The sequence below is a fragment of the Eutrema salsugineum genome, unplaced genomic scaffold (assembly GCF_000478725.1).
Source record: "Eutrema salsugineum unplaced genomic scaffold, Eutsalg1_0 scaffold_9, whole genome shotgun sequence".
In the NCBI taxonomy this organism is placed as follows: domain Eukaryota; kingdom Viridiplantae; phylum Streptophyta; class Magnoliopsida; order Brassicales; family Brassicaceae; genus Eutrema; species Eutrema salsugineum.
The window spans coordinates 8,696,641-8,747,429 of NW_006256342.1; the positions used below are offsets into that span (position 1 = coordinate 8,696,641).

The 50,789-nt window shown below is 40.1% G+C and overlaps 2 protein-coding genes and 2 non-coding genes across 4 annotated transcripts; 3 read left to right on the forward strand and 1 right to left on the reverse strand.

The window, feature by feature from the left end:
* Window positions 1-14,620: 14,620 nt before the first annotated feature.
* On the forward strand, window positions 14,621-14,731 carry LOC112087147. Its single transcript, XR_002899916.1, has one exon. It is a non-coding gene; the product is annotated as a small nucleolar RNA R71 (small nucleolar RNA).
* A 15,178-nt stretch (window positions 14,732-29,909) lies between these two features.
* On the forward strand, window positions 29,910-31,977 carry LOC18008296 (protein C2-DOMAIN ABA-RELATED 2). The gene is made up of 4 exons (XM_024154367.1): window positions 29,910-29,929; window positions 30,349-30,541; window positions 31,271-31,366; window positions 31,471-31,977. Exons 1-4 carry the CDS (start codon window positions 29,910-29,912, stop codon window positions 31,789-31,791), a joined length of 630 nt encoding a protein of 209 aa, XP_024010135.1. The 3' UTR covers window positions 31,792-31,977.
* A 1,104-nt stretch (window positions 31,978-33,081) lies between these two features.
* LOC18008686 (FBD-associated F-box protein At4g10400) lies at window positions 33,082-34,482 on the forward strand. The gene is given in 5 exon segments (XM_024154372.1): window positions 33,082-33,771; window positions 33,773-33,919; window positions 33,985-34,128; window positions 34,217-34,391; window positions 34,394-34,482. Coding segments are annotated over 5 exon segments (1,245 nt in total).
* A 3,552-nt stretch (window positions 34,483-38,034) lies between these two features.
* Window positions 38,035-38,141, reverse strand: LOC112087167. The gene has a single exon (XR_002899932.1). It is a non-coding gene; the product is annotated as a small nucleolar RNA R71 (small nucleolar RNA).
* Window positions 38,142-50,789: the final 12,648 nt, after the last annotated feature.

Here is a 50,789-nt window from a genome sequence, read left to right on the forward strand (position 1 = left end):
TGCGCCCTCTAAACAAACTCATAGTAAGAATAGTCAAAGCTCTTTCTTAGGATTTGGAACTGATTGCTTGGTAGAGACCGGGTTCGATTCCCGACTAAGTGTTATAAGTATGAAGATGTCAGGCAAAGCAAACGCCCACTGCTACCTACTCCACCAACTACTCCCGCGTTCTCACCATTGTTCCCAACAACAATCCCTGCGAGTTGGTAAGCATGGTAACTGTATCGGCTAAGGGGCCGGGAAGCTCATTCTGAACCACGGGAACCTTCGTCTCCGGTCTGTTGCCAATGAGTTGTGAGGAAGTCCACCATTAAGTGCGGGATGGGAGGCCTCCTTGGATTATGGGAACCGGTCTAGAAAGAAGAGTACTTCCAGTGGTCAACCAACTTATGCTTTGTTTGGTGTGCAAAAGATGTCTTATTCCTCTTAGGAAGTGACTTTCGCAGGCGCTCGTGATAGTCTCTACCTCGGCAGAGATGCGGGCGTGGTACTAGGTGAGGAGATGGAAACCTCTGTCTCCTAAACCGGACAATCTTGTTCGAAATAGATCCACACCTTGATCTGATGTAATTCTGCGGTGCGGATTTGGGATTCTCGGCTAAGAATATCGACCCAACTTGCTTACATCATACACATTCCAGTTGACCGAGCCTAATTATAATTGTTTTGTTCCGAAGTCAAGATATCCACGGAGTGGTCTTTATGTGTTGTTTCTCTTATGATCACCTTATGATCTCATTAGGATGCTTTAGGATGGAGCTAAAGACATCTATATATAGGAGGAGAGAGAAACCATACCTCACATATAAAGATCGATCTTATATCTTCGGTTCAAGAAACCCTTAATGAAGATCTCTCCGCTGCAATGGATGGAGGTACCCCTATTACTCTTCTTATGATTCTATTATGTGATTAGTCTTGATGTTTAAAGATCCTAGGGTTCATGTAAATTATCCTTACATGTGGTTGTAGAAAAGAATCATAGATATGCCGGTCATTAGAAGGCAATTCCATCGCAATTGAAAACGCGAATACCTTGTGAGAAATAAATCAAGTTCCGTTTCGGTATTGCTCCCATCTTCATCACACGAAAGAATATTGGGTAAATTTCCCAACTCATTATTTGGAGGTTAATCATAGAACACCAAAAGCTGTAAGATCATACTTTTCTTGGTGTCGTCCAGGTTTGAGTCCCTCACTTTCGACGAATATTGAGGTACATGAAAGGTGTTAATGTGCCTTGAATCTGAGACTGTGAGAGGTACAAGCTGCAGAGGTACAAGCTGCACAAGGTGCAAGTTGCAGAAGGTGCAAACCTACAAAGCATAATGCAGATTGTGCGACTTGCAGAAAGTACTTGTGGAAGGTGCAACTTTTGGAAGGTACCTGCGTAAGGTATGATTTGCGTAAGGTGCGACTTGCGTAAGGTGCGACTTGAGTAAGGTGCAACCTGTGGAAGGTGCGACCTACGGAAGATGCGAGCTTAAGAAGGTGGCACCTGCGGAAGGTGCTGGCTACACAGCAAACTGCAGAAGGTGGAGTTTTCAGAATGTGTGAGCTGCGAAGCTGTTACCAGATTGTGTAAGCTGCATAGCTGTCAGAGGAGGTGCATGTGAGCTTCGGAGCTTACTGCAGATTGTCGGTTTAAGTAATGGGCTGAAGCTATCAGCTTAAGGACGTTACGTGGGCCTGAACGGCAGGTCCAAATATGGTTAGGGTTAACTAGGTAGCTATAAATATCTATGTTATACCTAATTCTGATGTATTCCGATTCTTATTCAGAACCTCCAGCAGGGTTTTCTGGACTTTCTGCCTCCCTTAATAAATCAGTTTCTTTTGCCCGTGGACGTAGCCAACACATCGTTGGTGAACCACGTTAATCTGTGTCGTGTTCATTACGTTTATAGCTTTATCTTTTCGCACCGTTATAACAAACTGGTATCAGAGCTCCAGGTTCTGGGAGTTTCCGCATCTGGTGAGAAGATGTCTGGGTTAAACGTGAGTATCGACAAGTTCACAGGGAGGAACAGCTTCAGTCTCAGGCAAATCAAGGTGCGAGCGTTGCTGAAGCAACAGGGCTTGTGGGCGGCGCTGTCAAAAGACAACAAGGGCGACGCTACTGCAAAGACAAGTCTGGAGGACAAAGCATACTCAACGATTTTGCTATGTCTTGCAGATGATATCATCATCGAGGTTGCAAACGAAAAGACTGCGGCTGGTCTGTGGGGGAGGTTGGAGATATCGTACATGAAAAAGTCTCTAACAAACAAATTGCTTCTGAAACAACGCCTATTCGCATTAAGAATGCAGGAAGGTACACAACTCAGGGATCACTTAGATCAGTTGAACACGTTATTACTAGAACTGTGTAATATCGATGTTAAGGTGGAGGATGAGGATGCTGCTTTGCTTCTGTTGATATCTCTGCCGTTATCATACGAGAACTTCGTGCAATCGTTCATAGTCGGTAAAGATACAGTTTCACTGGAGGAAGTTAGGTCGTCTCTTCACAGCAGGGAGCTGCGTCATAAGGCATCTGGTACAGGTACAGACAGTCAAGAATTTGGACTCTTTCTCAGCGGTGATAATGGATATGTGAAGAACAAGAAGAAGTCATTTGCAAAAGGTCTTAAACCAGGTGATGTCTGTAATTACTGTAAAGAGATAGGACACTGAAAATCAGAACGTCCAAAGAAGAAGAAGCAATCTGAATCTGCTGCTGTAGCAGAAGCTGACACAAGGTGCGAAGAGGACGTTGCTCTAGTTGCTGAAGGACACACTCGTTCCTCTGAGGTGTGGGTTCTAGATACTGGAGCGTCTTATCATATATGTCCAAGGAGGGAGTGGTTTTCCACTTATGAGAACGTAGCTTATGGCAGCATTGAGATGGCCAATGGTCTTATTTGTAAGGTTGCTGGAATAGATTCGGTTAAGCTCAAAACATATGATGGTAGTATCTGCACATTTAACAAAGTTAGACATGTTCCATCAATGACGAAAAACTTGATATCTTTGAGTCTATTAGACAGCGAAGGTTTCAAGTACTCAGGTGAAGGTGGAGCTTTAAAGGTTTACAAGGGTTCAAATGTTATTCTGAAAGGTGTCAAACGTGGTACGTTGTATGTGCTGCAAGGTTCCACAGCTACAGGTTCCGTGAATGTTGCATCTTCAGAAGTTCACCAGAAAGATATAACAAAGCTGTGGCATAAGAGCTTTGTTCGTATTGGTGAAAAGGAGATGCGAATTCTGTCAGAGGAAGGTGAGAAATTCTGTTCATCAGAGCTCAATCAGCTATGCAAGGATGAAGGAGTTGTTCGACATCACGCAGTTACGGATACATCACAATCGAAAGGTGTATCTGAGCAGATGAATCAGAAACTGCTGCAGAGAGCGAAGTGCATGTTCTCTAATGTTGATTCAGAAAGAAGGTTCCAAGATGAACCTTTAACCACAGCTGCTATAGAGAAAAGTAGCTTTGACAAGCAGGTGAAGCTACAGATGCAGGTAGAGCTGCATATAGGTCGTGACGAGACTGATTCGGAGCTACACGAAGAGGGTTAAGAGCTACATATAGAAGTTGGTTTGTCAGAACTGACACCATCTGAGGTTATACACCATTGTACCTGTCATGATCAGCTTACAAGGAATGAGGTTGGATCAATAGAGGTATATGGTTCCGAAGAAATGGTGAATTATGCACTGCAGGTCCGAAGTGAAAATTGGCTCGAAGGAGCGTCTGAACCCGATGAGGGTTGTTTGGCTCGGAGGAGCATCTGAGCCCGGTGAGGGGCATCTGGCTCTGGAAGAGCATCTGGCTCCGGAGGAGCATCTGAGCCTGGTGAAGGGTGTCTGGTCCGAAAAGACGTCTGATCTGAAAGAACGTTCAATCCGAAGAGGCGTAAGTCCGCAAAGGGTGTCTGGTCCGACGGGACATCTGGTCCAAAGGGACATCTGGTCTATAGAGATATCTGTTTCTACTTAACACCAAGTAGATTTAGCACCAGAAGAGTACATCTGGTACACCTGGCACAATAATGGTGCGTTTGGTACATATGATAGAAAGGACTGCTGGTACATCTGGCACAGTAAGCATGCATCAGGTACATCTGATACAAGGGACGTCTAGTACATCCGACACAGTAAAAGTGCATTTTGGAACGTCTGGGGCAAAGGAGAAATCTGGTATATCTGGCATCGTGAAGGTGCATCTGGTACATCTGTTTGGAAGATTCAAGTCAAGGTGGAGATTTGTTGGAATGACTTGAATCTGAAGCTGTGTAAGGTGCGAACTGCATCTGGTACATCTGTTTGGAGGATTCAAGTCAAAGTGGAGATTTGTTAATGTGCCTTGAATCTGAGACTGTGAGAGGTACAAGCTGCAGAGGTACAAGCTGCACAAGGTGCAAGTTGCAGAAGGTGCAAGTTGCAGAAGGTGCAAACCTACAAAGCATAATGCAGATTGTGCGACTTGCAGAAGGTACTTGTGGAAGGTGCAACTTTTGGAAGGTACCTGCGTAAGGTATGATTTGCGTAAGGTGCGATTTGCGTAAGGTGCGACTTGCGTAAGATGCGACTTGCGTAAGGTGCAACCTGTGGAAGGTGCGACCTACGGAAGATGCGAGCTGAAGAAGGTGGCACCTGCGGAATGTGCTGGCTACACAGCAAACTGCAGAAGGTGGAGTTTGCAGAATGTGTGAGCTGCGAAGCTGTTACCAGATTGTGTAAGCTGCATTGCTGTTTTCAAGAGGTGTAAGCTGCATAGCTGTCAGAGGAGGTGCATGTGAGTTTCGGAGCTTACTGCAGATTGTCGGTTTAAGTAATGGGCCGAAGCTATCAGCTTAAGGACGTTACGTGGACCTGAACGGCAGGTCCAAATATGGTTAGGGTTAACTAGGTAGCTATAAATATTTATGTTATACCTAATTCTGATGTATTCCGATTCTGATTCAGAACCTCCAACAGGGTTTTCTGGACCTTCTGCCTCCCTTAATAAATCAGTTTCTTTTGCCCGTGGACGTAGCTAACACATCGTTGGTGAACCACGTTAATCTGTGTCGTGTTCATTACGTTTATAGCTTTATCTTTTCGCACCCGTTATAACAAAAGGGGTTCCTCCTTGACTATGGCCTTGATTCCTCCCCTTGATTGGAATCGACATACTGGGCTGTTGTAGCGTGCAGTTTTTCCGTGTTTTCTGGATTTCCCTCGTTTCACTCACCTTATTCAACTGTCTTGCATGGTATTTTGGGAGGACCTTTTTCTCCCGCTTCTGTGACTCAGCTTCATCGTACAAGGAACTTTTAGCTCATCATTCCACTTCGACTGGTAGGGGTTTTGTATTAGTGCACTTCGGTAAACAGCAATAGAATGCCAATCTTCCGGTTTTATTTGTAAAGTCTATATTCCTTGGTAATCGAAGCCCGCGGTGAAGAAATAAGGAGATCTTTCTATAAAGAAATTTCAGTTGATTCATTCACAACAAAATATTTTCTGGGTGCGGTGGTAAAAAAAACATGCTCTTCCTCTCCTTGACAGAAGAGTGGACAGATATGGGAGTAGTGATGTGCTGTTGAAGGTAGATACACTTTATACCTTCTTCCTGAAGCAGACGAAGCGAGCTGGAACTGTGCCAAGTCTAGGAGTGGTAGTATTAGCGATCCTATTGAGGCTCAAGGGCCACCTCTGAGAGTGAGACAATGTATTGTGTCTATGTAGCGATTGGACAGAAACGCTTGACTGTTCAGAGAGCACTTGTGTATGTGATGTAAGTGAACATGTACGAAATTTGTACGTGTATGATATATCCCACAAGACTTGTATATAATAAGAAAAGAAATTATAGTTTGTAAAAAAAAAAAAATCAAATGATTACACAGTCCACTTCGCTCCGCTGAGATTCACGAAGAAGTATTGCGCTATTTACCAGTGAGTGGGATTATTGGACTGATCTTTTGGTGCGATCCAGCCGGGGGATGGGTTTTGTTTGAACATAGGCTCAAACATGGATCCTTTAAATATAAACTTTAATGAACAGAGTAGAGAAAATAATCTATTTTGTTACAATTAAAAATAGATTAGCAATTGATTTGAAATCAGCAAGCCCCTCTTCTTTCAGTCGAGTTACTTCGTACCTCCGGCTAACAACATATTCCCACCTAACAACAGTAGGGACAGAGCATGAGCTTTTGATTTTTAGGGTCGGTACCTCAGTGGGAGCCATACCCTGTGGAGAGTCTTTTTTGTTTCCTACGGACTACTGTATCGTCCATATCTTCTTTAGAGGCATCACATTTATCAGAATTAACATCTTTAATGGCTTGCAAATAAGAAACCGGATCTTTAATGTCCCATTCTCCAGATTCTACTTGGTAAAGCACATAATCATCGGAAATAGCAGATCTTCTCGGACGAGTTGACCTTCTTAATGCTGGTTCCTCATGTTCTTCAAGTACATCATCATTATTGGTGATATTTTCATGGAGTGGATGAGCATTCACTGGAGTTTCCTCATTTTTTAACGGTTCAACAACGTGAGGAATCCCAAGATTTGGAACTAAGGGTAATGGAACATTAACCCGAACTTCCTGAATGGTTACATCTTTTACTTTATCACTCTCACTAATCACGCCATTTTCATAAAATCTAGCATTATTGGTTTCTACTATTCTCGTACTATGGGTTGGGCAATAAAATTTATATCCTTTAGATTTCTCAGGGTAACCTATAAAGAAACCACTGATCGTTCTGAAATCTAATTTCTTTTCATGTGGGTTATATATTCTTACTTCAACTGGACATCCCCAAACTTGGAGATGTGACAGACTAGGTTTCCAGTCTTTCCACAGTTCAAAAGGAGTCTTTGGAATTGCTTTGCTTGGAACCCTATTTAAGATATAAACTGCATTACGTAATGCATACATCCACAAGGATATAGGCAAGTTAGCATGACTCATCATGGATCTAACCATTCCCATATAATTACGGTTACGCCTTTCAGCTACACCATTCTGCCATGGAGAACCAAGCATTGTGTACTGAGCAACAATCCCTAATTTTTGGAGAAGATTGGCAAAAGGTCCAGGATGTTGTCATGTTTCATCATACCTGCAAAACAATTCACCACCTCTATCGGACCTAATGATTTTCACTTTTCTATCTAATTGCCTCTCCACTTGATGTGTGTCAACTGCGTGAGGGAACAAGTTTTACCCTTAACAAAAACAAATGAAAGCCGCAAGTGCACAGCTAATCAGTTGTAGTATTTAGGGATCGACAGAGATTTGTGTGCCTGGTATTCTTCTACGATTTCTAACTTTTTGTCTAGACTAGATTGGTTTTAGAGGTTGGTTGTTTTTTGCGGATTAAACTAAAACGAAAGAAAGCAAATAAATCTATCCTAGAAAACAAGTAGAAAAATCAAATGGAAAGCAAGTAAAGCAAGCAAAATATCGAACCTAAAAAATTGAAATGCAAATCTAGATAAGCAAGTAAAAATCGATTGGTTTGTAAACTATGGCTAAAAACGCTGAGCTTTGGGAACTCTACGGGGATCATAATCGGTTTTAACACTAGGGATGATAGATTTGGATTAACGGATATCAAAATATAGGGTTCTAGAGCTAGAGCACGATGGTATGACTACGTCACTGTCGTGATCATAACCAACTGTTTCTCGCAACCCTGACCAGTAGATTTCCACTCTGGCCCTGGAAGGGAAAGAACGCAAGAGCTGCACAAGACTCGTCAGTACTCACGATCTCGCTGCAGGTAGGTTTCCACTCCTCGGAAAAATCGTCTGTTTTATTCTAGGTCTGATACTTAATGAAAACTTTCGCAACACTAACTATCTAGATTAGATACTAGGTGATCAATCAAGCATACATGCAATAAGAACGAGAATAAACAGAGAACAAAGTTAAAATCCCAGATCTATAAACCTAGATGTCTTAATCGATTATGAGAGCCCCTTTCGGGAACCCTAAGCCCAACTCGGGATCTACTCAGACATAGCTGAGGTCGACATCATCATTGGTTTTAATAAAAGTAATCAAAAACAGTAAAGAAAAGAGATGAAAGAAAGCTCTCTATTAAAGAACTCAGACTTGAACAATCTTCTACAAGAATCGCATAAAAACGGCTAAAGGAAAAGGGTTTCTGTAAAGTATGAAGGGTTCTCTCTAAAAACGACCTAAATGACAAGTATTTTTAGTCTTCAATACTCCATGGTCTCTAGGGTTCCGGAACTGAGGCTGAAAAATGACTTTGGGCTTCAGAAATATGGGTTTAATTCGGAGTTGGCCGGCCGCGGTCGGGAGTGACGTGACCGCGGGAAATAGGTGGTTGGCCGCGGTCGGGAAGCTTGTGACCGCGGGGAATGAGCTGGTGGCCGCGGTCGCGTGACTTGCTGGCCATCTTTGAGTGGCTCCGGGGCTAATAGAATATCTTGAGATCCAACCGTTGGAATGTCTCCAAACCAAGTGCATTTGAAAGCTGGTTGATTCTTCTATAAGGTATCCAATTTTGAGGGTGATCAGACGGTGAAAAGGTCTTCGTCTCTCCGTTAGAGTTCTGACGGTCTGCATTTATCCAATAGAGTCTTTTTTGTTCCAATTTATGCCTCTTTATCCTAAATTACCTGAAAAGTCTTTTCAAATCCGAAAACATAGAAATCCTTTGAAAACCTTTGAAAATGGAGTAAAAACACTTATAAAAGACATTAAAGTGATCCATAAAAATAGTCAAAATCCGGTGTTATCAACTCCACCAGACTTAGTCTTTTGTTTGTCTTCAAACAAAACAAAGGCTAAATCTCGACGAAAGGTTTGAAAACGCAGGAACTAAACAAAATCTCAGAGACCAAACTTCTAGACCAATATCAATCATTATGCATCAATCGGGAATAGCCTAGAAAATTCTCACTAGCAATACGGGCATAACTAGTCCGTTAATCCGTCATGCAGAAATCTATGCACTAAGATCTAACTTCCAGTCAACTAGCTCTTAACATTCATTAAAAATCTTGGTGGTTCTCATCAAAGAAATTATAGGCAAGGCAGTCTAGGCTAGGTGTCAAAAAGGGTTATTCTAGGGTTAAGGCTTAAAGTGTTTACGGATTACCTGAAGATCTGGAGGATGCAGGATATTATGCAAAACCGCAAGAGAGAGTGAAGCTTTTGGCATCCACAGTTTTCAGTCACTTTCTTTTTGCCATAAATTCCTTGTCGTCTTCCTCAGATTCTCTCCTAACTCCCCCAGACTTAGATTTTTGTAAATCTTTCAAAACAAATCATAGCTCTTTAAACGGATAGTGGTTGCTTCTTGCTCCAAAAATTTCGACAATCTAAGACTCATTAGGCTTTTTGTTTCCCTCTCTCTTTTCATTTATTCATTCATTTTGTTTTTTTTAGTATGGAGGGAACACCTTTAGATATAGAGTCATAGAGAGCACGAAATTACCAATTAAAATCAGTCTTGTAAAGCTTAATGAGGTTTCTGATATTCTTCCTTCCCAATTCCATTCAGTCTTCCTTGTGAGTGACTGAAAACTGCATCGCTCCTCTTCTCTCCGACGTTTTTGCACATATATGCTGATATAAACTAAAGAGAGAATGCATGAGGACTGAAAACAAGGTTTTTGGGTTTAGGGTATGGTACCAGAAAAAGATGAACTGGCCATCTTGGACGACAAAGAGTGGTAAAAATGAGGGTAAAAGACGTCCTAGATGTATATCTCGATGCCTGCCTAAAATCAATGATGAGAAAATTAGATATCAGTATTAAGGTCAAATAAAATGAGCTAGTATATCCTGTCAGAAAGAATCTCCATGAATAGAAGTCATCTGGTGGGAGTTCGTAGTGCAAGTACTCTAGCTACCGCCTAGTCTAGTGCTAACCACAAATGAGCTATCATGCATAGTGTAGAAGCGTGCAGGTCTAAATCATCATAGTTTTGTGTCAAACATTCCTGAAAAATACTTAAGGTCGAATATGTTACATATTAAAATTTAAAAAGTACTTGAAATTTTGAAAGCAAAGTAAGGAATGATTAGTACGGATAGACATCCTCCCCCAGACTTAAATCACACTGTCCCCAGTGTGAAAAAGTTGGTGAGAAGATGGTTAATAAAAGGGAAAATAAAATAAGATAAAAGAAAAGAAAATGATGATAGAACTGTGATGGCAGTGAAGTGCTGATCAATCACTCATCCTCCGATGTGTCTGCTTCGAACTGGTGCTGCTCCTGTAGGAAAGTGACAACGCGCTCAAAGTGTCGTCCTTGTCTCTCAACTCTGCGCTCCAGATCAGAATGTGTGTGTGACGAAGTCGATAATGAGGTGTGGCCGGTCAAAACAGATGGCTGAAAGTGAGCACGGGCCGCAGCTGCATCGCGTTTTGCATTGGCCACTATGTATTGGCCGATAGTGAATGGTAGACGAGGCATAAATGGCAGAAACTCATCGGGTTCCGGAGTCCATCGCGGACGTCCTCCGTTACACAATCTCGATACTGATGCTGAAGGTAAGCAGACTCGGTGCTCCTTGGTGCCAGTGCAATACTTGTAACCAAACCTGTTTGGATCGAAAGCGGCACGAGAGATAGTGTGATCGCGAGAGAGATAAAGTAGATCATACCAGACGTCAGGAAGTGGATCATCAGATGAGAAATCGAATCCTACAGCCTGTAGTATCGCTGTAATAGCGCTCCTATAAGCTGGAGTAGCGTCTTCGCAACCATGTAAATCATGCTTCACCTTCACCATGTTCTGTGCTATGATCCAGGCAAAGCAGGCAAGTCGTGGGTCGTCCATAAATGGCATCTGAAGTGTAATGAGCTCGGTCTTCAAAACACATCCCATGTTGGCTCTAGAGAAAATCGTGTGTGCTAAGAGTTTGTGCACAACTCTCACTGCAGGATGAGTAAAAAGGGCTGACTTGGATTTCCCGCTATCATAGACGCCATGACCCATCTCTCTCCACAAGTCAAAATCAGGTTCTTCTTCAAAGTGAATGCCATCAGTGTATGGAAGTTTAAGAGCTTCACAAAGTGCAGAAATGGTGAGCGAGTAAGTCTGCCTGCGGATAGAGAATGACAAAATGCCATCAGATGTTCTGGGATTCCTCCTCTTAGTGTGGTGGAGTGTAATAGTTGCTAAGAACTCGCGGACTAGCTCGGGATAAGTTGGAAGGTTCAGCTCCATGTAGGGTCTCAGCTTAAGTGCATCGATGCACCAGATTACATCTTCTCTAATTCCAAGCATCTCGAATGTATGATAATCAATGCAGGGCGTCGGTTTGATGTTCAGCTTCTTGAAACGTCTTGCATAGTCTACTCTCGGGTTGATCTCTTTCCCAATGTATCAGATCTGTGGTGGCTCAGGAATTGCTCGTGTTTCTCTTGAGTGCTGGAGCAACCTCATTACGTATTTCCTTCTTCTCGGTCTGGCTTGGTTCAGCATGTATTCTCCAAGAGTACTATCATTGGGAATGCTCTCAGAGCTGTCACCAGTGCGACGGCTTCTTCGAGATCTGGTTTGTTCCATTTTCCTACAAGACGAGATGATTCTTGGAAAAAGAGTGAATATGGATGCTGATTTTAACACATGAACGATCAGTTATACTAATCCAAGTATCAAGAGATTAGTTAAAACCATGAGCAAGCATAATTGACATTGTATTGAAAAAAATCGAGTAGTTCATGACCATATTCGGATTTTTGATGTTCTCAACATAGAAATCTTCTAAAAAATTAGTTTTAATGAGCAATTTCCATGTCAAATCTATAGGTTATCCAATACTAATCACTAATCACACAAGACTTAGTCATATTCATCAATTTTGCTGTTCCAAATTCGATTTTTATAAAGCATGTAGAATCCAAATTTCAAAAATCTCAATTTCTCTTAAGCTAAGTGTTAAAATCGATTTTCAGATAACTTAGAAGGATAATATATTGTTCTTAAGCTATCTCCACCATCAATAAACCAAGATTTGGGCTGAAAACCCTAAATTCCAAAATCAATTAAAAATGACGAGTTTGAGCTTCATACCTTACTGGAAAGAGAGATTTGATGACAGATTTGAAATCAGCTTTGAAAGAGTGAGGTTTGGGCCAAGAATCTCTTAAAAAGCTTAAGAATTGAAATAAGATGTTCTATCTCCTAAATCTCCAAGTCTTTTTGGAAGAGAAGAGAAAAAGGAATTTTTGATCCAAAAAGTTCGTTTCCTTTCTTTAAAAAGCGTTTTTGTTGCAAAAACGGGAAATTTACAGGAATTCAAAAGTTTACAGGAACTTACCTGTCTTGTCTTGTACACAACGGGGAATTTAAAACTTACGGAAAATCTTAACAGGCTTTACCGGTAATGCTCCGGGAATCATTGGGAATCATCGGGAAGCACCGGGAATCACCAGGTAAAACCGGGAAACACCGGGAAACACCAGGTAACACCGGGAAACACCGGAAAATTCCAGGTAACACCGGGAATCACTGGAAATCACCAAGAATCACCGGGAAACTTTTGAAAAGCGGCGGAATTTCGAGTTCTCGTCTCAACGACCAACGGCCGCGGTCAGGAGATGCGCGACCGCATTGGTTATAGGCTCGGCCGCGGTCACATTCACAGTGCCGCGGTCGATGATGCCTTGGCTGCGGGTCGGTTGGTCGCGATCACGGCCCTTTTTCCTGCAGCCTTTGTCCAACTTGCAGGTTTCTGCCGGGCCGAGCAGCTAAAAACCTCTCCTTCTTTCTCGGTTTTTCTTATTTTCTGATTTTTTTGTGTTTTTCTTTTATAAAAATACCTGAAATTAAAAGAAAAAGAAAACATAAATTGTAAAAAGGAAAAGAAAACTAAAAAAAAGAGTACCTAAATGGGTTGCCTCCCATTAAGCGCTTTTGTTTTAATTCGTTTGGCTCGACGTAGGCATGAAGAATCAGGCTGATTTGAATGGCACTCCACTTGATGTGCCTTTATCAGTTCCCGTCGCTGGATCTTTTACTTCTTCTCCTTGAGGAGCCGTCTTCTTTCTTTTACTCTTCTTTCGGACTTTAAAATTGTTTAAAACCCTTTTTGTGTTTTCGATCAGCTCCTGGATTTGGTCCTCACTAGTTTCTGTTGCATCCGGTGGAATGATGATCTTGATCTTTGCAAAATCTTTCGGCTTCTCCTTTTCTTTCTCTTTTGGCCGGCTTCCTTTGCTTGGAAAATCATCTAGGATAGTCAGATAAAACTTTCTGCGATCTACATTGCGGAAAAGAGCATGCCGGTTTGCGTGATCGATTACTGCTCCTACGATAGCCAGAAATGGTCTCCCGAAAATGAGTGGTCTCTCCTTGTCTTGATCCATTTCCAGGACTTGGAAATCTGCTGGAACAATCTTGTCTCCTACTAGAACTTCTAGATCATGAATCGTCCCTTCAGTATCCTTTTGAGATGAATCTCCAAAGATAACCTTGACCGTCGATGTCCTTAAGGTTTTTATGCCCAATTTTTCGGCAAATGTCTTTGACATGATGTTGACATTGGCTCCGGAATCGCACAGACAGTCTGTGAACTTGATTCCTGAAATGAAACATTGGAAAACAAAACGTCCCGGATCGTCAGCTTTGGTAAGCCTTTGAAACGGTGATCGTTGAAGTACCTTGAATGGTGGCTGCTTGGCATCGACATCCTTGTAAAGTGGTACAAAGATTGGGGTTTTTTCATTCTTTCCATCGGTTCTGGCTTCTTCTTCGGGCAGTGTGGTTATGGCATTGCTAAACCTCTTGGGGTTATCCTCAACTCCTCCGGGAAGAGCTCCACTTTGCCTCTTCATAGAATCGGCTGTTTGGGCAACTTGTACATCTAGCTTTTTGACGTGCGAAGATAAAGCTTCAAACTTCCCGTTCAGGTCATTGTACATGCAGTCAACCTTCACGTTCATGTCTTTAGATGCTTTCTCGTTCGTCATAACAAGCTGTTGGATGGACTGTTCTAGTCTTCCGATTTGTGAAGCTAGCTGGTTCGTCGTGACTCCTTGCTGTTGTACAAATTGATTGTTAAAACCCGTACCTTGATAGTTATATGACTCTCGCGGTTGATAAGCTCCTGTCCCTCCAAAGTTTCCACCTTGGAACTTGTTTTGGAAGGGTTTTTGCTGTGGTGGGTAGTACTGATCTTGAGGATTCTCCACATTTGGATTTCGGTAAGAGAGATTGTTGTAATTTGCATTCCGGAAGTTGTTGTTGAAGCCATTGTTCAAGCGATTTGGATATGGTGCTTGTGCTCCTACATAGTTCACCTCTTTTTCTTGAAAGGCTTGATTAATGTGATCGATATCACTAGGTCCTTCATCTTCTGCACCATTGTTGGTCTCACAAGCATGGATTGGGCGATTGTTGCTTTTCAAAATCTGGCTCATCATGTTCTTCAACTCGGTTATCTCCTTGTTGTCTGCTCCGGTTTACTTCATCGAGCGATCGTATTCAGAACAATCATTGCTATTGGCTTGAGCCAAATTCTCGATGAGGGCTCTTCATTGTGCTATCGTCTTTTGTCCAAAATCTCCATTGCTAGCTGTATCAAGCAAAAATTTGTATTTTGGTTGCAAACCTCGGTAAAATGTGCTCAGCAGGCTTGATCCGGGAAATCCATGGTGAGGGCAATCACGTTCATACTCCTTAAAACGTTCCCAAGCTTCATAGAAAGGTTCAGTCGGTCCTTGCTGAAAGCTTGAGATCTTGGTTCTCAACAAGTTTGACCTTGACTTAGTATAGAAGTGGTTCAGGAAAGCAGTTTTACATTCTTCCCAATTTGTAATCGATCCTGCTGATGTGGTCGTGGTGTTGAGGGTTGTCAAGTTTTACCCTAAATGAAATCAATAGCCGCAAGTGCACAGCTGATCGATTGTAGTACTTAGGGATCGAATCCACAGGGAAGGAAGATCTTTCCTGCAAAAGCCTTCGAAAGAATTATAAAGTAAAGAAGTCTAGAACCAAACGGTTTTGTGGGAGTTTTGGTGGTGTGTTTAAAATGTAAAAACGAATCTTAAAGAGAAAATACGGGAATTAAAATGACTTAATAACTAAACTTAGCGAAAACGAGTAAAAATAAGAAAAACGGCTAACCTAATTGCTTAAATGAAAATCGATTGAAAGGGAATGAAAATAGTAAACTAAAGCTTGAAATAAACGGTGTGAATCTATAAGAAAAGAGGGGCTGGGGTTCAGGGAAGTTTTCTCAGAGGTACGAACGATTCAAAACATTGCTAGAGAGTAAATTCGATAAGATCTTAGCTTAAACTTTTCGAACTGGAGTCACGGACGTATGAATACGCCACTGTCGTGATCATAGACAACTATCTCTCTCAACCCTGACCAGTAGGTTTCCACTCTGGCCCTGGAAAAGAAGAGATGCATTATGTTTAAGACTCGTCAGCATTCACAAATCGCCCATAGGTAGGTTTCCACTCCTATGTTTTTTTTGCTCTCCCAAACTAGATCTGACACCGGATGAACACTTTCGTGTCACCAAGCATCTGGATCAGATTGTAGTTCATGACGCTACTCTCATGCAGTAAAAACGAATTCAGAAGAAAAAGTTCTAAGATTCGGCTCAAAAGCTCATGGAATCCTCACCGAACATTTAAATCCCCATCGAAAATCCCTTATTCCTAACAATAAAATTACTCAGACATGATGAACGAAATCAAAAACATAGTATTAAAAAGTAGAATAGAAACCGAAATTGAAAAAGAAAGAACAAGGGTTCAAGAGACAAATCTCTCTCTCCCTAAAACCTAAAACTTAAAAAGTATTCTAAAACAATAAGAACATATGAGGGCCTCTCGATTAGGGTTTGTAAAACATGTATTTATAGTGCTCAAGACATCTCTAGGGTCTAGGGTTCCAGAATCAAGGCTGGGAAAATGATATGGGCTTCAGAAATGGGCCTTTGGGGTCGGAGTTAGCTGGCTGCGGTCGGGATGAGTGTGACCGTGGGAAATAGGAGGCTGGCCGCGGTCGCGGTGCTTCTGACCGCGGGAAATGCTCTGTTGGCCACGGGTGGAAACGCTTGCCGGCTGGTTTACGGGACATCTTGCTCTTCGCGTATCTTTTGATTGAACCGTTGGATTGCCAAGCTGTAAAGTGTGCTGGAAAGCTGATACTTCCATCTTTACGATCTCCAAATTTGAGCTGGATCAGACGGTGAGAAGGCATTCAATCAGGGGTGAACTTCTGACGGTTTGACTCTGAGCTGAAATCTGGTTTTCTATCCATTTTGTTAAGCTTTTCCTTAAGTTACCTGAAAAGAGTTTTGGAACTACAAATCCTAGAAAAACGTAATAAAAGTACTTGAAAGCAATTAAAAACATAGAAAAAGTATTTCAAAACGATCCATAAAAAGTGGTCAAAATACGGTGTTATCAACTCCCCCAGACTTAAACCTTTGTTTGTCCTCAAACAAAGCAAAAGCCTAAACTGGTTAAGTGAAAACAAAAATAGGAAATGCACAAATCTCATAGACATGAACTCCTAAACTAGGACCAAAGATCGTGCATCAATCCACAACTTTGTCTAGAAAATTCTCACCAATGCACAAAAGATACTAGTCCACTTTTTCCGTCATGCAAAACTTAAACAATCTAAATCTTGATTCCAGTCAACTAGCTCTCTACATTCATTAATTATAGTGAGTTCTCATTAAAGACATCATCCAGAGTAGACGGCGTTTGGCATTAAAGGGCTGTTTAAGTAGTGGTGTTAAGTGTTTTGGGTTACCTGATGAATCTGGAGGATGCAAGATAATATGCAAAACCGCAAGAGAGATAAGGATCTGTTGATGACCGCAATTTTCAGTCACTTCTTCTTGCCAAATGTTGTTGCATAATCTTTCCTCCTTTGTTGTGAACAGATATTCCCCCAGACTTAGATTCTTTCCGGGAATCAGAAAATGATCTCCAAAACTCCATAAAATCGAACTCCAATTGCCTTGGGACTTAAAACTCGACCTCTCTAGACTCTATAAGGGTTTTATTTCCTTTCTTTTCTTATTTTCAGATTCTTTTTTTTTTTTTTGAAAAGGAAATGCCTTTTAAAGAGAGAGACTAGAGGACGAGATTGTACCAAAATTTGAGATTCTTCTAAGGCAAACTGAGCGTCCTCTTGTGTTGAATCCTTCCGGGAACTTTTCCGGCAAATCGCAGGTCTCTGTCCTTGGTGACTGAAAACTGCGTCGTTCCTCTTTCTCTCCAACGTTTTTGCACTTATCAGCATATAAGACAATAGAAAACAAGAGTGCATGTGGTTTGAAATAGGATTGGTTAAGGTGGGGAACTAGCTAAAGATGAACTAGCCATTCAGGATCAACAGGGAGTGGTAAAAGGATAAGGAGTCCTGAATGTATGATTCGTTTCCCTGGTCTAATGCTTAATGAGAAAGTTAAGTCCAAATTAAGTCCAAATAAAATAGAGCTAGTGTATCCCTTCATCTAAATCGAAATCATTCAAATTCCTCTGGGGTACTTTGTTTCAAATGTGCTTAGCTACCGCCTAGTCTAGTCCTAAATCATGAATGAGCATGTCACTAGGAACAGTCTAAAAGCACACAGTCAACTATCATTGATTCATGTTCACCATTCCCTTTAAAAGGTATTTTGTTTTGAAAACCGATTTTGAAAAACTTTAAGGAAAATGCAAAAAGTGTAAATAATGCAAGACTCATGAAAGAAAAGTGGTTAGAAAGGGATGAAATCCTCCTCCAGACTTAAATCACACTGTCCTCAGTGTGAAATAAATCGAGATTGGATGAGAAAAATGCATAGATAATCGAATTGGTAAGGCCAAAGAGAACTTACCTGGATCCGGGATGCTGGTGGAGATGACCCGGATTCATTTGAAGAGGTTTGGGAAGGTGATAGGTGGTGATGAAGGTGGTGGAGGGTGATGAATGAGGTGGAGTGGGGATTGGTGAGGTGGAATGAGGTGAAGTGGGTGGCTTGGGGTCGGGTTTGATCTCAACGACCATTTGCCGCGGTCAGGAGCCACGCGACCGTGGCAAACCAGTGCTCGGTCGCGGTCAGAAAGATGCGACCGCGGTCGAAGGGGTGTTTCCTGCGGTCATAACGCCTGCGACCGCGGGGGCTTATCTCGCGGCCTCTTCCTGCTTCTCCTTGGTTCCTGCTGGGCCGAGCAGTCAGGGACCATCCTTCTTTTTGGTTTTTTTTCGGGTTTTTTGATTTTTTTCGTTTTTTTGAAACACCTGAAACTAAGAAAAAGAAAAAGATCAATAGAAAAAGAAAGAAAAATCCTAAAGACAATACCTAAATGGGTTGCCTCCCATTAAGCGCTTCTGTTTTAAGTCGTTTAGCTCGACTTTTGGTGTTGGACGTGGCTTAGTCCAATGAAGAAGACCTTGTCCTGAGACAAGTCTTTTTCGACATCTCCTTGCTTTGCCTAGCAGGTTCTTCGTCACTCCAAAGTTCTTCTTCAAACTATTCTGTTGCAGAACGTTTTCCTGCTTTGCTGTTGTATGGGACAGCTTCTGTGAAGACATCTTTGTCGATATTAGCAAATGAAATCCTCCTGTTTGGCCAGTCCATTATAGCTCCGGAAGTTGCTAGAAAAGACCATCCGAGAATCACTGGATATGTTGTGTCTCTCGTTTCAACAATGTAGAAGTCGACAAGCACTATGCAATCTCCTATTCTCAAAGGAATTTCATGAGCTATTCCTTGAGGCGTTGCATTGGAATAATCAGCTAGACTAATCTTTGCTCTAATCCTGCGCAGGTGTTTAATACCAAGTCTCAAAGCAATTGCCTTAGACATCATGTTAAGACAAGCTCCAGAATCACACAGCACTTTTTTAAACATTTCTCCTCTAATAGAACAAGAGATAAGAAACTGACCTACACCTTCGATTTTGTGAAGTGTTCGAATAGGTTTACCTCTTCTGGCATGATTGAACAAGTCTTCTATCTCAGGGATTGATTCTTTGCTCTCACAGAAGTAGTGGCCTATCATGAAGTCCTTGCAAGCTCTGGCAAAGGTGATTTCTTCAGGCAAATTTCGAACCACATCATTGAATTCGTCGAGCTTTTCTTTGCTGATTTTGTTGGTGTAGTGGCTGCAGTCTTCCGGTCTTTGAAGGTGGATTGAATAGATTGCAGCATCAGGTGATGTTCTAGGAAAAGTCAGACGTCTGGCCCTCCCAAAATAGGTTCGGATATCCTCCTTTGTCTCCTTGCTGTACCTAAAGAAAACTTGCAAACAACCAAGATGCCATATATCATCGAACCCTGTGTAAAGAGGGATCGATTTCACAAACTTGTTGAATTCAATGAGCCTTTCTCTAGAGATTGGTGCTCCTAATTCCACCATTTTTTCTGGATTGCCTCCTTCTATGAACAAACGATAGTCTTCATCTTCGAGGTACTGCCCTTCATATTCATCCTCATATGCTAAAACTATGTTGCAAGGAAGTACCTCATTTTCTTCTTGAGATGTTTTGGAGCTGATAGCATACACCGTTTGCTCATGAAGAGGGATTTTGACCGTCCCAGCAGATGTATCAAATGAACATTGACCTGTAAAAATAGAAAGGGGCTGAAACGTATCTGACCGACCATTTGCCGGGGGTGGAGGCTGCACGACCGCGGGTGGGGGGTGTTTTGCCGCGGGTAGGAGGCTCACGACCGCGGCTGGAGAGTTGTTGGCCACGGTCGCGAGAGTTCCGACCGCGGGAGAGAGACTCCGAGTTGTTTTCTCTGTTTCATCTTCTCCTTTGCTATCTAAACTGATTTCTGGATCTTCTAACTCTGTTTCCTCTTCTTTTAAGTTAAGATCTTTGATGGGAAGCCTCGAACCATTCGTTTCACATCCTTGCATAAGCTTTTCGACCTTCTCTTCGACTTCATCAAGAGCATAGACTACTTTGTCCACGGTTGGGTCGATTTCCTCTGCCTTGTCTTGAACCTTGTGTACTCCATCCCAAATCTCTTCCACGTAGGAGTAGGTTTGGTTGTTATGGTCGTTAATAGTTTCTTCGGCTTCATCAAGCTTGACCTCTAAGGTGCGGATGTTTCCACTAGCCTTGCGAATGCTAACTTCGTTCTCTCCAACTCGTCCTTCAACTACTTTCATTCTCTCCTTGATGGTTTCAGCATCCTTGTTTGCTTGAGTCTCGATGGTTTTGACTTGAGCAGAAAGATCTTCAAGCTTTTTGTTAAAGTGAGTTGACATGTTGTCAATTTTCTCGCGAAGGGCGGCTCTTGATGTTGCTTGAGCGGCGATTAAGTGCATGACCACCATCTCTAGTCGACTCAATCGGTGAATGAGTTGGACGTTGTCATCTTGGTGAGGCAGACGACGAGCAGGATGTCTAGGGTTAGCCATTGGAGGTACATAGGGCTCGTTCTGGAACGTTCTGTAGTCCTCGGTTCGAATTTCTTCGTAGAGATCGCGTAAGTACTGCTTCTCTCTGCGTCTGGTGGCTTGAGGAGTGTTATAGAAACCTTCCTCATAGTGTGTATTTCGATTTATAGGATCCATATCTTCTGAAATGGAAACAAAATAACAGAAAAGGGGTTCTAGAGTCGATTTACCAACCTTTCTTGGGGTTTTGCGGAAAAGAAAATGCGTGCCTTCCCCGGAAACGGTGCCAAAAACTTGATGTGGTCGTGGTGTTGAGGGTTGTCAAGTTTTACCCTAAATGAAATCAATAGCCGCAAGTGCACAGCTGATCGATTGTAGTACTTAGGGATCGAATCCACATGGAATGAGGATCTTTCCTGCAAAAGCCTTCGAAAGAAATATAAAGTAAGGAAATCTAGAACCAAACGGTTTTGTGGGGGTTTTGGTGGTGTGTTTAAAATGTAAAAACGAATCTTAAAGAGAAAATACGGGAATTAAAATGACCTAATAACTAAACTTAGCGAAAACGAGTAAAAATAAGAAAAACAGCTAACTTAATTGCTTAAATGAAAATCGATTGAAAGGGAATGAAAATAGTAAACTAAAGCTTGAAATAAAACGGTGTGAATCTATAAGAAAAGAGGCGCTGAGGTTCAGGGAAGTTTTCTCAGGGGTACGAACGATTCAAAACATTGCTAGAGAGTAAATTTGATAAGATCTTAGCTTAAACTTTTCGAACTGGAGTCACGGACGTATGAATACGCCACTGTCGTGATCATAGACAACTATCTCTCTCAACCATGACTAGTAGGTTTCCACTCTGGCCCTGGAAAAGAAGAGATGCATTATGTTTAAGACTCGTCAGCATTCACAAATCGCCCATAGGTAGGTTTCCACTCCTATGTTTTTTTTGCTCTCCCAAACTAGATCTGACACCGGATGAACACTTTCGTGTCACCAAGCATCTGGATCAGATTGTAGTTCATGACGCTACTCTCATGCAGTAAAAACGAATTCAGAAGAAAAAGTTCTAAGATTCGGCTCAAAAGCTCATGGAATCCTCACCGAACATATAAATCCCCATCGAAAATCCCTTAGTCCCAACAATAAAATTACTCAGACATGATGAACGAAATCAAAAACATAGTATTAAAAAGTAGAATAGAAACTGAAATTGAAAAAGAAAGAACAAGGGTTCAAGAGACAAATCTCTCTCTCCCTAAACCTAAAACTTAAAAAGTATTCTAAAACAATAAGAACATATGAGGGCCTCTCGATTAGGGTTCGTAAAACATGTATTTATAGTGCTCAAGACATCTCTAGGGTCTAATGTTCCGGAATCAAGGCTGGGAAAATGATATGGGCTTCAGAAATGGGCCTTCGGGGTCGGAGTTAGTTGGCCGCGGTCGGGATGAGTGTGACCGGGGGAAATGGGAGGCTGGCCGCGGTCGCGGTGCTTCTGACCGCGAGAAATGCTCTGTTGGCCACGGGTGGAAACGCTTGCCGGCTGGTTTACGGGACATCTTGCTCTTCGCGTATCTTTTGATTGAACCGTTGGATTGCCAAGCTGTAAAGTGTACTGGAAAGCTGATACTTCCATCTTTAAGATCTCCAAATTTGAGCTGGATCAGACGGTGAGAAGGCCTTCAATCAGGGGTGAACTTCTGACGGTTTGACTCTAAGCTGAAATATGGTTTTCTATCCATTTTGTTAAGCTTTTCCCTAAGTTACCTGAAAAGAGTCTTGGAACTACAAATACTAGAAAAACGTAATAAAAGTACTTGAAAGCAATTAAAAACATAGAAAAACTATTTCAAAACGATCCATAAAAGTGGTCAAAATACGGTGTTATCACCTGCAGGCAAAGATTTCAACCAACGGTGAGCTTTGTCTGCTAATGAAAAAGGGAACAACTTACACTTTAAATAGTCTGCTGGAACTTGGTTTGTTCTCATCATGCTGCAGATTTCCTCAAAGAGCTCGATATGGTCCATTGGATGTTTAGAAGGAACTCCATGGAATTGGTTTTGTTTCACCAATGAGATGATTTGAGGCTTGACTTCAAACTCATTCCGGTTCGGAAATGGAACTTGAATTGCAGATTGGTTTTAAAAATTTTGAGTAGGTGCATCGAAATCAGCTATGCGATGGTTCCTACCTTGTCTTCGATGTTGATTTGCTGGTTGAACAGGGCGGTTAACGCGTCCATTCTGCTGCATCCCTTGGTGGTCACCATCGGCTGCATTGATAGGTGCATCAAGGTCTTCACGTTCTTCTCTCTCGCGGTTTTGGTGGTTTCTTGGAGGAACTTCATCCTCTTCTCCATCTTGTCGAGCATGATCACCTTCTTTGTGATCGTTCTCTTCATTTTGTCCATGTTCGGACCCGTCTTGGTCCATATTTAAAGCTCGGTTAATAGGATCTCCAGGCTGGTCGTTGTTGGCCATTCCTTGCGTTCGTCTAAGTCTTCAAAGTTCTCTTTCGTGTCTGTCTATCTCGTCTAGAATTGGAATGTTTTCAATAGGTTTGCGCCTGGTATTCATGCAATTCAGAGAAAAACAAAAGAAGGGAAAGATAATTCAGCAAAACTTTAAGAAAGAACTAGAGATCAGGTGTCTAGAACAGAAATAAGAACAAGAAAAATAACAAAAGGCAGCGAAACAAATCCCCGGCAACGGCACAAAAAACTTGATGCGTGTCAACTGTGTGAGGGAACAAGTTTTACCCTTAACAAAAACAAATGAAAGCCGCAAGTGCACAGCTAATCAGTTGTAGTATTTAGGGATCGAATCCACAGAGATTTGTGTGCCTGATATTCTTCTACGATTTCTAACTTTTTGTCTAGACTAGATTGATTTTAGAGGTTGATTGTTTTTCGCGGATTAAACTAAAACGAAAGAAAGCAAATAAATCTATCATAGAAAACAAGTAGAAAAATCGAATGGAAAGCAAGTAAAGCAAGCAAAATATCGAACCTAAACAATTGAAATGCAGATCTAAATAAGCAAGTAAAAATCGATTGGTTTATAAACTATGACTAAAAACGCTGAGCTTTGGGAACTCTACGGGGATCATAATCGGTTTTAACACTAAGGATGATAGATTTGGATTGACGGATATCGAAATATAGGGTTCTAGAGCTAGAGTACGGTGGTATGACTACGTCACTGTCGTGATCATAACCAACTATTTCTCGCAACCCTGACCAGTAGGTTTCCACTCTGGCCCTGGAAGGGAGAGAACGCAAGAGCTGCACAAGACTCGTCAGTACTCACGATCTCGCCGCAGGTAGGTTTCCACTCCTACGGAAAATCGCCTGTTTCATTCTAGGTCTGATACTTAATGAAAACTTTCGCAACACTAACTATCTAGATCAGATACTAGGTGATCAATCAAGCATACATGCAATAAGAACAAGAATAAACAGAGAACAGGTAGAAATCCCAGATCTATAAACCTAGATGTCTTAATCGATTATGAGAACCCCTTTCGGGAACCCTAAGCCCAACTCGGGATTACTCAGACATAGCTGAGGTCGACATCATCATTGGTTTTAATAAAAGTAATCAAAAACAGTAAAGAAAATAGATGAAAGAAAGCTTATCTATTGAAGAACTCAGACTTGAACAATCTTCTACAAGAATCGCATAAAAACGGCTTAAGGAAAAGGGTTTCTGTAAAGTATGAAGGGTTCTCTCTAAAAACGACCTAAATGACAAGTATTTATAGTCTTCAATACTCCATGGTCTCTAGGGTTCCGGAATTGAGGCTGAAAAATGATTTTGGGCTTCAGAAATATGGGCTTTAATTCGGAGTTGGCCGACCGCGGTCGGGAGTGACGTGACCGCGGGAAATAGGGGTTGGCCGCGGTCGGGAAGCTTGTGACCGCGGGGAATGAGCTGGTGGCCGCGGTCGCGTGACTTGCTGGCCGTCTTTGAGTGGCTCTGGGGCTAATGGAATATCTTGAGATCCAACCGTTGGAATGTCTCCAAACCAAGTGCATTTGAAAGCTGGTTGATTCTTCTATAAGTTGTCCAATTTTGAGGGTGATCAGACGGTGAGAAGGTCTTAGTCTCTCCATGAGAGTTCTGACGGTCTGCATTTATCTAAAAGAGTATTTTTTGTTCCAATTTATGCCTCTTTATCCCAAATTACCTGAAAAGTCTTTTAAAATCCGAAAACATAGAAATCCTTTGAAAACCTTTAAAAATGGAGTAAAAACACCTGTAAAAGACATTAAAGTGATCCATAGAAATGGTCAAAATCCGGTGTTATCACTACTTCAGTACTGAACACTTGTACAAAATCCACAGATCGAGATTTTTCATGCAATAGATAGAGATAACAATAACGTGAATAATCATCAATAAAGGTAAAGAAATACTTTTCGCCTCCAAAAGTTGGAACGTTAAAAGGTCCACAAATATCTGTATGTATGATTTCAAGAAGCTGGGTACTTCTTGTGGCTCTTTTCTTAGTGTGTTTAGTTTGCTTACCCTTAACGCAATCTATACACTCTTTACTATTAGTAAAATCTAGATTCGGAATGACTCCTTCTTTTACCAATCTCTTAACTCTTTCATAGGAAATGTGTCCTAATCTTTTATGCCACAAGAAATATGAGTCATCAGTACATGTTTTACGTTTAAGTCGACTTTCAGTGTGCAACGTGAGATGTGTTTTAAAAGGTTGATCAGCCAATTTTAACATATAAAGACCATCAACTAATATTCCAGAACCTATACGATTAGAGTTCAGAAATAAATTAAAACAACCATCTCCTTGAGTAGACTTAAAGCCAGCCAAATCAAGTTTGCTTACAGAAACTAGATTACGGGAAATAGATGGAACATACAGAGTTTGAAATAAATCCAAACAAAATCCACTATCCAAAATGAGACGATAAGTGCCAACAGCTTTAACAGGTGCTTTGTCTCGATTTCCCATCAGTAAGTAGTTTTCACTTGAATTTATGGTCTGGATCATAAGGAATCCCTGCACAGAATTCGTAACATGTACATTAGCACCGGTATCAATCCACCAAGTTTTAGAAGAAACTTTAGCAAGATTTGATTTAAAAAAGCTTACGGAACCCATAGGATTACCTTTATTTTCAAACCATTCTCTTCTTTTAGTGCAATCTTTCTGAAAGTGGCCAACCTTTTTACAAAAGTGGCATCTTTCATTGCTTTCTTCTTCTCAGTAGCTTGATCTGAATCATTCATTTTGGGTGGTGCTCTTTTATGGCTCTTGTTATGCCTTTTCCCAACTTTAGTTCCAGCTCCTTGGACATAATGGGCTACCTTAATTCCTTCCCGACCAAGCCTAGACTCCTCTTGGACCAACTTAGTAGTCAATTCATTAGACGTCCACCTTTCATCAATTGCATTATAATTGATTTGGAATGGTCCATACTGAGGAGGCAGTGAATTTAGGATGGACGAGAAATGAATCGTCCACACTCATTCCTAAATTCTTTAGCTTAGCCGCAAGGTTGGTCATTTTTATGCAATGTTCATGCATAGACCTTGTCCCATCATACTTTATGGTTATAAGATCTGCCATAAGTTTCCCTGCAAGGGATTTATCTGCAGTCTTAAACCGTTCTTCTATGGCTGCCAGATAAGCTTTCGCTTTATCTGCATCCGGAAGGGAAGTTTTGATGTTACTAGCTATTGTCATCCTTAAGAACATGATGCTCAATCTGTTCGATTTCTCCCAAGCTTTATGGAGAATCTTTTCTTCCTCGGTACTATTTTCAGTTAGCGGATTTGGCATTTCTTCCCAAAGCGCCAAATCCAAGTCTAGTACACCTAATGTGAACTCAACTTTCTCTTTCCATTCTGAGAAGTTGGTTCTGGTGAGGATCGGAACAGCTGAGACCATAGATGACAAACTAGCAGGAAAAGATGCTGCAATTTATGAGATACAACAAGCTCTAATTAGGCTCTACTAACAACACAATTATTACAATTATTAAATGCATATGACAAGAAATTATGGCACTCCTGTGGGCAGTCACCATAGTTTCGTTTAAAATCATAGCATTGGTGAATCATTATTGAGTACTAGGTGAATACCCGCACATAACGTGCAGATTTTTCTTTTTAATTATTTTCAAATCTTATATTAAAAAATATAATTATTTTTTGTTATGTGTGTTAGTATATTATTATAAACAATTTTAAAAATTTTATATATACAAAAAACAATTTTAAAAATTAGTTTAAAATGCAATATCATAAATATAAAAAGAAATATAATCATTATTTGAGATGTATATTAGCATGTTATTATAAATAATTTTAAAAATTTTATCCAAAAGAATTAAAAATCAATTAAAAATATAATATTATAAAAAGTTAAGAATTATATAAAATTACACTAAATATCAATTAATATCAATCAATTAATGAAAAAACTGTTCATATTCTTTGAGTGTTTTAAAACTTGATATTAATTTAAAAAAAAAAAATTATAACTTTAAATTATAAAAGTGACACATGTCATCTCCATATCAATATAAAATGATGATGTGTCACTCATATGGAGAGAGTTGGTCATCTTTTATATATAAGATTATACTAAACCAATTACACTAAGTTATTTGTGGATATACTTAGTACACATGTACATAATACTCCATTACTTATTGATCATGTTTATGTTAATAGTCTACCTGTGGGTAGCTAAATTTACATAAACATATCAATCTTACATAAACATGGTTTTCATTTGCAATCATTATAGGATAAAGTCACTGTGGTGATATCAATATCCTGATTTTTGCATATTATATGAAAAATCAATCTTCTGTGACGAATTATGCATTATTTGTTTATTAAAATTCTTACAAATTATTTCTATACAGATTATGCATAGAATTAATTTACATAATTTACATAATTTATGCATGTATTGTTCTTATACGAGTAATGCATAGAACATTAATTTCAAGTTTATATACTGATCTTTTCTACACACATTATGAGTAGGACGATCTAGTACGAATTATGCATAAAATATTTTAAATCTCTTTAATTTTGCACAGAAGAACAAATCAGTATTCATACACATAATGGATGATACTTGATTTATATAAAGGAATTTGCGAAAATCCTTTATACGCAAACTCACAAACTCACACAGAATAGGATCTATATTATTTTTTAAGTGATAAACATACCATCATGTTCGAAATAAAAATTAAACACAGATTCAGATCTACAAACATCTTAATTTGTAGATTCAATTTTCAGTTATTCAAATCATTAGATCTATTATTCTTAAAGGATTAAACAGATGTTCATAACCATGCTCTGATACCACAAGAATTGTTCATTATATTCCATATATTCATTATAAACCGAATTAGAATATTTTGAATATATTTAAGCATTATTTTAATAAATTATTGGTTATTTTGGTTCACTTCGGATTCATTTTCTTTGTCCAGCCCTAATTTAATCCATTTGGATATGGGTATTAACATTCTGTTGTATTGGGTTATTCATTTTAACATTTATAAGTACTAGTCAACCTTAATTTTTAATATCGATTATAGTCTTGTATTTAGTCAAATTTATAAGTGATAGTACATGGTTTATTTAAATGATTTTAGATGTCGATTACATATTCTGGTTTTGTATTATTCTGTCACAAATATTTGAAGTAAATATCAAAGTCAATCAATAATAACAGGTTTGATATTTGAATTTGATATTTACTTCTATAGTGACAGTGTAGACGTGCCACTAATAGCAGCTTCTAAAGCGATCATGCTGCTGGTATGTACAAACTCATCATAATGGGTGCTATAACATCTTTTTAAGTTATATGCTTCTCTCTCCATAAATTTGGTATAAATTTATTACTTTTGGTGTTAAGTTATGCCATATTTTCTAGTCAATTTCCTATTCAATCTTTACCATCTTTGCTATTTTCGTGGTGTCTTCTGGTTTTGACAAATTGTTACTTTTATCATTACATTTTTTGTGCCGTTAGTTGTTAAAACTGTTTTTTTTTTAATATCCCAAATTAATAATTTACAATTTTCCACATTTTTACTTATTTTTGCTTTTATTTTTCATATTTTTAATGATATTAATTTTATGCTTTGCTTTATTTTCGTTAATTTGAAAAAGGTTAGTGTAATTTTTAAATAAAAAAAATTCATAAGCGAATGGCCCATTTTAGTGTAATTTGTCAACTGTGATTCTATTATATATTCAACTTATATTGATAAATTTTTATTTTTGGATAAACAAACAGAGTCCAGACAAAGATATTATAGATTGCGTCCATATGAGAGATCAACCTACTTTTAACCATCCACTTCTCTAAAATTACAAAATTCTGGTAGTTTTAACTCCTCCTCTATTTATCCTATACTAGATAAATACCAATGTATACACGCGAGTTTGTTCTAAAAATAATTTGTATAAAGTTTTAGATTGTTGTATTTATTATATATGCAAAAAATTAGATTAGTCAAAGAAGAATAATTCAAATTGCATTTTAATATCTAATTTGGTTAATAATATTTACACAAAACTGTTCTTTTTAATAACTCCAAAATAGAATATATAAAACTAAGGGAATAATGAAGAAAACACTATCCTACATTGGTATATGTAGAAAATAAGAGTAAGATCCTAAACCAAAAACCTGAATGAATATCCAAAATATCCAGAATACAATTATATAATCAAAATACTAACTATAATTAGACTTAATAACTTGAAATTACAATTATAAATCAAAAATATAAGTTATTTTTATTCAAAATATGATGAAAAGACCCAAAATAATTTACATATACTAAAGTTTTTAGTTAGATTTGTTAAGTTATGCCAAATTTTATTTGAATTTAGCCAATTTTATTCAAATTTTTTTTTTATTTAATTTTTATTTTTTGGATATCCGAACATAAACCAAACCCAATCGAATATAACCGAATCCGAACCAAAATTCTAAAAATCTCGAACAGGTTTTAAATCTAAAAACCAAAATTCGAAAACCCAAATTATCCGAACGTTCGTGTTGGGTTCGGATAATTTGGGTTCTCGATGAATTGGGAGGTGAGTACCTCAGTAGTGAATCTGATGAAATTAATCATTGAGATCAGCAGATCTGCTTTAAGTGAACTTATATCGATCTCCCTCTGAGACATATTGAGTCTTTCTGTAATAGACTACACGAGCACAACCCACTAGGACAAAAAACGTGTTTGTTAATCCATAGATTAAGTTTTCTGACCAACGCGCAGAGGAAACATACTTTATTGATACATGAATTATAGGTTTAGGCTAATTATAGAGAAATTGAAACCATGATCCTGCTAATGCGCGTAAATATATTTGATTTGAAGAAACTTCATTTTGAAGATAAGTTTTAAACCTGAGCAATCCCGTAGCTCTTTTTTCTCTTTCACTTTTTTTGGTTTAAGCATTCCTTTAATGTTATGACATACTGATATTGTCTTAATAAGTTTCCTTCCCTCATAATTAAATCCTATACAAAGTAATGACGCGTACTAATGACGCGTTATAGTAAAAGCTTCATTGACGTGCATTCAAATGGAGGAAATATGGAACGTTTTTCTTTAGTTTTGTTTTTGGCATATTATAATAATGGTAAAAAAGGTAAACTAAATTGTATATTGTTTTTAATTGGATCTTCTAAAGTCTTATTTCCCATCATATAAGGAAAGAAATTTAAGTAGAAATGGAATACTTTTTTTTTGGGGGGACAAAATAGAAATGTGATATAATTTTACATTTTCGTTAACATAAGAAATTTCGAGAAAAAAAAAAAAACACAAGACTTATTCTTTGCTTTTGACTGAATTTGAGGTGCTTATAAAAAGCGAACCACTTCAGAGGTTACAATATCAGTCCATCACAAAATTTTCGGACACATCAAAATTCTCTTTTAAATCTAAATTTCTGCATTTGACGAAAAGGCCAAAGCCTTTTACTCGGAAAGCAAATAAGAAAGAGAGAGAGATAGAGAGAAAGATAGAGAGAAAGAAAGAAAAGAAAAGAAAATGGAGAATCTTAGGTCTTCTAAGACTTCATGTGATTAGAGGTGTGAATCTCGCCATTAGAGATTCATCAAGCAGCGATCCTTATGTCATTGTTCTGATGGGAAAACAAGTAAGTCCCAAACTTTCAATTTTTCATCAATTTAGCCTTCATTTCCGAGTTCTTAATTCAGTTTTTTGTTTTAAGTAATTGTTTAATGGGTCCGTATAATCTCTAGATACTCAAGGTTGTCTAGTTTTTTATATTGTCTGGTCATGAATCTGGTTATGCTTCTCTGAGATTCTTATGTATCTAATGAGAGAATGTTGGTTGTTGAACATCTTACTCAACCTTTTATGTGTTAAAATGAAACAGAACATACTTACAAATTTCAATTTTAGGTTTGATGCAACGCTAGTTTTAGGTATTTTACATGTCAAATGTAGTATAATGGATGCAAATGGTTGTGACTGAGGAATTAGAGGAATAAAAATAAGTAGAAAAGCGTTAAGTAGAATAATAATGATACAAAGAGTTTTGTTCCACTCATTTCTTTTGAAATTAGTAAAGGAACAAATTTTGAAAGTTTTGTTAACGAATTCCAGCAGAATTAGTGGAATTTTTTACTATCTTCGCTTCAAATGGTAATATTTTAGAGAAATGTCAAATTCCATCATTTTTTATTCTTCTAGTTGTACAACCATTTGCACCTGTAAAGTTCATAAGACTTATTTATCATTCAAAATAGTAGTAATGGTTTCTGACATTGTCTCAACCATATAACAAGGTTTTATTTTATTTTGTTCGCGTATAAATTTACACCTGAATCTTTTGGTGTTATGTTTTTCTTCTTTGACGCAGAAGCTACGAACCCGTGTAATGAAAAAGAATTTGAATCCAGAATGGAACGAAGACTTGACACTTTCTATTACTGATCCAATTCTTCCTATTAAGATCGTAAGTGATTCCTTACATTACAACAACTTGTTCTTTCTCGGTAAAATTGAAACAGATTAGAACATAACAAGAAAATGTGTATTTTTGTTGTTGTGATGATACAGATGGTTTACGATAGGGACTGGTTCTCAAGGGATGATAAGATGGGAGATGCGTTTTTTCACATTGATCCGTTCCTTGAAGCAATCAGAATCCAAAACCAGCTTGGAGGACTCCCCGATGGGACCGTAATAATGAAGATACAAGCCAGTAGGCAGAACTGTCTATCAGAAGAGAGCAAGATTGTGTGGCACAAAGGAAAGGTTGTTCAGAATATGTTCCTTAAGCTCCAGAACGTTGAGCGCGGTGAGGTCGAGCTTCAGCTTGAGTGGATTGATGTCTCAGGCCTTCTGAGTATAAAGGAGAATGAGGATGTCGCTTACTAGATTACAGGCTCCGCTATGCTATGTTTAAAAAAAAAAAAGTATATTAGCTATGAGGAAGAAAAAAAAGAAAAGAATCTTTCCAAATGGCTAATTTCTACAACTTTTGAGTTGAGTAAGAATCTTAGAATTAGATCATGCTACATTACTACAATCTGGTTTAGTCAAGAAATATATGTCGATAGAAAAGTCCTTAACAATTAATTAGTAGTTTAATTTTGTTTTTGTTTGAATAAAAATGTTAATTAAGTTTAATTACACGGCCACACGGGTATATTTATATCATCCTATTAAAGCAACGAATAATAAATGTCAAAATACTTATTTTATGCCATTAATGTTACAAATTTGTTCGCGTCAAGACATCTCTGCCCAGAGAACTTTGAACTAAGACAAGCATAGTAATAAGAAAAGTTTTTTTACCTGCAGCGAACTCTCAATAGAACAAGTTAAATACTCCTTCTGTTTCCATATGATATATTATGATGTTTTGAGACTTTTTTGTTTCAAAATATTAGATTTTTCACATTTCTATGTTGCTTTAAATTTATTAAATATTGTGTGACCAATTATATTATATATATTTTATTTAAAATAGTCAAAGTGTATTTAATTCATACAGTAAATGATATTTTTTTGAAGAAAAATAGATTTCTTAATTCTTGTATTTTTGCTATAACATCTAATATATTGAAACAAAGGAAGTATATTTTAATATTTATCTAGAAATTAACTATGATTTCTACTCTTAAACAAACACCATAGACTCCATACCACGATAGTCGTTCTTAGAAATGAATGCTCAAACCCTATTATATTAAGCAAAATATATAGTCTTTCTCAGAAATGTGTTGAATAAATGTTTGAGCAAAATAATAAGTTCGTTTCATGAAACTACGGGTTCATGGATGGAAAATCAATTGAACCAATCACTGAAATATCTAGGAAATGACATGAGTAGACGAACCGAATCTTACAATAAAATAACAAATATATTAAAAGAAGTAAATGAAATTGAATACAAACGTTTTGACTAAAATATTAAATTTACAATGAATAAATTAACGACGCTTGGAATCTCTCGAGTCATCGTTTAGTATAAATTGAAAACTAATAAGTTGTTAAGATTCATCCTCTACCTTTGACAACTCGAGCATTTTCCAGTGTTTTCTCCAATTTCTTTATTTTCCTATTCCGTTTCACGGTTTTTGCTTGTCATTTTTTTTTATTTTATTTTGTGTCACTCAGACAAAACTCTACCATCTGGTCTGTTCGCTCACGATTTCAGAAGTTATGGACAGGATCAGTGGGCTACCTGATGAATTATTAGTGAAGGTATTACTGTTTCTTCCAACAAAAGTTGCAGTATCCACTAGCATTTTGTCGAAACGATGGGAGCGTGTTTGGATGTGGTTGCCAAAAATTAAGTTCACAGACAGAGATTATTCAGAGTCTGAGTGCAATAGGTTACGGTGTTTTCTTGACAGGAATCTACCCTTACATAAAGCTCTCGTTATAGAGACCTTGCGGCTCAAGTTTAGTAAATTACATTGTAAACCTGAAGATATCAAACTGTGGGTTGTAATTGCAGTTTCTCTATACTTACGTAAGTTGGATCTTTCCTATTCGTCTTATCTGGATAATGATAAGCTGCTGCCGAGTAGCTTGTTTACTTGCAGATCGCTCGTGATCTTGAAAATTAAAGGCAAGATTCTCTTGGATGTTCCTCGAATGGCTTGTCTTCCTTCTCTGGAAACTTTGCAACTTCATCGTGTGATATACTTCAATGAAGCATCTCTTCAACGGCTTCTATCTAGTTGCCCTGTTCTTAAAGCTTTATTGGTGAATTTTTGTGGTTCTGGCACCATGAGAAAGTTCACCGTTATTGTCCCGTCTTTACAGATTTTATCACTATATATACCTGACGATGGTGCTTTTGATGGGTTTGTAATAGAAACTCCTCAACTGAAATATTTCAAACTTTAAGGATTATAATGGAGAGAGTCACTACTGTTTGATTGAGAATATGCCTAAGCTGAGAGAGGCAGATGTTGATGTTGTGTTCCCTAATATCAAGAGTCTTATCGAATCAATAACATCTATCAAGCGTATTACAATTTGTTCTTTCAAGGTAATCAATTTCCATTTATCAACTCATTCATATTTTATTTACTAATACTTTAATATTATGTACAGGCTGTCTACGGCGAGGGTTTAGTCTTCAACCAGCTTCAACATCTGAAGATATGTCTATGCAGTAACTATTCAGGGAATCTCATTGTCCGGTTTCTCAAACATTCTCCTAACTTACGAGTCCTAGATCTCTTCATAATGGGAGGTGTAAGTTTCGCTGACAAAACTATTTTTATTGTTCTAATGCTCTGTGCATGTTATAAGTTTAATCTTTTTTTTTTCTGCTTGATCTTAGGATCATCAACCTACTGATATGTTTTCCTGGGATCAACCAAGTAATGTTCCTGAATGTGTGTTGTCAAGTCTACAAATTTTCAATTGGTCGGGTTACAAAGGAGAACCAAAAGAGAGAGATCTTGCAGTATATATCTTGAAAAACGCTTGTCGTTTAATGACTTTCACAATCTCGCAGTTGAAAATGATGTTCCAAAACTTGAGATGCTCAAGGAATTGGCTCTATCTTCCAGAGCATCGACAATGTGCCAAATTGCATTTGTTTAAGTTCCCAACAATAAGATTATGAGCTTGTTATTCGTTTCCCCTATGTGCTCTGGTCGTTTGGTTTGTATTTGATCTTTGAAACTTGCTTTCGACAAATTTTTTTTTTTTCTATTTGTTGTCAAGAAGAACCAGATTATTTTATCTGAGGCTAAGTTATACTATGATAAGTTTTAATATTTTGTGAGGCATATACACCTATATAAAGACATATATATATATATATATATATATTATGGAGATGCCTTGTGAAAAGAGAACTTGCTTTGTTTAGGAAGATAGATCTCCTCGTGCTCAAAGATGTATTAAGCTCGTCTTTTAACATTTCCCAGTGAAGAAATTGAACATGATCTTAATTAAAAAAAAGAGAAATTTAATGAGCTAATTATTTTGGTTTTGAAAGAATAATAATAAAAGACTATTAAATCAAATGTTAGATGGTATAGTTTGAACAAATAGTAATCCTAATAACTTAGTTTCATGAATCTACTGGTTTATGGATAGGAAATCAATTGAACCAACCACTGAAATGTCTAGGAAATAACATGAGTAGATGAACCGAATCTTCTTGATTCTTTTGACTTCTCAATAATTATTACAAGAACTGAATACAAAACGATTTGACCAAAATATTAAATTTACAATAAATAAATTAACGACGCTTGAATTCTCTTGAATCATCATCGTTTAGTATAAATGACAATAGTAAGTAGTAAAGATTCATCCTCTACCTTTGATAAATCGATCATTTCCTAGTGTCTTCTCCGGTTTCTATGTTTTATTATTTTCCTATTCTGTTTCTCCTTTTGTTCCTTATCATTTTTATTTTGGGTCGCTCAGACAAACGGTCTGATGAATTGTTAGTGAAGATATTATTGTTTCTTCCAACAAAAGTTGCTGTAACCACTAGCATTTAATCCAAACGATGGGAGCGTCTTTGGATGTCGCTGCCAATACTTGAGTTCGATGCTAAATCTGATCCGAAGTCTGAGTGCTATTGAAGTTAAACTTTATTTTGGATCAATCTTAATTTAGGCTTATGATAGAGAATTCTAGAGATTTTCTAGAAACATTTTAAAAGGTTGATCACCTCCTTATACTGTTATAGAAAAACCTATAAGTTAAATATCTAGATAATATTATAGAAATATTTAGATGATTGTAATTAAGATGGCCTCTAAAAAAGTATCTAGAACTAGATGTCTTTGGAGGCTATAAATAGCTTCTCACCTTCTCATTTGTATGCATATAAGAAAAGTTGAACAAATTAATAAAGCAAGTTTTTTAAGAGTTTTCCTCTTCATAAGTTCTCTAAATCTCTCCAAAAGTTTTTCAAGTGTTTTCTAAGTGTTCTTCCATATTTTTCTTTAGAAGGTTTTTTTTTTTTTTGAGTTTCTTGGGTATTACGATCTTGGACTAGTGCTAAGCACTATCAGTGTTATTTTTCTTTACATGGTATCAAAGCCATTCTAATTTTACGCTCTTTAAAATCGGGGTTTAAAGAGCGCTCGGGTATACTCTAAGTATGAAATCTATGAGTCGTGTCGTTGGATTGGGAATGGAGATCTTCAACCAATCTAACTACCAGTTATGGATGTCATGTATGGAGTCATACTTGGTTAGTGAGGACTTATGAGATGTCGTCAGCGGTAGCAGCACAACACCAGCAAGGGGAGATGCTGCAACAGCGGAAGTGACAAAGGAGTGGTGATATATCATGTTTTTTATGGTTTTTGATCATGGTATAAGTCTTATTTATAGAGTCTTTTTAGTGTTTCTCGAATCTTTTGGAATCTTTTCAGGTCATAGGTACGTTTGGAGCTTAATTGGTGATTTTTGAGTACTTTGGAGCTAAACAAGGATCAAATTTGTGAAGGATGGATCATGTGCTTTAGTGTCGCTCGACACCATGGATAATGACGCTCGACACCGATCGAAAAAATAAGAAAACGCGATTTTGTCTCCTATTTGGAGAAGGAATTGGGCCCAGAAGTTTCCAAATATTCCCTAAGAAGCCCTAAACGTGTTTTTAAGTTATAAATAGGGTTTTTAGCCACCTTATATCGATACTTTAGATTTTCTTAGAGAGAACTTTTGTTTTTGAGAGCTTTAGGGGAGACAAGTCTGAAACTCCGTTCCGGAGAGAGAAGATTTCGAACCCCTGTTTATTAATCTATTTACTGCTTTCTGCAATCTATTCATTGATGTTTATTGCTTCAATCTTCATGTCTGAGTAGTTTGCTTGTTAGGTTTAGGGTTCTCATAAAAGATTTCTTTGGATGTTAGATTAATTGATTAAGTTAGGATTCATAATCTATTTAGTTCTTCACCATAGGTTGTTCTTAAAGCTAATTCTAGACTGGCCACCTAGAACTTAGATCTTAGGTTAATTGATTGTCACGGAAGTGTAATTGAATAACTGGAAAGAACCTAGGATGAGCAAAGTAGCTATTCGCAAAAGAATTTGGGTTAGATACTTTGTGAACATATCGAACTTGAGCATTAAAGCTGGTTTATGTCTTTAGGATTTTCAAAGGAATTTGGAATTCTGAGATTTAAACTTAGATAATTCTCGCAACGGAAGTTGGTTAATTATAATTTCGTGATTTGAGTACAAGAACCGTGCTTAACCCTGAACCCTGATTTACCGATTAATCTGCATTCTCTGATTTCCTGAGAAACACCCTGGACCTAACCTTTTTCCCATCGAGTTTACAATTGTTTTGCTTTCATTGTTGCTTTTAATTTCATTGTGTTTGCTTAGCGTAATTCAAGCCTAGATAGTTTATTGTGCGAATCTCTCGTCTCTGTGGTTCGACCCCTTGAATACTACAACTGCACATCTGTGCTCTTGCAGAGTAGCTTAGGGATTAAACTTTGAGCAGATCAAGTTTTGGCGCCGTTGCCGGGGACTTGATTTTCGCCATTAGACTTTAGTTCTTGAGTTTTGACTAAGTTTTTTTTTAGTGTCGAGCGACACCCCTAGTGGTGTCGCGCGACACCAGTCGTTTTTGTTTAATTTTATTTTTTACTTTGTTACTTACATTGCTCTTTATCTTTATCTCAGAAACCAGCAGAGATGGAGAACGCATTGGCATTAGTTCGTGATGATGCTGGAGTCTGGAGAGACCAAAAGGGTCATGTGTGCAATGAGAAAGGCCAGCGACTTGATGGAGAAGGTAACATCATCAGGACACTGGGTGATTATAACAGGCCTGAGCAGTTCTATGCAATCGGTCTGCGATTCGCGCCCCTGCGTTTCAAATGAACGATTTTGAGCTGAAACTTGTGTACTATAGTCTTGTGGGTCAGCATCCCTTTCATGGTCACTCTCACGAGCACCCTATGGATCATATCGAGAGGTTTGAGGACTTGGTCACCAGCATCAAATACAATGGAATGTCCAATGATTTCCTCTTCTGCAAGCTGTTTCCATACTCTCTTGCTGGAGAAGCAGCTAACTGGTTGAAGCAGTTGGAGCCTGGTTCATTGACTACTTGGGAAGAGACCAGGAACGCTTTCCTACATAATTTTTACGATGATGCCAGGTCTGAGGAACTGAGACTCAAAATCTCAACGTTTTCTCAGGGACCAACTGAGGTGTTCAAAGCTGCTTGGGTGAGATTCAAGTCGTACCAGCGAGATTGTCCACATCATGGTTTCAGTGATGTTCAGCTGCTGGGTATTTTCTTCAGAGGTGTTGATTGGAGGTATCAGATGGCTCTTGATGCTGCAAGCAATGGGAATTTCAACACCAGATATCCTGAAGACGCAGTCGTGCTTATTGAGAACTTGGCATCTAGCAAAAGTACCAAGAATGCAGACTATCAGCGAAAGAAGCAGGGTGGAAACATGGATGGATCGCAGATTGCTGAGGTGAAGGCTAAGCTTGACTCTGTGCATAGCCTTCTAGTGGGTATGAAGTCCATCTGATACGCTGCAGGGGTTAAGAATTTCGAACTAGATGAAGCACTTAAGGAAGAGGATGTTAACTTCATCAATGGAGCTGGATTTCAGGGTCAGAGATTTGGTACTCAGCCAGGAAACATGAATTACAGTGGAAATAATCAAAGGAGTAGCTTCACAGGTAATCAGAACTCTTCTGGTTATAACTCCAATCCTCAGTACCAGACATCCTACTCCAACAACAGTTTTTCAAGGAACTATGGAAGTCTATGCTGGAACAGATCTTGGAAGGTCAGCAGAAGATGACTGTGGATTTCAATGGGAAGATTGATGCTCTGTATCTGGATCTGAATGGAAAAATTGAAGTTCTAAACACTCATGTCAAGAAGCTTGATACTCAGGTTGCTCAGACTATAGAGTCTGTAAAAAGGCAAGAATGATTCTTTCCTGGGGAGACTGATTCCAATCCTAGGCATTACTGCAGTGCCATCTTATAAAGAATGGTAAAAAGTTGACTCATGTGCTTAAAAATGATGTTTCTGAGGATGAAATCGTGGAGTTGGACGAATCTGAAGAAAATTTCGAAGTTGCAGAGCCGGTGTCGAGCGACACCACAACTAGTGTAGCGCGACACCAATTGCAGAGCGAAGCCGATATTGCTCAAAGTCCGAAATCAGCAGAGGAAAGGGTCTACAAACCTAAGATTCCTTACCCAAGGAGTCCTAAGAAGTCTAAGCAGGAGCTAGACAATGCAAGATGCAAGGCTTTGATGGAGAAGCTTGTGATTGAGATTCTTTTGGTTGATGATGTGAAGATTGCTCCTACTCTCAGACACTATGTGAAGAGAATGGTGACTAATAATCTGAGTCATGAGGAAGGAGTGATGATGATTTCTGAATCGGTCAGTGCTGTGATTCAGAATAAGATTCCAGAGAAACTCTTGGACCCAGGAAGCTTTGTTTTGGACTGCTCTATCTTCTCAGAGAGGTTCAAGAGATCGCTGTGTGATCTTGGTTCAAAGTGTCAACCTAATGCCACACTCTGTAGCTGTTAGTCTTGGGATGACTGATTTCCAACCAACTAAAATCTCCCTAATCCTAGCAGATCGATCTACCAGAATCCCAAAAGGTGTCTTGGAGGATGTTCCAATTAAAGTTAGTGATTGCATAATTCCTACAGATTTCGTAGTTCTGGAATATGGAGAGGAACCCAAAGATCCTCTTATCCTGGGAAGATCATTTTTAGCTACAGCTGGAGCGGTAATTGATGTCAAGCATGGTAACCTTGATCTCCACCTGGGAGATACAATCATGAACTTCAAGATGGAGAAGCTGAAGGATCCAACCATAGATGATCAGACATTCCAAGTCAGTGCAATACCTGAAGTGATAGTTGGAGATCAGAACATGTTTGATGCTGAGAAGGTGAGAGATCAACCTGAGTTGACGAAAACGTCTACAATATCAGTGACTGCTGTTGATCAGGAAGCTCCAAACATCTCACTCCATTCATCTCCACAAAGCAAAGGTGTGCACCTCTTGAGCTTAATCCTAATTCTTGTGATATCATCAAAACTGATTTGAAAGATGCAGACTCTGTCTCACGACGCAAGCTATGAGACTATCGTAGAGCTCTTGTTTTTTTCAATTGATGATATTGCAGGGAATAAGTCAAGGCCACCCAAACACATATCTCACCCTGGTGCTATTCCTGCATTCCTTGGACGATTTCATGCGCTCAACGCTTACACACCACCATGGATGAGACGACTTTTACAGAGGCATTCTTTGCCACTGGCTGATCCACCAGATGCATAGTCCATCCAATCAAGTCAAGCTAATGACTTAAAACAAGCGCTTGGTGGAAGGCAATCCACTGATAAGTCTGTACATAAGTCTTTTTGTTTCTTTTGATTTTTGTTTTTGGTTTTCTTGTTTTAGGTGAAGCAGAGGTTGGTGTCGAGCAACACCACCCTCGGTGTTGCTTGACACTTGCTTCTGTGAAAAAAAAAATAAATAGGAATTAGCTTAACCGGAAATCCAGAAATGGAGTGGAATCAGGAGTCGGATCGGGCACAAGGAGATTAAGTTCACGACGTACAAGTGTCACGCGACACTACCTTTGGTGTCGCTCGTCACTTACAAACAGGTAAGTTCTCCATTTTTCCTGCGTTTCTCTGTTTTCTTTCTTTTGTTTCACCAACTTCGGACTAGATAACACTGGGGACAGTGTTGTTCAAGTCTGGGGGAGGTAGTCGCTGACATTGTGTTTGTTTTTCTTAGAGTCAGTCGTGTCAAAACGTTTTTGAGTCAAAACTTGTTGGAGATTATGATGCTTTTCCTGGAATTATTGTGCTGACCTTTCATCTTAGTGACCACTGCTGCAGATTCAGTCTAGATCCGACTAATGAAAAATCAAAAGGCTGACTAGTTGACTAGAGGCGTCCATGTTTCCAACAAAGTCCACTAACCTGAGCTAATTTCTGAACTCTTTCTTTTACCTCATTGATGTGACTGATGTTCATAGAGCTTGATTCCTCGTTCATACTTGACAAATGAAAGCCTGTGTGAAATCTTATGTTGGTGCTTCTCTCCCTTGTGATGAGCTAAAAAAAAAGTGAAGAAAAAAAAGAAAAAGGCGAAAAGATTGAGATGATTTTCTTTTAGAACTAGGAAAATTTCCAAAGATCCCATTATTTCACTTCTAAGTTGGAATGATCACACAAAGGAAAGAAGCGAGGGGTAGGAAAGTTTCCTATGACCCCACTATTCGCTGAAAACCTTTGATACAAGGTAAGGGGACAAATCGGGGGCTCGATGGCAAAAACCATCAGTACTCGCAACTTTAACCTTATTGTGCATATGCCATAAAAAAAAAAGAGTTGATGAGTGTGCAAAAAGAATAAGTCTGGGGGAGAGAAAAGTACCAAGGATTATATGGCTGATTTTTTAAAGTATAGTTTGGGAAAGAGTCTAGAAGGTTCTTGGCATCTGAATCATTAGTGAGATCCAGCGATGAGGGTTTATGGACAATGTTGTGGAATTTTGGACATAATCTGGGAAGCTGTGAATGTCTGCGGAGAAGTACATGGTGGTTCAATTTGGAATGATGAAGCAGCGCTTGAATTACAGGGTGATCGGTCAAAAGCGATGTTCTAGTGAAAGGTTGAGTCTCCGTGTTTTTCAAACCTCTTTCTCTTATTTGGTATTCTGTTTGCTTGAGGGCAAGCAAATGCTAAGTCTGGGGGAGTTGATATATCATGGTTTTTATGGTTTTTGACCATGGTATAAGTCTTATTTATAGAGTCTTTTTAGTGTTTCTCGAGTCTTTTGGAGTCTTTTCAGGTCATAGGTACGTTTGGAGCTTAATTGGTGATTTTGGAGCACTTTGGAGCTAAACAAAGATAAAATTCGTGAAGGATGGATCATGTGCTTTAGTGTCGCTCGACACCATGGAGAGTGACACTCGACACCGATCGAAGAAATAAGGAAAACGCGATTTTGTGTATTGCTTTCTGCAATCTATTCATTGATGTTTATTAATCTATTTACTGACGCTCGACACCATGGAGAGTGTCGCTCAAACTCCTGTTTTGTGACGCTCGACACCATGGAGAGTGTCGCTCAAACTCCTGTTTATTAATCTATTTACTGCTTTCTGCAATCTATTCATTGATGTTTATTGCTTCAATCTTCATGTCTGAGTAGTTTGTTTGTTAGGTTTAGGGTTCTCATAAAGGATTTCTTTGGATGTTAGATTGATTGATTAAGTTAGGGTTCATAATCTATTTAGTTCTTCACCATAGGTTGTTCTTAAAGCTAATTCTGGACTGGCCACTTAGAACTTAGATCTTAGGTTAATTGATTGACACGGAAGTGTAATTGAATAACTGGAAAGAATCTAGAGTGAGCAAAGTAGCTATTCGCAAAGGAATTTGGGTTAGATACTTTGTGAACATATCAAACTTGAGCATTAAAGCTGGTTTATGTCTTTAGGATTTGCAAAGGAATTTGGAATTCTGAGATTTAGACTTAGATAATTCTCGCAACGGAAGTTGGTTAATTATTATTTCGTGATTTGAATTCAAGAACTGTGTTTAACCCTGAACCCTGATTTACCGATTAATCTGTATTCTCTGATTTTCTGACAAACACCCTGGACCTCGAGTTTACAACCGTTTTGCTTTCATTGTTGATTTTAATTTCATTGTGTTTGCTTAGCGTAATTCAAGCCTAGATAGTTTATTGTGTGAATCTCTCGTCTCTGTGGTTTGACCCCTTCAATACTACAACTGCACATCTGTGCTCTTGCAGAGTAGCTTAGGGATTAAACTTTGAGCAGATCAAGTGAACACAGAAGAATGTCAAGGCGGAGTTTGCTTTAAAAAGGTCAATCTCTTCTGGGGTATTTGAGCATGTCTTCAGGTGTACATCCGCGAGTGCTATTTGGCAGGTGCTAGATCAATTGTTCAACAAGACGAACGAGACTCGTCTACAACTATTAGAGAACGAGCTGGCGAATGCGAAGCAGGGAGAGTCTTCAATCTCAGAGTTTTTCATCAAGGTAAAAAATCTTTGCACTGAGATTAACACTCTAAACCCAGAGGAGTCAATTTCAGAAGTACGTTTGAAACGGTCTATTATTCGTGGTCTACAACCCGAATATACACCGTTTGTTACTTCAGTTCAAGATTGGGCTACATGTAATGTCTCCGATCTGCAATAGGGTCGCCGGGACGGATCATGGCCGTGAAGCGGGAAAAAATGACCGAGAGTTTAACGAAGAACATGAGCCATGGTCCAGAAGGATGGGTTAAGTTTGTTAGCATGGGACTTAGCCAGGAAAAAGAGAGAAAGATAGCTCAACAAGTAGGATTGAGCTAAGACGAGCTGGAAGGGGTAAGCTAAGCTAGGTGGATCAGCTGCCGGGAAGCTCAGCTCAGCTAGGAAGAATATAATACAGTTGGTTCATCTGAATGGTAAGTGAGATGGCTGGACTTGGGCGGTTATGGCCGAAGGGTAACAAAGCCTATGCACCCAATCAATGCACTCGTTCGGCCAACAACTCGCGCCTGTTCGCCCCAAACGGTTACAACAAGGGAAAATCTATAAATAGACCCCTTGGGCCATATTTTCAGACAAACAGGGAGAGAAACTCTGCCCAAATTTCTACCAAACTGTGAGACTAAGGCAAACCAAGAGAGAGAAATAACCTGTCCGGCGGTAAGAGAAACCGACCGGAGCGGCTGGTGCGGGTCGCAGAGAAAGAAGGGATGTGATAAGTGCGGCGAAGGCAATCCGACCGCAAGTGACTAAAGGTACGTGTTATAGTTGTAAGCGCGCGCGGTTAAATTGTCGGTCCGCCAGCCAAATCTGATGATCGGCCAAAGTATGGGCTAGGCCGATCAGATGGTAAGTCTCGACCGAACCGATAAGTGTTTCACCGGACGCATTAAACGACCGGCCCAAGTATGGGCTAGGCCGATTCGTTTGTGTGACCCAGCTGAAATCCCAACAAGTCGCCGACCATGGAATTGAGATTTAGGCCGGCGATAGTGCGCGATCGGTTGTGTAGTATAGTTCGGATCCGGTCGGCGTGGCGAGCGGTTTTAATAGGCGGGGCCGATCTTACCGAGACTCGGTCGATCCAAGGCTGACCCATGATCCGGATCGGAAAAATAGATTACCGTGGAATAATAAAAAAGGGTCGGGGAATCATGAGCATAAAACGCATACATGTGAATGAAATGAATAATTCTTAGCCAAAATAGTGTGTACTTATGATGTTAGTTTATAGGAAGCGATGTACGCGGAAAGGAAAAAGGATAGACGCGCAGACCGTTTGGCCAAGAATGATGGGTGGTGTGATAGAATAGATAGTTAGGAGCATGCAAACTTATCATAGCTTATATGCAAACTCTTAAGTTGTATTGAATCCTTTATTATATCAATAAAATATCTGTTCTCTTACTTGTTTATTACATATCGACTCTAAGTTAGTGATCTCAGAATACATACATCGAACATAGATTAAATAAAGGACTAGACCCTAAAATAGACTGATGGGGTCGGAGTCGTATAGCGGTCCGACCGGGAACAACCTCCATGGGCTTAAAGTCCGGGATGGGGTGTTGCAAGTTGGTATCAGAGCGTGCTTGCTCCTAGGACGGTTTAGTGTTGGGTTTTGGGTACACCACTCATCGGCTAAAAGAGTCTCGCGCTAGGATGTTGCTTAGACTTGTTTAGGAATCCTGTTAATAGTTAGGGTGCACTAACTAAACGATATCTGCAGATGGGTAAAAGCAACAAGACGGGGAAAAGTAAAAAGAATAAGGAGACGGCTGAAACAAGTCAGGGTAATGCGGCAGATCCGTGTGTTCTCAACTCCACCGGACCTGAGGCTGGGAAAAGAGAGAAGGGAAACGGGAATTCGGTCGTGTATGGACCGACCAAAGTCGTGAATAACAGGAAAAGGCCGATGGGTTACCAAGATGGTCGTGAGGCGGTGAACCGGGAGGACATCACCGAAACATCGGATAAAGGTGCTGGAAATAAGAAAGGTGCGGCAGCTAGAACGGAAAATCAGACCGCAGTACCTACTCCTGCGGAGATGTGGCAAACACTCCAAGCCATTATGACGCAATTGACGGTCCTGAGTCAAACTGCAGCACCAGCGGGAAACCTGTCCGATGGGCAATCCACAAGGATCTATACGGCCATTCCGATTGTAGAAGGGAAGGAAGGCATGGCTGCGGAGGTGGTGGAACTCGATTCATCACCGGCTAAGCTAGCAAGGAAAGTGAACTATTTGGTCTTGTTGGATCACGTGGCCAGGCTTGGAACTAGGCAATTTCGAGGCAGTTTCGACCCGATAGAGGCGGACGAATGGAGGAACTGCCTGGTCAGAAACTTTCGATCCACAAGGTGCCTGGAGGATTACAAGAAGGACATCGCGGTCCACTTCCTCAAAGGGGATGCGCATAACTGGTGGTCTCAGTGGAAAAGCGCTCGGGAGGTATTGACACTTTTGCCGAGTTTGAGGAGGAATTTAATCAGAAGTACTTTCCTTCGGAAGCTTGGGATAGACTGGAACAACAATTCCTGGATTTGACACAAGGAAACCGGACTGTCCGAGAGTACGAGGTGGAATTCAACCGTCTTCGATGGTGTGTTGGAGGGGAATTGGTGAAGGAGGATACACAGAATCGGCGATTCCTCCGCGGCTCAAGAGGAGACCTCCAGACCCATTGCTCCTCATGCACCTTCAGATCGGTTGCAAAATTAGTGGAACAGGTTGCGGCTGTTGAGTCCAGTATTGGGGAAGAGAATAAGGAAAGAGCCCCGACACGTCCCAACCTGGCGAGTAAGATCGTGGATAACAGGAAACGGAAATGGGATCAGGTCGGTGAAGGCGGTCAAGCCTCGGCTAAACAAGGGGAATGTGCGACTTGTGGGGTACATGCTGGAGCATGTGCCAAGTGCGGAAGCAAGAACCACACGGTTCAAAGCTGTCCGCGGATTGAGCAAGGGCAGCTCAGGGTTAAAAAATGAGGAAAGATCCTGTTTCTATTGTGGAAAAGCCGGACATTTCAGGAAAGAATGTCCTAAGCTGCAAGCAGAAATACGGATGGAACAAAGGGGAAACCGTAGAGGGGACACACAGCAAGCTAAGAGATAGGCTGTGGCACCCCGGGTGTACGAGTTGTCCAAGGAAATTGAAGAGGCCGTAAGTTACAGTGAGATCACTGGTAAGTTTTCTAGTCTATTCAATAATTTAAATTTCGAGCATGGCATTGCATCGGGGTAGAAAGGGTAGGGAACTTAGCATTTAGAAAAAATGTGTAGGGACCTTGGAAATAGGTGGTGTGTCAACACATGTCTTATTTCATACCGGAGCTACACATAGTTTTGTGAGCCCGGAAATGATAGGAAAAGGCAGGTTCCGAAGGGAACCTTGGAAAGACTATGGAATAGTCAATGCCGCAGGTGGTCAGGTCATCTTCTCGCAAGGAACAGTCCATGATATCTCGGTGATGGTCGGTGGGGTAAATCTACCGGCGGACCTAGTCATAGTTCGACTCAAGCATCATGAAGTGATATTGAGTATGGACTGGCTAGGAAAATATAAAGCAACGCTAGACTGTTATCGGGGGCGGGTGCGGTTTAAACGGGATACGGAAAGGTTGGAGTTCCAGGGAATTCGATCAACTCCAGGAAGTTTGATAGTCTCGGCAATCCAAGAAGAATGGATGCTGGAAAAAGGGTGTGAGGCATACTTGGCCACGATCACCACAGCCGATTTGGGTAAAGGTGCCGAGATCAAGGAAATTCCAGTAGTCAACGAATTCGCAGATGTGTTCCAGGCCTTAACAGGTTTACCACCTGACCGGTTGGATCCATTTACGATAGAACTTGAACCGGGAATGACCCCACTCTCGAAGGCGCCTTACTGGATGGCTCTGGCAGAAATGGCCGAGCTTAAGAAACAGTTGGCATAGCTATTGGAAAAGGGATTTATCAGGCCAAGTATTTCACCATGGGGAGCGCCGGTTCTATTTGTTAAAAAGAAAGATGGAAGCTTTAGGCTGTGCATCGACTACCGAGAGCTTAACCGAGTAACTGTTAAGAACAAGTACCCATTACCTCGAATAGACGAGTTGTTGGATCAATTGAAAGGGGCGACCGTGTTCTCAAAGGTGGATTTGACTTTGGGATATCATCAGATTCCCATAGAGCCTTCGGATGTGCGCAAGACGGCTTTCCGGACTAAGTATGGCAACTTTGAATTTGTGGTCATGTCATTCGGATTGACCAACGTGTCAGCAGCCTTCATGAAGATGATGAAGGAGATTTTCCGTGATTTTCTGGACGAGTCTGTTATCATTTTCATCGATGACATTCTCGTTTATTCAAAAGACCGGGAAACGCATCAAGTTCATTTGAGGGCAGTGTTGCAGCGACTAAGGGACCAAAAGCTATATGCGAAATTGAGCAAGTGTAGCTTTTGGCAAAGGAGTATTGGGTTCCTAGGACATATTTTTTCGGACCAAGGTGTATTGGTGGATCCGGAGAAAATCAAAGCCATTGAAGAATGGCCAAGACCCAGGAACACCTAGGAAATAAGGAGTTTTCTCGGCTTGGCGGGATATTATAGGAAGTTTGTGAATGAATTGTTGAGTTTGGCCAAGTCATTGATGCGGCTGACCGGGAAGGATGTGAAGTTCACGTGGACGGAGAAATGTGAAAAGAGTTTCGCCGGGCTGAAGAAAAAATTAACAAGTGCACCGGTTCTAGGCTTACCGAAAACAGACGAGAGCCGTATGTGGTGTACACGGATGCATCTATAAAACGGGCTGAGATGTCTCCTTATGCAAAAAGGCAAGGTGATCGCCTATGCATCAAGGCAGTTACGGAAACACGAAGGGAATTATCCAACCCATGACTTGGAAATGGCGGCAGTAGTCTTTGCACTTAAGATATGGCGATCTTATCTCTATGGAGCTATAGTGAGAATCTACACCGACCATAAGAGTCTGAAGTACATCTTCACGCAGCCTGAATTAAACCTAAGGCAAAGACGGTGGATGGAACTTGTGGTGGATTACGATTTGGATATAGGTTACCATCCTGGCAAAGCTAACTTAGTCGCGGATGCCCTGAGCAGAAGACGGTCTGAAGTGGCTGCGGAAAAAGAAGCGGAGATGCTAGTAAACATGATTGGGACATTGCACCTTAATGCCTTGTCCACCGAACCGGAACCGTTGGGCTTAGGAGCGACAGACCAAGCTGACCCGGATTCGGATTACACAAGGAAAATATGAGGTCTTGTCCAAGGCTGTGCAGAACGGGAAGACGGAGTACCAAACCTCAAACAATGGTACGATTGTGGTTAACGGCCGGGTATGTGTTCCACAGGTGAAGGAGTTAAAGGAAGAAATCCTTAAGGAGGCGCATCAGTCTAAGTTCTCGATTCATCACGGATTTAACAAGATGTACCAGGATCTGAAACGGTATTATCATTGGGTTGGGATGAAAAAGGACGTGGCTGAGTGGGTGGAAAGATGTCCTACTTGTCAACTGGTAAAGGCGTAACATCAAGTCCCGAGTGGGTTGCTCCAGAGTTTACCCATTCCGGAGTGGAAATGGGACTATGTAACGATGGATTTCATGACTGGTTTTCCCCAAACAAGAACCGGATGTGATGCGGTCTGGGTTGTAGTGGATCGATTAACTAAGTCTACTCACTTCATCGCAATTAAGAAGACGGATGGTGTTGAACACATTGTGGGCAGGTATCTGGATGAAATAGTCTGTTTGCATGGTGTTTCGGCAAGCATAGTTTCAGACCGGGATTATCGGTTCACGTCTTTCTTCTGGAGGGCTTTTCAAAAGGTCTTAGGAACAAGAGTGAACATGAGCACGGCTTACCATCCGCAGACAGACGGTCAGTCAGAACGGACCATACAAATCCTCGAAGACATGCTACGGGCTTGTGTTCTGGATTGGGGCGATTCATGGGAGAAGTATTTACATTTAGCCGAATTCGCTTACAACAACAGTTTCCAAGCCAGCATTGGGATGTCGCCGTATGAAGCCTTATATGGGCGGCCGTGCCGAACACCGCTTTGTTGGACTCAAGTGGGGGAGCGGAGTGCAATTTGACCAGCTATTATGGAGGAAACAACGGAAAGAATCAAGTTCCTAAAGATAAAAATGAATGAAGCCCAAGACAGACAGAAAAGCTATACGGACAAACATCGAAAAGACCTTGAGTTCCCGGTGGGCGATCTGGTCTATCTTAAGATGATCACGTTCAAAGGAAGGGCTTGAACTTCCAAGAGGGGGAAGCTTGATCCAAGATACATAGGAAATGGAGGCATTCCACAACGTTTTCCATGTATCCCAACTACGGAAGTGCTTAACGGATCAAGATAAGGTCCTGGCCGAGATTCCTTCAGACCTTAAAGGGAATTTAACTGTGGAAACAAGACCAGTTCGAATCATTGACAAGATATAGAAAACAACAAGAAAAAAGATGATTCCGATGGCCAAAGTCGTGTGGGAAAGTAACGGTGTGGAATAAGAAACTTGGGAAACAGAGTATCGGATGAAGGCTGATTATTCCGAGTGGTTCGAGGAATGGAACAAGGTTCTACCCCGGATTCGAGGACAAATCCCTTTCAAGGGGAGGAGACTTGTAACGTCCCCGATCTGCAATAGGGTTGCCGAGACGGACCATGGCCGTGAAGCGGGAAACAATGGCCGAGAGTTTAAGGAAGAACATGAGCCATGGTCCAGAAGGATGGGTTAAGTTCGTTAGCGTGGGACTTAGCCAGGAAAAAGAGATAAAGATAGCTCAACGAGTAGGATTGAGCTAAGACGAGCTGGAAGGGGTAAGCTAAGCTAGCTGGATCAGCTGCCGGGAAGCTCAGCTCAGCTGGGAAGAATATAATACAGTTGGTTCAGCTGAGTGGTAAGTGAGCTGGCTGGACTTGAGCAGTTATGGCCGAAGGGTTGCAAAGCCAATGCGCCCAATCAATGCATCCGTTCGGCCAACAACTCGCGCCTGTTTGCCCAAAACGGTTACAACAAGGGAAAATCTATAAATAGAACCCTTGGGCCATATTTTCGAACACACACAAACAGGGAGAGAAAATCTGCCCAAATTTCTACCAAACCGTGAGACGAAAGCAAACCAAGAGAGAGAAATAACCTGTCCGGTGGTAAGAGAAACCGACCGGAGCGGCTGGTGCAAGTCGCGGAGAAAGAAGGGAAGTGATAAGTGCGGCGAAGGCAATCCGACCGCAAGTGACTAAAGGTACGTGTTATAGTTGTAAGCGCGCGCGGTTAAATTTTCGGTCCACCGGGCGAATCTGATGATCGGCCAAAGTATGGGCTAGGTCGATCAGATGATAAGTCTTGGCCGAACCGATAAGTGTTTCACTGGGCGCTTTATACGATCGGCCCAAGTATGGGCTAAGCCGATCCGTTTGTGTGACCCGGCTGAAATCCCAACAAGTCGCTGGCCATGGAAATGAGATTTGGGCCGGTGATAGTGCGTGATCAGTTGTGTAGTATAGTTCGGATCCGGTCGGCGTGGCTGGCAAGCGGTTTTGATAGGCGGGGCCGATCTGACCAAGACTCGGCCGGTCCAAAGCTGACCCATGATCCAGATCGGAAAAATAGATTACCGTGGGATAATAAAAAGGGTCGGGGAATCATGAGCATAAAACGCATACATGTGCATGAATAATACTTAGCCAAAATATCGTGTACTTATGATATTGGTTTACAGGAAGCGATGTACGCGGAAAGGAAAAAGGATAGGCGCGCAGACCGTTTGGCCAAGGATGATGGGTGTGTGATAGAACAGATAGTTAGGATCATGCGAACTTATCATAGCTT

Bases quoted from the DNA above. Each gene is read 5' to 3' on its own strand.
- LOC18008296 (XM_024154367.1), top strand. From the start codon at position 29,910: ATGACGCGTACTAATGACGC. The intron at 30,542-31,270 runs GTAAGTCCCAAA...TCTTTGACGCAG, and splicing joins TTGTTCTGATGGGAAAACAA to AAGCTACGAACCCGTGTAAT. The intron at 31,367-31,470 runs GTAAGTGATTCC...GTGATGATACAG, and splicing joins CAATTCTTCCTATTAAGATC to ATGGTTTACGATAGGGACTG.